General features: G+C 40.3%; 3 protein-coding genes across 5 annotated transcripts; all 3 read right to left on the bottom strand.

Annotated features, from left to right (window-relative positions):
• Positions 1-24,869: 24,869 nt before the first annotated feature.
• LOC110873810 (50S ribosomal protein L17) lies at positions 24,870-28,280 on the bottom strand. Its single transcript, XM_022122824.2, has 7 exons — positions 28,128-28,280; positions 27,632-27,719; positions 27,504-27,558; positions 26,856-26,906; positions 26,676-26,767; positions 26,514-26,591; positions 24,870-25,216 (listed from the first exon to the last, which is right to left on the bottom strand). Exons 2-7 carry the CDS (start codon positions 27,685-27,687, stop codon positions 25,066-25,068), a joined length of 483 nt encoding a protein of 160 aa, XP_021978516.1. The 5' UTR covers positions 27,688-27,719; positions 28,128-28,280; the 3' UTR covers positions 24,870-25,065.
• A 944-nt stretch (positions 28,281-29,224) lies between these two features.
• On the bottom strand, positions 29,225-32,445 carry LOC110873813 (putative mediator of RNA polymerase II transcription subunit 26). 3 transcript variants are annotated; one of them, XM_022122826.2, is made up of 2 exons: positions 31,575-32,445; positions 29,225-29,913 (listed from the first exon to the last, which is right to left on the bottom strand). In XM_022122826.2, exon 1 carries the CDS (start codon positions 32,384-32,386, stop codon positions 31,586-31,588), a length of 801 nt encoding a protein of 266 aa, XP_021978518.1. In that variant the 5' UTR covers positions 32,387-32,445; the 3' UTR covers positions 29,225-29,913; positions 31,575-31,585. The 3 variants fall into 3 exon arrangements, with proteins under 3 accessions (XP_021978518.1, XP_021978519.1, XP_035831686.1); XM_022122827.2 differs by lacking the exon at positions 29,225-29,913 and adding an exon at positions 29,915-29,997; XM_035975793.1 differs by lacking the exon at positions 29,225-29,913 and adding an exon at positions 30,019-30,503.
• A 4,302-nt stretch (positions 32,446-36,747) lies between these two features.
• Positions 36,748-39,956, bottom strand: LOC110873811 (NAC domain-containing protein 83). Its single transcript, XM_022122825.2, has 3 exons — positions 39,667-39,956; positions 38,839-39,137; positions 36,748-37,150 (listed from the first exon to the last, which is right to left on the bottom strand). The coding sequence occupies exons 1-3, from the start codon at positions 39,893-39,895 to the stop codon at positions 36,854-36,856; spliced, it is 825 nt and encodes a 274-aa protein (XP_021978517.1). The 5' UTR covers positions 39,896-39,956; the 3' UTR covers positions 36,748-36,853.
• Positions 39,957-72,089: the final 32,133 nt, after the last annotated feature.

Below are 72,089 nucleotides of genomic sequence, written 5' to 3' on the forward strand. Positions count from 1 at the left end.
ATATATTTTTTATCTATATAATGTAAATGATTCTAATGGCTACTAGATTAAATACAACATCATAACGTATTTAATCTTACAGGGCGGACCTAGCATGTTACTAGGGGTAGCCCTCGCTACCCCTTAACGCTCCGGTAGTTGTGTAAATTTTGGAAAAAATTGATGTTTTTTTCGATTTCGTTACCCATTTTTATATGAAACGTTGCCCTATAAAGATTTTCTAGATCCACCATTTTTATGATAAAGATCAAATACAAATGTATGTTAACATATGAAACGTAAGAAATGGAGAAATATACTTTTTCTCATGTATATAAGAATGATTTTTAGTTGAAAAAAGAAAAAATAAATTAATATTTTTTTTTAGTATAACTACTCTACTAGATTAATTATATGCAGTTTCTCTAGAATGATTATATAATTACTCTACTAGCATATAATTACATGCTTGACTAGATTGAAAAAACTTTAAAAAAATCTTTTACTTTTAACGTTTAGTGTGTTAAAGATCAACTTGTATAGTAACCTTCCTAGTAACTTCATGTAAAAAAAAATTAATCCATTAAGTCTATTTTTAAATTAAGCAGCCAATTGGTTTCTTAGTAAAAAAATAATCAATACACAAGTGTTAAAAATATTACGAAATATAGTTTACAAATTAGAATTAATCACAATTTTTAAACATGAATTAAATTAGTTAGTAACTCAAAAAACTAGTTCAATCCGAGGGTAAGTAAAGATTTGAGTTTGAGGCGATAGGTCTCAAGTTTGAACCCCATTCATAAACGGGTTTTACCGTAGTGTATCTTTGGGCGACGATTTTTTCTCGAAACTGGAGATAGTGGGTTTGGGTTACCTAGCGCTATTTGCGATCGCGAATGTATGGTGGCACAACAACTGTCAAGTGGTAGTCGACAGTATGGTTTCCGCGGGGAACACCCAATAGCTAAACTCTGAAGCCAGCGTGGGCCCGGTTAAGACAATATAGTCTGGCCGGAGTGAAGCGATGGAGCTCTCCAATTCAAGGAGTGCGGTGACCAAACATAAGAAAGTTGTCGTTCCAAAAAAAATATATATATATATGTCAAACATACCTCGTCATGTCCCCCCAGTCCGAGCTCATGGAAAAAATCCATTAGGTCGGACTAAGAGAAAAAAAGAAAAAGTTAGCCTATGATGATTGTTACAACGGCTTTGGGAAATGACGGCGAGAATACAGGATGTGACAGTTGGGTCATCATATTGGTGACAGCTGTTTTGTACCCCGCGTGGACACGTGTGTCCGTTCGTACATCTTTTTAAATTTGAAAAGTTGCCTATTGCGTATAAATAACGACTCCTTATGTAGGAGCTCAAATCCCTTCCCCCAAATTACTCCTTCATTATTCTTTCTACTCAATGGCTTTGAAAACGAATGAATCGTCTTCCACCGCTACCGCCCCTACCGACATACTGTTTTGTAAGTGGGGCGTAACATCCTTCAATAACCTTGTTCATGATTACGGCATTAGGGCCGAATGGAACCATGTTTTGCCGTCGAAAACCGACACTGTCTTTCCCTTGAAGGGAGGTAAAATCACGTTGTTCAGTGATTTTTTCAAATTCTGCAATTTCCGGCTACCCATCACCAAATTCTTGAAATCAGTTCTCGATTTTTACCGTATCCACATCTCTCAAATACATCCCCTTGGCTTAGTGAAACTTCGGCAATTTGAGTATGCTTGTATAGCGTTGGGCCATATCCCAGAACTGGTTGTTTTTAGGGCTTTCTTTGTGCTTGTGTGGAAATCCCCTTTCTTTACTTTCGATCGGAGAGATACGGACGCGTCGTGCTTAAGGGATATTCCCACCAGCGCGAGGGACAAAGATTGGAAGAAAAAATTCTTCTATCTTGATGCCACTGTTATCCCTGGGGAGATGCACTGGAGAGAGAAGGGGCCAAAGGATAAAGTGAGAGACGATGCTCCTCCTGAGGATTCGTACACATCAAATGCCCTTTATGTGAAGCTATGTGGCCGCCCCTTTGAGTGCACAATTATCCCAGAAGGTGCGTTGGTGATGGCCGGCATGAGTTTATTATGGCCTGATATTAAGCGTTATCCCTCATTTCAAAGAGACGATGCAGGTATGTTTACGTCATCATGCCTTGCTAGTTTTGCAGTGTTTATTATTTTGTTGTTGTTTTTTATTATCCTCATATGTCACACAGGGGAGTGGGGTATGTTCGACTTTATTGATCCACCGCGGCACCTCGCGTTGAAGCCTGCCGACCGTGTGTTGGACGAAGGGGAACCGGATGTGCTAAAGGTGCATCTTGAGCAGTTTCTTCTGCCCGCTATTCCGGCGGACCCCACGGCGTACCTTACTCCGTTGCCAAGTGCGACGATTACCGCCGTGTCGATGTCGGAGAAAAAACCTGCCCGAATAAAGCTGACCGGGAAGAAACACACAGCAATTCATGGGAGTGTGCCCGTAATAGAGGAAACGTCCAGTGTGGGGCGTGATGTTCCCTTGGTCGCCGACCTGACCAGTCCAAGTCGTGCCTCGAAGAAAAGAAAAACCTTTGTCGCGCCTACTCTAAGCGCCTTTGAAGCGGTACAGGCTGCTTGTGCTTTCTCACCAGGTATCTATTACTAACTACCATGATAGCGTACTAGCGTTCACGTTGCTAACACCCTACTATGTTTATTCTACAGGTACCTCTGTGGGAGTGTCAGCTGGAGTTGCGATACCAACCCTTGTGCCCACCGTGGGGTTGTCGTGCCCTGGAACTAGTGTTAGTATATCCACGGCCCCGAAGTCCTTGGCCTCCGTTACTGCCGCTGTGAGCTGTGTCATGCCCCTCCCCATTCCTACATTATCAGTAGCTGTAACTGTTGATCCGCTATCTTCACTACGGACAGACGGTCTTGATACACCTGTGATTGACTCGCCCAGGGGTATTTTTGCTGATCTGGATAAAGATGCCGCTACCGTGTCGGCAGCGCAGGAGGTGACCAGCGTGGGTGGTGGCGAAACTCGGGGATCAAGCAGCGGTATTGCTGACGACGGTGTCCGTCTAATTGACGACCTATTTATACCAACTGTTCGTTGGGATCCCCATGCTTAAGATAGGCGCTACCATCCTCAATGGAAAATCGCTGAATCATCAAGACTGATCTTCCCCCCGGTGGTTCAACACTGGGTCGAGCGGGCGTATCCTCCTGCCGAAGCGGCGTACGTTGAGGGTTTAAACAATGAAGATTTGATGAATTCCTCAATATCTAATTCTGTGAACCTACCACGAAGGTTGGTAGAGATCCGTCGCAGGTGGATGCATGATAACACCCAACTTCATCATGCCCGAGCGACTATTCAAGAACTGAGGGACGACAAGCATCGCCTAGAAAGTCAACTTCAAACTGTGGGGTTAAGGGAGGCCAGATTCTTGTCGGAGAAAAACAAGGCTGAGGAAGATTTGCGGAGGGTGACTAACCATCTTGCTGAGGAACGGATCTTATGGGCCCGCGATATGGCGGAAAAAGATCGGGTTTTGGCTCAGGCTAAGAATGTACAGGAGGAGTTGGAACGTAAGGCTATAGCGGAGGCTCAGAAGGTGAGACTCGAGTTATCAACTCAATTGGAAAAATTTCGTGTTGACACTGATTTTGTGTCTCAGGTTCAGGAGCGGTAACAAAGTTTGACAACTGAAGTAGAAGCTTCCCAAACCAAGCTCCGGCTGATGCAAGGAGAGCTGGAGGAGCGTGAAGGCAAAGTCAAGGAGTTGCAGGACCATTGTGACTAACTTGTCACTGAAAACAACAAACTTGTTGTATCGTCGTCCTCTAAGTTAAAAGAGGTGGAAAACGCTCTGGCACAGTCCAATGCAGAAATCGATGATTTGACCAGCCAGCTAGCGGCTATGCGGGGAGATAGGAATTGGTTGATAACTAATGGGCTTGTGGGGGCGTTTGAGTATCTGCGTGAATCGTCCCACTTTACTAGCCTGATTGACCGTCTCTCCGTAGCTGCGTACCAATCCGGGCATCATGATGGTGTGTATAAGGGCTACATGGATTGTCAGCAGTTGGAGACAGTGCCGCCTGATTTTCAAGCTGTCAAGGGTAAGTTGCAGACAGATATGGCGAGCGCCCTTGAGGCGGCGTATACCGAGCCGCTGCCTTGCTATGGCGATTTAATGGATAAAGTCAATGAGGATGGAATAGAATCGCCACGTCTGATGCTGGACCCCGTGGATGAATCTGAAGAAGAATGACTGCTCCGTTTTTCTTTTTGTTGCTTGTTATGTACTCTTATTGCCTTGTTAATGACACTGTTTGAATTGGGTTTAGTGCCCATTTCTGTTTTGATTTGACAGCTAAATTAATGCAAATGTCATGATTTCTGACACCGCCGACTTGTAAAATATGGCTCTGTGACTTGTGATGATTGTTTTTCATTAATACATCTGACGTCACCACTGTCAAAACTTTTTAACTACTGCTATAAATTCACCTTTCGTTTCCTTTTTTGGTTGTGTGTCTATGATGGAAAGAAAACGATATAGACAAAGACTCTCCGAGATCTTCCGGGTTCTTGACGCTGCCGATGGCCTGCTAATGCTGCAACACCCGGTGACAAAATCGATGCTTAGGGGGAGAAGACCCATTCCCAATGCTGCTCCGGTTCGTGCCAACCGAGCATGTCAGAGCATTGTTGTTGAGGATCCTCGACCAGTGGATCCCGGAGTGCAGCTATCAGCTGATGTGCTGTCTGGTCTAATTCCGGTGGACCCTGAACAGCGATACCGTCTAACGTATCAGCGCCATTCTGGTGGTCGGAGGAGGAGGCAGCAGATGGATGGCTCAAGTATGGTGGCCCCAATGGTTGATGGCTCAACTAACCATTTGGCCGTCCATCCCGTTGTGGTTGTGAATGATGATGATGATGGTGATGAGGTGGTGGTGCATACCCCTGCAGTGGTAATGGCACCCAGCCTTCCTCAGTAGGTGTTGTGAACATGTTCTGTATTTTGGTTCCCTTATGTTTGGTTTTTAGAAACAGGGACAAGTACTTGGTTTTTTGTTTTTTGAGATAGGTCATGTGCATGTGATGATGCCTATCTGTTTTGAGGCGGTGTATGTATCTATTACCAAGATACCCGCCGTAAGCGCTTGTTATCGTTAGCCCTATGACTTATATAAATGAAAAATATTTCGTGTTTAAGGGTTTTGTTTGTGTTTTTACCGTTTGATGCATTCATCGTGCGATGGTAACTTTTATAACAAATAAACTTAAATCTTTATTAAACTTGCATGAAGCAATAAAAGAAAAGCAGAAAAAATCCCGACACGGGTTACAAATGTGAATTGGAGAAGATAGTTAACTCTTGCTGTTAGGAGCAAGGTTTTACAGGTAGCATTTCTTCAACTGGGCGATGTTCCAACTGCGCGGGACTGGCGTGCCATCTAGTCGAGATAGGCGATAGGCCCCTTTACCCAGGTCTTCTTGAATGACGTAAGGGCCTTCCCAGTTGGGACCCAGCTTTCCCAAAGGTTCCATCCGACTTGCTTCGTTGTCACGCATGACGTAATCGCCCGCCTTGAAACTTAGTTTAGCCACCCGTTTGTTGTAATATTTTTCCAACGTTTTCTTGTATCGTGCTTCGCTGATGGCGGCCGCCTCACGCCTTTCTTCCAACAGATCTAAACCTTCTCTCAGCGATTGGTCGTTGTTATTCCCTATGCTTAGACGGCGTAGTGATGGTAACCCTGCTTCAGCGGGTATCATTGCCTCCATTCCGTAGGTGAGGCTGAATGGGGTTTCGTTGTTGCTAGTTTTGGGCATTGTTCTATGCGCCCAAAGTACATGTGGCAATTCTTCCACCCACGAGCTTCCCTCATGCCCCAGTCGCTTTTTGATTCCTTCTAGTAAACTCCTATTCGTCCGCTCCACCTGTCCGTTACCCTGTGGGTGTGCAACCGACGTGAAAATCTGCTGGATGTGGAGGTCAGTGCACCATTCCTGGAAAATTCTATCTGTGAACTGTGTCCCATTGTCGCTTACCAGGTAGAGCGGTAACCCGAACCTGCACACGATGTGTTCCCAGAGGAATTTTTTGGCGTTTTCCGCCGTTATCTTAGCCAAAGGTTTTGCCTCCACCCATTTGGTGAAGTAATCGACCGCCACAATTAGGTACTTCAACTTTCCGGGGGCCGGCGGGAAAGGTCCTACGATATCCACAGCCCATTTCTGGAAAGGCCACGCTGCTGTTACCGGTACCAGGCTGTTTTTGGGCCGTATCGTCTGAGGAGCAAACTTTTGGCAACTGCGGCATTTTCGCAGTTCCGTTACAGCGTCTTCATGCATCCCGGGCCAGTAATATCCTGCGTTATGGATTTTGGCCACCACTGCTCTAGGTCCGGCGTGTATGCCGCATATTCCCGTGTGAATCTCTCCGATGAGGTACTTTGCTTCTATTGGGGAAACGCATCGCAGCAACGGACCTAAGTAAGATTTTCGGTATAGGATACCATCGTTGACTTCATATTGCAGCGCTTTCGTTTGTATCTTTTGCGCCTCGCCCTTGGCGGGAGGTAATTCACCTGTTACGAGAAAGCGTAGAATCGGAGTATACCATCAAGGTTCTTCTGTTGTGACAGCGGAAACACTCCGCGGTTCGATTGAAGGTGTCTGCAACGTTTCGACTTTGACTTCCTTTTCCATGCCCGAGGTAGCGAGTTTGCTTAGGGCGTCTGCTATTTGATTCTTCCCTCTGTGCACATGGTTGAGTGTGACCTTGTCGAAGGAATCCATGAGTTCTTTAGTTTTTGCCAGGTATTTTGCCATCGCCTCGTCTTTGGCTTCGTACGTTTCGTTGACCTGATTGTTGACCAGCAGTGAGTCGACGTATGCGTCTACCCTGGCTGCCCCCATGGATTTTGCCATCCGTAACCCTGCCAATAATGCCTCGTATTCCGCTTCATTATTAGAGCACTTGAAGTCAAAACGTAAGGCGTACATTAGCCTGACTTGATCTGGACTTATCAGCATTAGGCCTGCACCGGACCCCTTTCCACTAGATGATCCATCCGTGTATAACGTCCAAGTCTGCCTCGCAGTGCTGGACTCTGGTATATCTTGGATGACCGGGTCCGTAACGACCTCTCCTTCTGGTATTTCGGCTAAGAAATCAACAATCACTTGCCCCTTAACCGCCGTTCGCTTCTGATACTCGATATCTAGGGCCCCTAGCTCGATGGCCCATTTAGCCAACCTGCCCGAGACCTCTGGTTTGTGCAAGACCTGCTGTAGCGGATAGTTGGTTAAGATTTGTACACGGTGTGCCTGAAAGTACCTTCTTAATCGCCTCGTGGCGTGCACTAATGCTAAAACTAGCTTTTCCAGTGTAGGATAGCGCGTTTCAGGCCCCGCTAACACCCGGCTTATGTAGTATATTGGTGTTTGTTTCCCTTCTCGTTCAACCATGAGCACGGCGCTCACCGCCGTGTGAGCTGCCGCTAAATACATTCTTAGCGTTTCCCCGGGTCTAGGCGCGGTCAACGTGGGTAACCTTTCTATAAAACGCTTCATTTCCTGCAGAGCCTGTTCCGCTCCGCTGGTCCATTTGAAATTCTTCTTGTCGAGGCAATCTTTTAGCGTTTTTATGAATGGCAATGACTTTTCAGCATGCCTTGCTAAGAACCTGTTGATTGCTACCAGTCGTCCATTTAGAGCTTGAGCTTCCTTCAGCGTTCGGGGAGAAGGCATTCGCGATATGGCGGATACTTTTTCCGGGTTAGCTTTAAAACTGTCTCGGGTGACTACTACCCCCAGGAACTTCCCCTCTTCCACCCCAAACGAACATTTCTTTGGATTTAACTTTATGTTGTACTCTCTAAGTCGCTGGAAAGTTTCCTCTATATCTGCCAACATTTGTTTTTCTTCGCTGCTTTTGATTACAAGGTCGTCTACGTAGACTTCCAAATTTCGCCCGATCTGTGTTTCGAACACCTTGTCCATGAGCCTCTGGTAGGTAGCCCCTGCGTTTCGTAGCCCGAAAGGCATTTTGGTGTAACAGAAGATGCCAACGTCAGTGTGGAACGCTGTTTTCTCTTCGTCTTCTTTGGACATTTTGATTTGGTGGTACCCTTTATACGCGTCTAGGAAACACTTGAATCGATAGGGTACCAGGGAATCGACCTTTAAATCAATCTCGGGCAACGGGTACGCGTCTTTTGGGCACGCCTTGTTTAGGTCTTTGAAATCGATGCACATTCGCCATGTGCCATCTGGTTTCTTTACCATGACCGGGTTGGACACCCAAGTGTGGTACTGCGTTTCCCTGAGAATTCCAGCTTCCACTAACTTGCGTACTTCCTTAACGACCGCCGCCCGGCGGTCCGGGGCCATGTTGCGTTTACCCTGAGCGACTGGCTTAACGCCTGGGAGTGTGGCGAGCTTATGTTCCGCTTTATCGCGGGGGACTCCCGTCATATCGGAGTGCTCGAAAGCAAAGATATCTGCATTTCTTTTTAACAATTGCTTCAAATCGCTCTTCACTTCTGGGGACAGAGTGTCCCCAATTGTGACCATTTGGTCCGGGTGGCGCGTGCTCAATACCCACCTTTCTGGTCCCGTGGCCCCCGTGGGCCCTTGGCGACATCGTTTGGTGTCCAATACTTCTCCGATTCTATCGCGAAATACGGTAGCGATACCTTGCGGTGTTGGGAACTTCATAAAACCTCTCGCCGTGGAGACTATGGCGTCTAACTTTCCCAGGGTGAACCTTCCGATAATCACATTGTGGTATGACTCAGCGCGGACCACAAGGAAGGTTAGTAGTATGGTTCTTTCTTTGGGTGATTGCCCGAAAGTTACCGGGAAAGTAATTTGACCGATAGGATCGACCTTCTCTCCTGTGAAACCTTTGATAGAGGCGTGTACTGATTCAAGTAGGTTCTTATCTTCTGGTTGCATTCTGTTAAAGCAATGTTCATAGATGATGTCCTCTGAGCTTCCGGTGTCGAGTAGGATCCGCCTCATTCGGTAGTCTCCTACCGCCGCGGAGATGATCAGGGCGTCTGTGGTGAGATGCAAGTCTTCCATTCGCGGTTCTATAGTCATTGTTGCCAACATCCAAGGCTCGAGCGTGGAGAAACTCCGCTTCGCCCCCCTTCCTATGTCGGCACGAACCATGTTCAACTCGCGCGGCCTTTTGCCTGCCGCCTTGTCGTTCTCTTCCTTTACCACGGGCGGGCCTTGTTTGATATCTCGCACTAGGTGTGCCAATTTTCCCGACTTCACGAAATATTCGATCTGTTTCTTAAGCTGGAAACAGTCGTTGGTATCGTGCCCGCTCCCCTTGTGATACTCGCAGTACTTACTCGTATCTTTGTTCGGGTTGTCTTTCAGTGGTTTTGGTGGGTTGAGCCTGAGGTTTTCTGAGGCAAGAATTTCTGCCGGAGTTTTGCTTAAATTGGGATATTCAGACCGAGGTTTTGACGTCTCATTCCTTGAATAGGAGCTTCGGTGTCTGTCATACCGCGAGTCCTTGTCGTTTCTCTGATATCGGTCTCCCCTGTGCTTGCTTTTTGACCCCCGGTCCGCTACCGCTTTTTCTTGTATAACATATACTTTGGCTATTCGCAGTATCTCATCTATGGTCGGGGGTACCCCGTCCCTTCCATGCAGTGTTCTCAGTAGTTCGTCATCGTTAACCCCTTGGAGGAACGCTCCGCATGCCAGATCGTTGGTGACGCCTGGTATCGCCAGGCTTTCTTTGTTGAACCTGATGATAAAGTTTTCTACCGTCTCATTGTCTCGACGACGAATATGAAGGAGTTCGTTCCTATCCTTCGTGTGTCGGCGCTGCTGACTGAACTGTAGGATAAACTTTGACTCCAAATCTTCAAAACTGTCTATCTCGCCCGTGGGTAAGCTGTCCCACCATACTCGTGCCGCTCCCACTAGGGTTTGTACGAACATTTTACACCATAAGGGCATGGGCCAGCAGGCCACTTCACCCGCGCTTTTAAATAAATTGAGATGGTCGTCCGGGTCAGTGAGGCCATCATACTTACCGACCGTTTGGGGCATTTTTGGTTTTTCTTTGATAGGAGCTTCGGCGATCCTACGAGTGAATTTGGATTGGAATGTCGCGTCTACCGGCTTGTACGGCCTGGTTAATTCGTCTTCCTCCACATTCACGGGCTGTGCCGGTGGAACATTTACACCCGGGGCAGGCCCTGTCCCCAGACCGGAGTTTTCCAAAGGGGTCATCCGGGGTCTGATCGCATTTTCTCTATCGTGCACAGGTTCAGTTGGCGCTTGGGTATACATTGGTTGTGGAGTCGGAAAGTTCCACCATGGCGGCATGTAAGCCGCGTACGGCGATTGAGAGCTTCCTTGCGCTGTTCCCTGAAAAGGATAAGCTGTTCCCCCGTATGAGGGTAAATACCCAAAAGGGGGCGCATAGCAATACCCCGGGAAATACATTTGATTCCCGGGTGTGACAGGGGCATTCATTACCCCCGTTGGCATGATGACCGGCTGATGAGGTGGTGTAGATAACGCCGCCGTAAGCGCGGCTGAGTATAACGGCGGCATTGGGTTAGAAACCAACGGCTGGTAGTATTGGGGAGTACTGGTTTCTGATATTAAGATACTGGGGCTCGCCGAGGTGATAACGGGAGTGGAGTAGAGGCGTGAAGCCTGTGAAAAAACAGTTGTTCCCGGAGCGAATATGTTGCCGCCCGTCCCCTCCAACCTCCTTGGTGGTGTTTGTGAGGGCATATAGAGGAAAGGGTTTGTAACCGCGGTCTGGGAAGAGACGGTGGTGATATTATCAAAACCCGGAGGTGGCCCTTCCGCCTCGAACTCTGGATCCAACGACCTCGTGACGGCCGGGGAAGACTGTGGAACGGTGCTGGTTTCCGTCCCTAGTGCCAAATTGTTACTTGTCAACGTCTGACCAGCCATGTTCTCCTCACTTGTCATGAAGTTCTTGTCGCTAAATAGGTCCCACGGATGGCGCCAATGAAGAAACACTGACCTGAACAGCACCAACGGCTTCAATGATTAGTGACTCGAACACTTGGCTGCAAAACAGAAACACCGTTAGGACTCGTTACAGGAATGGGGTTATTCCTGTAACCACCCTCCGGCGTGAGAATAAGTATTTGTTTATGAGAGAAGCTTTGGAGAAGGAGATGTATGAGAACAAGATGATCATACCTTATACGTTTGTCTCTATATATAGGTTTTCCATTAGGGTTTCCTTTATCCCAGGATGTATTTCGATAAATTAGAGATTTACACGATCTTCCCGAAAAGTTGGAGATTTAGTTGTGCACCTTCCATGTAGATATGGAAGGTTCTAGAATAAACGTTTGCATTTATATAAATATAAAAGGTTGTAACCGGGTCGGGTTGACCGATGCGGGTCACACCTCGTCACTATAAATATTTTAACAATGTGTTATTGTGGTTTAGACGGAAAAACTCAATTTTAGGTGTTCTCATCGAGTGTTAATTCCTTAGGGTATGTTTGGCATGGAGCTTTTATGAGCTTCTAGCTCTAACCTTTTAAGAAAAAACTCATATTCAATAAAACACCTTGTTTGGTTGAAGGAGCTTGAAGCTTTTAGGTTAGGAGCTTGAAGCTTTTGGTTAATCGCTCCTACTAGTAGCGTTTAGAAGGAGCTACAAGCTTTTAGGGAAAAATGACTTTTTAACCTCTAAAGATAATAAACTTTCTAATGAACAAACTTTTTAAAATTTTAGTTATGTCCATTTTGGTCATTTTATACATTTTATTAAAAGCTTCAGCTACTCTGCCAAACACTAAATACATCTAAAAACTACAACTACTAGCGAACAGCTACAGCTACCAGCTAACAACTTCCAGCCACCAACTATTAGCTTCCAATCACCAACCAACAACTACTTTTACCAACATACCCTAAGGGTATACGGGGCACCAGCAGGGAGTGCCTTCGGTGACCCAATTCCCCTAGCGGGAACTCCGCCGCCATCCCTACGGTGACCCAATTCGGTGAATGGGATCGGTGGGAGGTTACCGCGTGAAGGGAGAGAGGGAGAGGGTGGCCCACAAGCTTTTCAACCAATCAAATTATTTTCTTTTTTTTTCTTTTTTTTATTTTTGAATAAAAAAGCAAGTCCCCTAAGAGAGGAGTGCCGCCATCAAATTGAGGGTGTGAGGAGAGTTTAAAAGGGGAGTTGACGTGGCGCGTGCTGATTGGCCGTGCGTAAAAGAGGGGACTCCCCTAAGAGGGGAGTGCCCCTCTCAGAGCATTCACATCCATTCCATCAATTTTTCACCCTAATTTACACTAAAAAACACTACATCTTCTCTCTCCTTTTTAATTAAATAATATTTTTTATACCTTTATCATTACCTTTTTTCTCTTTTCCACTCACAATCACTTTCAAAATATATTAAAAAATTATAGGGGGTGAACAGTGTCCCCTCAAATATACAGAGTAACATTTTCTCTCTCCTCTACTCACAACCACTTTTTATACTCTTTATATTATAAAAACTTTACTCACAGATTTTAGTGGGTTGGATGTGAATGCTCTCACCTAAGAGAACAAAACTAAAAGTGAATATATTCTTTGAAATTCTCTTAAATATTCTGTCGACACATGTATAATTTTACCAAAAAGCCTTTTAACTATATGATTACAATTTAAGTGAACACCAGAAAACGTTGAAGAACTAACAAACTTCAGAATTTTAAATTACATAATTTTATTGAAAGTTTAAGAAACTTTATTCTAAACCCAAATTTTGGGTCCTTATCTTTATATATCAATTAAACTTATACATAATCAGCTTTTTTTTAAATCTTACATAATCAGCTTTTTTTTTTAAATTTTACATAATCAATTTAATAAGATAAATTTCATAACTAAAACAAATAATCATCTTAACAAAATACGATTGAGCTATAAACAAGGAGATGATAAGAGCAACCAAAAACCTCATTCCGAATTGAGATTTTACATAGTTTTAAAACATAAAACCAAATGAATTAACCATGTGGCTATTTTGAGTCTTGTCCGAAACAACGTTATAAATAAAACATACTTTCGGATCCGCAAAAATGCTAGAGAACCAAAAAGGCTTGGGATGAAACAGACTACACCACAAAATAAACAAACTCAAGTAAAAAATTATAAACATTATAACTTGAAAATCATTTTTTTAATAAAAGATTTTGGCGTTAGGCGTGCCACCACAACACTATAAGCATGAACATCGGCGTCGCCATCTAAGCTACCCATGCTTCCACCATCTTCTATTCTCGAGAACGTGCTGCATAACGATACACAAAATAACAAATATTTAAAAACCGTTATTCGTTACATCAGATCAGACGGTTTAAATCAGACAAAAAAAAAACAAATATCATTTGGGTAGGGTGGGAGCATTGAAGAAGCTCCATTCCCTTTTTCTCTGTCTTAATATGTGGTAATGTTGACTGGTTATAATCATAACATTCAGAGGTTTTAATGTTCAACACCTACACCCATATCCTGAATACAAATTGTATTACCTAACAAGACAAGTGTTCAAATGGTCCACTTTATTATCTTCATTGGATAGAGTATCACATGCACTTTTCAGTTATAACTAGGTTTAAAGAAGTTGGTCGCGTTGTGTCGAATTTCTTTTGTTATTTAGTTTGTGTTTACATGTGTTTTGAAATCACTACGAGCGTGTTGCAAACGGAACTGCTGACAAGAATAAAAAGAAAATGTAGAAAAAAACAATAAAAGATAACCGAAAGAAAATCAACCAAAAAAGTTGTATGGTAACGATTTTGTTTGTATGAAACTCGTGGTCAGAGATGAACAAATTGTTCTGGGTACCGGTACCAAATTTGCCGAACCGAAAGATCTCACTTAAGTATCAATTCGGTACCGACTTTAGGCGTTCCTGGTACCGGTTCACTACCGTTTTTTACATTCATATAACGGTACCGTAACCGGTATTTTCGGTATCAGTACCGATTCTGTATCGGTTGGCACCGAGCTCATCCTTACCCCTGAAACTAAAAACAGAAAAAATTAAAAGTTGAAGAAAATCAACAAAGATACCGTTCTTCGTACGGTAACCATGATCAGGGATGACCAAATGGTACCGGGTAGCAGCATTGAATTTCCCGAACCAAAAGATTTCCAATATCAATTCGGCACCAACTTTTGGCGTTTTCTGTATTAGTGCCGATTTTTAGCTTTATATACTGATACCGAACAGGACCGTCCTGGTATTTTCAATACCAGTACTGGTTCGATACCGGTTGACACCACACTTATCCCAACCTCTGATATTAAAAAAAGATTAAAGTTAAAAAGTAAAGAAAATAACTATTAAAATATTAAAATAATAAAAGTATTAAAAATCTATATATTATTAGAATATTAAAATTACTATTCATTTCAATTCAAATAGTAATATATAGTAATAATATATAGTAATAATAATATTAATATATAGTAATAGGTAGAGGATCCTGTAAAAAGTGTTCAAAGTGTGAGAATTGTGAGAAGTGTATTATAACACTATATATAATGTTATATAACACCATATAAACACCGTATAACAATATGTAACACCATATAATACCATATAACACTATTTAACACTATATATCATTATATAACAAATATAACACTATAGTTTGTCTGATAGCATGTCTATGATAGATGTATAGTGTTATATTTGTTATATAATGTTTATATAGTGTTACATAGTGTTATATGGTATTATATGGTGTTACATATTATTATACGGTGTTTATATGGTGTTATATAGTATTATATATAGTGTTATAATACATTTCTCACACTTCTCACACTTTAGGCCCTTTTTACATTATCATTACCCTATAGTAATAATAATAATAATAATAATAATAATAATAATAATAATAATAATAATAATAATAATAATAATAATATTTGGTTATTTACCATTTACATACAGAAATTACTTAAATTTTCAGTAGTTAGTAACGAATTTTAGCGCCATAAGTCAAACGTTGATTTTTTATATTAGAAATATATATATATGTTTTATAGACCATCATGGTAGAAACATGACACTTTTCTAAAACATTTTTCTAGCAAAAAGTTGAGTAAAAAACCCGACCCATTTTCAGTTTCAGCCGGTTTTGACACAAAAGTTGGAATTAAGAACCATATTGCAGACTATCGTTGTACGTCGATATTTCCAGTTTTTAGGTTCATATTAATTATGCACACCCATAGATGTATTAATTTAATCAATTCACTTATGAATTGGTGGTGGATACGGATTGGTTATCCAAACGGGTCAAATGTGATGGGTTGGATGTTGCCCAAAGTCTATTTTCAATGCATACCTTTTAATGTGAACTATTCAAAGATTTAGATTACTATTTACCTCCTATAAATTTACAACATTTTTATGCATAAAGGTATTGTAGTTTATGCATAGCGTGGTTTTAAAAAAAAATGATATTACACTTTTAGTTCCAAAGTTAATTAATTTTTTACTTTTAACTCAAAAGTTTTCATCTTTTCCAATTTAACCTTACAATTTTTTTTTATTTTCAAATTTGATCCCCTGTACTTTTCATATTTCGCAAAATTTTCGATTTACTTTTTATTCTAAATTTTGCGAGTTAACATGACACAACGTTCGTGTGTGTTTCAATGTTTTTTACGTTTTGTTTTACGCTTCGTTCTATATTTTGCAAGTTAACATGGTGTAACGTGCGTATTTGGTTCAACGTTTGTGTATCATCTATTTTTTCCCCGTTTGACAGAACGATTGCAACGCGCAGGTCCTTAATCGACTTAGTTATTATTTTCTATGTTTTATGTTTCGGTCTAATTTCTCCGCATTAACACACAGTGGCGGTGGTGTGGCACTCAGGGGCGCAGGATTCAAGGGGCGGGGAGGGGCGCCCGACCCCCCGAACTTTTCGGTCAGTAGTGTTATATATGTACGTTTCGTATAGGATTTTGAAGGTATATACGTTTTCGACCTCCCGGTTTTAATTTTTTTTATTTATAGCCCAAATAAAATATTTAATTAGCCCAAATATTATAGCTCAAATCATTATATTTGGTAGAATACTAGAATGTATATTATATAACCCAAATCAAATCATTATATAGCCCAACTTAAAAGCCCACCCTATAAAAAAAACCCCAAATTCGTTTACTTTGGGACATCGACCAGAAGAACCGAAGCCACAAGCCAGAACTGCAGAGGGGGGGGGGACGCAGGTTCCAGAACTGTTCGGCTTCAGCTTCTTGCTCGAGAACAGAAGCCAAAATGCTGCTCGTTTTTGTGGTCTTGTACTTTTGTTCGACTTCATCAATCTTCATAAGGTTAAAGGTATGTGTTTTTTATCTTTAGGTTTAATTTAGGGCTGCAATTTATGTGATTTAGATAGAAATTAGAGTTTGAAATTTAGGGTGATTTGTTAACTTGTTGAATCTTTCTATAACTATGTCTAATTTTATTTGTTTAATCTTATTGTGATTTGATTTAGATAGAAAGTAGAGTTTGAAATTTAGGGTGATTTGTTAACTTGTTTTGTTATTAGATTATGTTATGGGGAAGAATAAAATAATAACTTCTTTTTTAATGTTTGAGAACGTTTTTTATTTGATATTAATGTTTGACCCGACCCGAATCGAATCACCAACGTCCGACCCGAACATACACCTCGAAACTACGCGATAGAAAAAAATTTTTAGGTCCGTTACCTTTCGACCCCCGAACTTTTTTTTCAAGCTTCGCCACTGGTGGCACTGATGTTATTTGTCACGGTTTTACGCCCCTATTGCAACGCGAGGGAACTGGTAGAGGGCTTAATACCAGTTCTAATCATATTGGTTTTTAGTCGCATAAAATGGATTAGATTTTTATTAATATTTTAAAAATGAACATAAAAAGTGTTTGCAGACTTGTTAAATTTACCTAAAATCATGTACAACTTTAGACATTTATTATGTGTTGAAAGAAACCTATTACTATAGGAAAAGATAGATGCAGAATGATGCATAAATATCCCTCAAAGCTAGAGAGGATAATCTAGATGCGTTGTATAAGTTATAACAAAACACCATGTTAACTTGTTAAGTAATGTGATGCACAGATCGAGATGAGATACAAGCATCACTATCCCCTAAAGAATATATTTTCTCTTGCTAATTAATAATTATATTTATAAATTTTAACCTTCCACTAAAATCCCAATAAAGTATATTACACTTCGCATTTGTCATAAATATGAAGCTTGCTAATTAGTTCAGCAAGTGGAAAAGGGTGTTAGATTATATATGAGAAAATAACTACCTTGTGAAAAGCTGGTTACAAATTGGTAATCAAGCATAAGATTGATAAAGAGAGGAAGAAGTAATCTCAATTCATTGATGTCCTCTTTTATTCCCCATCATCGTTTAAGTCACAACATTAACAAACTGACGATTGAACAAGTACTAGTTTACCCCCAAACAATTATTACCGTAACATATCAATGGGTTTGGTGTGGCACATACACACACACAAAAAAAGCGTTATTAAGGACCTTAGATTGTTTACGGTTTGGGATGATGAGCATTTGCCATTCTTAGATCAATGCCATTGTGGAGAAGCAACCCTCTACTCACAAAAACCTTGTTTCTCTCATACACAACACAATGGACCCTGGGAACCCATGGAGTCTAAATATGTAGTCCAAATATGTTATGGAAATAATAGTGTGGGGGTCAACGGTCAACCGGTACTTGTTAAGTTCATCTTCTATCTTAAGTTCTTAAGTATTTTCACATGAATACCATCCTGGTGCACGTCTATTTTAATTAATAAATAAGTTAAGAGTTTGTTAGTTAGCGGGACTAAGTCAGTTATTAGTCAACGTTTAGCTATATCTTCTATCTTAAGTTCTTAAGTTATTAGTCAGGAGGCGGCGGGTGTGGGTCCCGAGAGGAGTGAAGGGTTGGGGAATGCATTTAGTTATGATGCTTTCATGGATTGTGGGAGTGAGTCCACTTCCCAACCGGTTGGTAAAAAGGGGTTTTTTGTCTTTAATTCTAGGAAGAAGTCAAAGAGGCAGAGGAGAGGTGGTTCAAAATCCCAGGGGACTTGTGAGAGCCCAATTTTCAACTTGGATTCTAGCGAAAAGACCAGGCCCACTAAAAGAAAAAGAAATAAAGCCCATATAGAAGAGGACAGTGACCCATTCTCCCTGGAAAAAATTCTGGACCCAGAGAAAGGGAAGTATGTTAGGGGGAGTGGAGATGGCGGTGCAAACAACGGGTCTTTGGGGGAAAACTCGGCATCTGGTGGGTGTAGATCACTCGATTTGAACCAGGGGTTGGACGTTGATCGTATCTCATCTTCTAACTTACCGAGGAGGGGGGAGGAGGGTGAGGAAGGTGAAGGAGCAGATGCCGTGGATGTGGAAGTTGGCGAAACCGTTCGAATTGGGGTTCGTCTAGGCATGGATTTGGGAAACAAAGAGGAGATCATCAAGAAAGTTATTCAAGGAAAAGGTTTTAATGACTTTCAATCATGAATTTCTTGTCTCTGAATGTTAGAGGGTTGGGGGGTGGGGAAAAGGCGTCTTGGATTAAAAGGATAAAAGCTAAATCGGGTATTTCGTTTGCGGCGTTTCAAGAAACCAAGTGTGCATCGATTGATAATTTGGGGATTGCGAGTCTGTGGGGTGGGAGAGATTTCGGTTTTGATTGGGTCGGTTCCTCTGGTCTATCGGGGGGTCTGCTTAGTGTGTGGGATAAAAGGCTGTTTGAGATGAATGATTCGGTTAAAGATAGGAATTTCTTACTGGTTAAAGGGAAGTTGAAAGGGAGTGGTCAATTGTTGAACATTGTTAATGTCTATGCGCCTCAAGATCTCCAGTCCAAAATTGTTTTGTGGCAACGTTTGTTGGCTGAGTCAAGTGGGCAGCCGGGGTGTTGGATTTTTCTTGGCGATTTTAATGCTGTTAGGTGTCCGGAGGAAAGGCTAAATACCCGGTTTAATCCGGCTTGTGCCAGGGAGTTCAATGGTTTCATTTTCAGTGCCGGGTTGATGGAGTATGAAATGAAAGATAGAAAATTTACTAGGTGGGCCAGCGGAGGGAGGAAAATGAGTAAGATTGATAGGGTTCTGGTCTGTCAGGAGTTTTTTGGGTTGTGGCCGGAGGCTTGTTGTAGAGTGTTGCCAAAAGAATGGTCGGATCATTGCCCTCTAGTGCTTGTTACAAAGGAGATTAATTTCGGCCCAAAACCTTTCAGGGTATTCAATTCTTGGCTGTCCAGACCAGGATACGATGACATGGTTAGAGAAGCAGCGGCTAAGTTTCTTTGGGAAGGGCCAGCAGATATTCGATTATTGAAAAAATTCGAATTTATTAGGAATCATGTGAAGGAGTGGAGAGACGAGATGTTGAAGAAAGAAGGAGAGGCAGAAGCTAAAACGAGGTCGGAATTAGAAAGCTTGGAGGTGCTAATGGAAAGTAGAGATTTGGAGGAGGAAGAGGAATGGATTTTGGAGGAAAATGAGAGATTGATTAAGGAGGTGGAGGAGAATAAAATTAAGGATCTGAAGCAGCGGTCTCGGGTTTTTTGGGCTAAAGAGGGGGATGAAAATTCTAAATTCTTTCACACGATGATCAATTGTAGAAAAGCTTGCAATAGAATACCGGGGTTAAAGATCAACGGGTCTTGGTGTTCAAAGCCGAGTATTATAAAGAAACACGTCTTCCAATTTTTTCGGGATAAGTTTAAGGAGGATTTGGTGGTTCGGCCTCATGTTATGTGTGAGAACATTAAAAAGATTAGTCAGGAGGAAGCGGAGAGTTTGGTTGTCGGTTTCAACTTAGAGGAGATAAAGACGGCAGTGGGGGAATGCGGGGGGGATCGTGCTCCGGGTCCTGATGGTCTGAACTTCAAATTTATCAAACACTTCTGGGACCTTTTTGAAGCTGATTTCGTGGAGGTGTTGAATGAGTTTTATGTTAGGAGGGAGATTAGTAGAGGTTGTGCCTCGTCTTTTATCACGCTTATCCCGAAGGTTAAAGATGTGTCCAACCTCAATGAGTTTCGGCCGATAAGTTTGGTTGGGGCGATTAATAAAGTTATATCTAAAGTTTTGGCTAACCGGCTAAAGAAGGTTCTCCCGTCTGTGATTTCAGAGAGCCAATCGGCGTTCCTTAAAGGTAAGTTTATTCTCGATGGGCCGCTTGTTATAAGTGAAACAGTTAATTGGGTCAGGAAGTGCAAAAAGAAGGCGTTCTTACTGAAGCTGGATTTTGAGAAGGCCTACGATAATGTTAACTGGGGTTTTGTTAGGATGGCTCTGCTTCAAATGGGATTTCCGCCTTTATGGTGTGATTGGGTTAATGGGATCCTTGTTTCGGCTAGGTCGGCGGTTTTAGTTAACGGGTCTCCCACCTTTGACTTTCAGTGTGGTAAAGGCATGAGGCAAGGGGATCCTCTGTCCCCGTTTCTTTTTCTGGTGGTTATGGAGATTCTTTCGTGTTGCATTGAGAAGGCGGTTTCGATTGGGGAGATGGCTGGAATTAAGCTTCCTAATAACGGTCCCGTGCTTTCTCACCTCCTGTATGCGGATGACGCACTTATTGTCGGTGAGTGGGAGGAGGGGTCCATTCGTAACGCCATTAGGATTTTGAGAGGTTTTCATATCTGTTCTGGTCTTAGAATTAACTTGGCTAAGTCTAACATTTATGGGATCGGGACATCGGAGGAGGAGCTTGACTGGATGGCTTCCCGGGTGGGTTGTAGAAAGGATTTGTTGCCGTTTAAGTACCTCGGGTTAACTGTGGGAGCGAATATGAATCGGATTGCTAATTGGAGTCCGGTGTTAGATATCTTTGAGACTAGGCTTTCACTTTGGAAGGCTTCGGTCTTATCTATTGGAGGGAGAATCACGCTGATTAGATCGGTTTTGGAATGCTTGCCCAATTATTTTTTCTCATTGTTCAAAGCCCCGGTGGGGGTGGTTAATCAGCTCGAGTCCATTATTAGGAGGTTCCTTTGGGGCGGAAGTAGTTCTGAAAGGAAGTTGAGTTGGGTTTCATGGGATAGAGTAGCGTCCCCTATTGATATGGGGGGTCTTGGGATCCGCAAACTCGGGCAAACCAATATGTCTCTTCTTTTGAAATGGGCATGGAGGTTCAAGTCGGAAAAAAACAGTTTGTGGGTTAAGTCGGTATCGGCGATTCATGATCACAGCAAGAATTGGGGTTTTTTACCGGTTAAAAAATCGTTGGGTGGTGTGTGGGGGAATATCGTTAAAGTGGTGAATCTGCCTATGCGTGATAATGGCCGTTTTTGGCATTTCATGGAAGGGGTGCTCGGTAACGGGAGAGACTTTGTCTTCTGGTTGGATCCCTGGGTGTCGAAGGATCCTCTTAGGATTCGTTTTCCGAATTTGTTTCGGCTTGAGGTTGATAAGAAATGTTTGGTGAGGGATCGAGTTGTGCTCCCTTTTTCCAATCCAGGGGCTTCGTGGAACTGGCGAACTCCGCCTGCCAGTGACATTGAGATGGCCGAGTGGTCTGCCCTGTGTTGTCTGCTCAGGGATATAAACTTATCGGAACGCTCGGATAGGTGGCGGTGGGTTGGAGACGGGTCCGGAGAGTTCAGTGTGTATTCCGTGAAACGGTTATTGGAGCCGGATTCGGTGGGTGGGAGATTCACTTGGGATTGGTGTAGGTGGGTGCCTTTAAAGTGTAATGTTTTTGCGTGGAGGGCAGAGATGGAGAGGCTTCCGACAAGGGTGGAGCTTGTTAAGCGGAATATTATGGTTACCGATGTTTTTTGCCCGATGTGTAAGTCGAGCGAGGAGACTGCCTCCCATCTTTTTACGGCTTGCTGCTTTGCTATGGAGGTTTGGGAAAAAGTGTGCAGGTGGAGCAGGACTCCTTTCCCGGTGGCCTTTTCGTTTAGGGACTTGCTTGAAGTTCACCGGCATAGTGGCCTGGTGGGGAAGCTCCAGTTAAGGTTCCAGGGGATTGTGGTGATTACTTGTTGGCTCATTTGGAAAGCGAGGAATGATGTGGTTTTCAACGATGTTAGTCCGAAGGCAGAGGAGGTTTTCAGGTCTCTCAAGTCCGTCGGGTATTTGTGGTTTAAAAATAGATCGAATTGTATAGAGATAGATTGGGAAAAGTGGTGTAAATTCTTATAAGGTTTTGGTTGGGTCGCCCGCTGTTTTTTTAGTCGGGCTGGCCGTTTTTTAATGAAGTTTTCGTTTAAAAAAAAAAAACTATAGCTATGTACCTCATGTGGTAGATTCAATGATAACTACTTCTTATCTAACTTTAACCGATCTATTGACTAAAACAGAAGCCTACAATCACATAATCATAAATCAGAATGCACATTTTTTTCATGTATGTATTCTACTACAATCACATGATTGGATGCTTATGAGAACACACAATCATAACAACTCATTGAGTTCAACACAGTATAAGAAAATTAGGGCTTAAATTTCACAATTAACTGAGTTTGTCACCGTGTTAGTTTTTTTTCAGTGCTCGTATTGATCACAACCCTATATCAAAACTATCGAGTCAGGCTATGTAATAAAGGAAATATTATAATAAAAGTATAATAACATTGCGAAAAAAAAAACATGATAAAAATACAAAATCATTTGAAGCATATACATAAAAAATACATTATATAGTTGTTCCATACGGGTTTTTATGTTCTGAAATCAATCTATAACATCTTTAGGCGCAACTTTCACAACAAAAAAAAATAAACCCCTCTTTATTGATATAACAAATGCAACATCGTTTATGTAATCATAACCTATTCGATTACGCAAATCATATTCACATGCTTCATTGAAAAAAAAACATCTTTATGTTAATTTCAATAAACGATAGACCAATTGATATCCAACATCTTTCTTTGTTTCCACCATCTTTTTTGCAAGTTTTTATATACAATTAATGTTTAAAAAGAACATTTAATCTCCTCTCATATTTGCAATGTAGATGCCGAACTCATGCCTATAACCATCTCTTATCGATACATCTTGACCAACCTTAGTATCGTTGGAATATCAAATGCACTAAAAATGTCATTCAAGCTTAAAGTTCTCTTACACGTAAGTCATTCGGTGGTTACCTCGTTAATGGTGTTTCAATTAAGGGTATTATTTTAACTTGGTAATCTTGAGGTATTTCAATGAATATAACCATTGCCATATGAATGTAAACCTCAAATCACGAATAACATAATTTGATCAATAATAAACCAGAATACATCCTAAAATCTAATAGAAACCTAGTTGCGATTCCATAACCGTATAATATATTGCTCATACATCACCAATTCTTTACGTAACAACTCATATAATTTAATAACCGTCTATGACATCACACGAATTTTGTTAAGGAACAATATCGAGCTAGAACAAGTGCAGCCATGTTTTAATACACATTGTAAGACATATCAATGAGTAGAATTTGCAGGTATGTATAAAAAATGTTGGTTAAAGGGGAAACGGGTCAAATCATGTGAAGTCACCTCAAGGTTAATCTTTAAGACCTTGTGTAATGGGGCGCGACGTCACGGCAAATCCGAGCATGGCGCCCCCATAGCGCCACCAACACCACTACGGCGGGCGCTATGAGGTGGATTTTTCTGTCTCCCGTGACCATCTTCGCGGCGTCATCCTCTGCACAATCTTTCCCCCCACTCACACACATATCTATCCTATCTAGTAAATAAAGAACTTGGGTTGTCATGTGGCACCCTTGACAATCCAAAGTTTTGGAGGGAAAGCTTTCTACAATTTAGGATTTTATACTAAAAATTAATATAAGTAACTAACTAATATGGTTGTTCCGAAATATATGTTGCATATTAGATATCTTATCTTATATTAATTTTATATCAAAAAATAAATATAACTAACTAATTATATAACAAAACTAACTATTATGTTGTTCTGCAATGTATGATGCACTATATTAGATGTTTTATAGTGATTTATATTTAAGACGTTAATTTTGAAGAAACGGGGTATTCGATGATTAGTGATATGTGTGGTAAGAAAATTGACTAAATCAAAAATCGTTAATTAATTACAAATTTTGTAGCTGCATTATTATGAGTTAAGTTCACGTACAAACAGTCTTATCGTACGAAACGTACGAAAGACATGCAAAAGCAAAAAAAAAAAAAAAAAAAACGCGGTAGCATTTTCGTAATTATTTGCTCGTAGGGTAATTATCAAAATTACTCTACAAAACTTTTGGTAATTTTCAATTTGTGTTTGTTATTTGTTATTGATATGACTTTTGGTAATTATGAATTTATATTTGTTATTTATACGAATAGTTTTGAATTGTATTAGTTATTGGTATGATCATTAGGTTTTATTACATGTTTTCCAAACTTGTAACCCACTCTTCTATTTCTACTACATTTTTAGTTTATGATCCTTGCCACATATTTAAAAAAAATTAAAATAATGCCGAGTATTAAACATTTATGTTACAACTTTATGAATTTTATCATTTTTATAGATAAACCCATGTAATACACGGGTTACTAACCTAGTATATACATACATATGTATGTATAATTGAAGGGGTTATATAACCCCCCTTACCACTACACCCTCTTGTAATATAAAGCCCCATAAAGCCTCTCTCTTACGCATTTCGCCACTTGTCGCATAACGCCCCCAAAGGGGCTTTATGACTACACATGGCCTAATGCATACAATCTTCTGAATATTCATTACTTAAAGATTTAGATCATTAGTGTAATCATAACTAACACATCAGTTTATAAAATTAAAATTAAAAACATAATAAAAAAGTAAATTGGATTATTACTATAATCATAATCCAGTTTCACTTCTGAACAATTATTTGACTTGGCTGCCATACAAAATTAAACATTCTAATGCCATAACATGTTGCTAAGATATAGTTAAGATCAAAGATTCTGTTGCCATTGTTTCTCATACCTTTTTGTTCCTTTTCAAAGGCTTGATTAGAAGCTCTAATCCTCTGCTTCAGAGCTTTTGACTTCTTTAGGAGATGCAAAACTCCTGCTAAGCTGAGATCTTGTCCAGGGATCCAACGGTGGTCGTTGAGCTGGTTGTGGGGCCGGGGGTTTTGACTGTCTAAGCTCGTTTTCCCTGTCTATGAACCTGTTACCAAAAAACACATTTCACAGTAAGTTTCTTTTTTCTTGAAAAATAAGCATCAGGAATTATTATGAATCAAGAAATTTGAGAAAAAGAAAAGGCTCGTCAGGACAACAAGGCTTTTATATAGATTTTTGAGTAAAGTACATGGATGGTCCCTGTGGTTAACCAAAACTTTTGGATTTAGTCCCTAGTTTTTTTAAAGTACACGGATGGTCCCTGTGGTTTGTACTTTGTAACGTATTTAGTCCCTAACTTTTGCCAAAAGTAAACGGATGGTCCCTGTGATTTGCACTTTGTAACGAATTTAGTCCCCAACGTCTAGGGCTGTAAACGAACCGAACGTTTAGCGAACAGTTCGTGAACTGTTCGGCGGGAAGTTCGTTTATGTTCGTTCGATTAGCTTAACAAACGAACACGAACAAATAATTCCGTTCGCTTAGCTTAGCGAACGAACACGAACACGGGTCTCGTTCGTTCGACTGCGTTCGTGAACGTTCGGTTAGGTACTTAGGTTCGTTCATGTTCGTTCGTTTATGTTAGTTCGTGTTTGTTTGATTATATTAAAAATATAATAAATAATAAACCTTTTATCTAAACATGTTGAAAACTTGAAACCCTAATTTTTTTTCTAAGTTAGCTAAAATTTGGACATTCTAAGACATTTTTTTGGGATAATTATGTCTAAGTTAGCTAAACTTGATTCAATTTTGGTGGTGTATTAGATTTCTTGTGTTTTGATCTAACTACATACATCCAATGTTTAAGGATAACAATGTTTTTATTTTTTATCTTCAAGTTAAATGCTTGTTTGCGTTCGTTTGTGTTCCAGACCAGTGTTCACGAACTGTTCGTGAACAACTGAATTTTCTTAACGAACGAACACGAACATAAACTTATGTTCGGTATGCGTTCATGAACTGTTCACGAACAAGTTAATTTCCTTAACGAACGAACACGAACATGGTCTTGTTCGTGTTCGTTCGGTTCGTTTACAGCCCTAACGTCTAGTGACTAAATGCGTTAAAAAGTGCACACCACATGGACCATCCATGTACTTTTGGCAAAAGTTGGGGACTAAATGCGTTACAAAATGCAAACTACAGGGACCATCCATGTACTTTAAAAACAACTGGGGACAGAATCCAAAATTTTGGATAACCACAGGGACCATCCGTGTACTTTACTCTAGATTTTTTAATCAATTACACAGTTTGGACCCCACTTTTTTATCAAACCGTAATGATTTTGGTCATTATTACTAATAATTGTTTCAAGTCAAAGTGAATGAAGAACATACTCTATATATGCCATTGGTGCGGCATCACCAACTCTTATTCGGGTTCGAAGCACTCTTGTATATCCTCCGGCCCTATCTCTGCAACAAGGATATATTGTTTAAACTTTAACCAAAGTTAACATTGAGTGAAGAACTTAACTAAAGAACAGGTGTAAAGTTCACTTGTAACGATAGGCCAGCTCTGTAAATAGTTTGTGAATAACATCATCTCCTCTCACAAAGGCAGCAGCACGCCTGGCAGCACAAAGCGTACCCTGTAAAATTTTCCCATCAAAGAAAGCATTGAAATTGGAAACATAATGAAGAGAATTTGAATGATATAACAGGTCCAATTACACATACCTCCTTCCCAAGTTGCACCATGTTATCAGCTAGTCGACGGACTTCTTTTGCCTATGACAATTACATGTAAAGAAGATGAAACAATTAATCAATGTTGATTTATAAATTTATAAATAAGGCTAGATTTTAAATTTCACAAACATGAGACGTTAAAGAACACCTATATATCTATTCCCCTAGAAAGAAATACGTATGAACATGCTTCACAGATCCAGTTTGATCATATTATGAGTAAAACTAACCATGGGTGTACAAAACGTGGATGTTTAAGCGTAACAAACAAGGTTTAAAAGAACGGAAACGAGTTTCAAGGCGTTTTCCCTTCGCCTCACGAGGTTAATCATGCATCATGTGGTGGCGTTGATAGCCGAAAGACAAAAGGGTACATGCACTAATCGGCCTTTGTCCCGATTGTTGAGTGTTATGTGCCTTATGTCCAAGACTTGATGCAAAACTACTATCGAGCCGTAGGTTTCACCGGAAGCAGCCTCTCTATTCCTATGGGGTAGAGGTAAGTCTGTCTACATCTAACCCTCCTGAGACCCTACCTTAGCTTTGCTGTTGGTGGGATTTAGTGAGAATGATGATGATGATAAAATGTGCAACTACACTATGAACAATCAAATATACAATTCTAAACCAGTTCACCTTCGCGACAGTAGTTTCTATACGTTCGTGCTTGACCAGCTGCGAGACCATAGTCCTGCAAAAGCAGATTACATTTAGCGTTGTCTTCCTAATTACAACATATGCAACACAAATTGACTATCAACAACCTGAGCATGGACATTCGATGTCCAGTAGGACGATTAAGCTTCCTGAACTTCGTCATGACAATTCACAACAATAACCGAGGCTAAACACCTGCAATGTTAACACCGCAAATCATCGATGAGTTTTTCAATCATTGCACTCAGTGAGCCTCAAAACTGTAGTATAAGACTCTTACACCGAGAATATATATTATCTAGGGTTTATTGTTATTGTTATTACCACATAATTTACAATTTGATTAGGTTTCCTTTGCAATTATCTTCATTGTACTCAAGACAACTGTAATTATATAACAATAAACTCTAGCTAACATATTCTCTCTGTTGCTTCGGTTATTAACAATAATAATGAAACTTCACATCATTAGGTTAAATACAGATATGATCTATATCTAAATCGAAGCCCTAACAAAAAGTGAACCAAAAGTGATGTTCATACGTGTGTGTGTGTGCGTGCGTGCGTGTGTTAGAGGAGAGTGAGTACGGCAGGATAACTAACCAGTTGGGCCGGAGGAGCTGGTGGAGGCGACGGCGGAGTGACGGAGAGGATGATCTTATTTTGTTACTAGAGAAAGGGTGTTTTAAGAACCAGTCCCTTAAGGTTTAAACTAGTGACACAATATACCCTCTTTGTCTAAGCTCACGGAAACCTAGTTATGTGTTTACTCGTGTATAAGTCCACAACTTCATAACCTACTGACATCTTGGGGGTGAGAAGACTTTAGGACCAATAGATCGTGGGTTTGATTCCCACACAAGGTGGGTTTTCCCATATTTATTGGGTTTCCTCCTGAATTAGTGTAGTATAGGCATTATGTTTAGTGGAGATGGATATAATCGGGTGGTTCCGCTAATGCACAATGATATTCGAGTGGTCCGTCAGTGATCCAAATTTGCCGTTAAAAAAATAAGTCATTCGAAAAGAAACTCGTTTTAGGCTTTTAGTTTTTCTTGTTAGACCAAGCGTAGTGGGCGATATTTTTTCAAAATTTGCCACCAAACACGCCCCCACCCCTCCGGGCATTATTGGGAGTTATTGTTCAAAAAAGCCCTCCAAGTGTTTTTTAAATCACGCTTTGTGCAAAAGTGAAGGACCAATCACATTTAATATTCCTTTTTCTTGGCCAATAGTTCTTTTTGTTGGGTTTTTTATTTTTATTTAATTCTCTACACCCTTTTAACATAATGCCCACATCCCCACTACACCCATTTTAGAAAAAACGTCCAATAATGTCCCTTGCTGACTGTACTGCCACATGGCGAAAAACCTCTAAGGGTGGGGGCATTATTCACACTATTATTCACACTTACCACTACGTATGGTATTAGCTCAGTCAAATAATTTTAACTTCAACTAGTGTTTGTAAGTCGTTAAAAAAAAACTCATTTGAGCTTTTCTTGTTAGCTTGGTCGAGTAATTTTAACTTTAAGTGAGTTGCTAGAATTAGCTTAATGTGGAAAAATCTCCCCCTTTGGATTGAAGACGAAAGTTTATGGGTTTAGGTAGCTTATATAACGTTTCATGAACCAATGCAATGTAGATATTCTAAAAGAGGTATGACTACTTTGTACTACTTTGCTTTTTGAAACCAAACATAGCAACAATGTCTCATGACTCGTTAGGACGCATCTTGGAAGGAAGACGTCGAGATGATTACAGGAAGATCTTATATGGGTTACATAGTAATCAGCAGATTTGTGTCTGCAGCGGATATATAAACATAGAGATTAATACTATACATTGATAACCTCTATATATCTAGTTCTAGTCTAATACTATTTGTTGAACCTTAAAACACATAAAAGTGTCACACTCATAATGTCTTGTGAACATACAAACAAGACTTGAGCAATGGCCTTGAATAGCTTCCCCCTTTGCAACCAAAGGTTTGTAAATACATGTGTAACATACGACACTCACGGTCAAATAATACTTGCTCGAAGTCTTTAACACATCATCGAGAGAAAATCATGGCCATTGTTGACTAACGAGAATTAGAGAACAAACTGCAGAATTGCTCGCCAAGAGGACATAGATAACGAAAGCTTACGCCTTACCAATTTGGCCTGATCCTTTCTGGATTGTAACTGCATACGTTTAAATACTGGAGGATTTGCGAGCATCATGTATGATAGAACTATGAAGTGATGCAACTGCTGGGTGTCAAAAGTCTTTTATCATGCATAAAAATTGCCATCCAAACAGCAAAAATAAAACAATTTCGGGGCGCCTAAAGCGTTTTATCATGCACAAATTTGCATTCAAACAGCAAAGGAACATCTAACTGTAAAACCAATGGTGATGACATGAGGTGAAGTATGCACAAAAGAAGCATATGCTCTATTCGTGTACTAAAGGACCTTCAATGCTGCAAAAGCAATTATTGCGATGACAGAACTGACTATTATAATAATTTCTAGTTTTTGGGTGCAAAATTGATCAAACTGCTACAAGAAAACCGATTATTGAGGTTAACTAAAATTACCTAAATATCCCAGCTTTAATCAACTTATTACCATAGCCACAAGAAAAATCATAACTAAGGATACATGTAAATTGATATGACTTGCAATGTTTCCATGCCGTGGCTCTATGATCACCACGATTTTATTAAGCGCAAATTTGTCATCAAAACGGCAAAAAAAACGACTGATTGTAAACAAAAGGGCAAATGAAATGAGTAAAACATGCACAATAGAGGCATATGCTATAAGCCTAGAATACATACCGAGAGTGTTTAAGTCGTAATAATCTGAATCTTAGATCTTGTACAACTGTAATAACAAGCAGACAAGATACTGATGCAAGGAAGTCAATCATCTAACTATCCGCAACTTTAGTCAATCGGCCATGATTTTTACACTCACAATGCCTCTGATAAGGAACATTCAAAAACCACCGCAAAACAAAGAATCTTGAGCAAGATTTGAAACACAATCTTAAATTAACCTATCAATGCCATAACTCATCCTTTAAACATTTATTGGCTAAATTGCAACAATTATAGGCATTCTTCTTTAATATAAACAACAGCAAAGTAGAGAGATTTTGACTACCAATCGACATACCATTAACATCTTGAAATAACTATTTTCAAAGTGATTTACCCTAATTTTATAACTCTTATCAGCTCCAAAACAAAACAAAAAGATCCTAGTTACGGCCCGTGGACGCAGGCCAGTTTAGACCAAACCACGTTAAATCCCCGTGTTCTTTAGTTTTCGTATTGTGACTGCGTGTGAATACTAAATACCTAACATCTAGCTACTACTTCTACATACCATAAAAGCTTCATGCCTTCATCATTCTAAGTCATAAAGTGAGATAATTTACGCGCAAAACAAACCCATTTTATCACAAAAGCTACAACCAATTATATGCAAAAAAAAGCCTTCCATAATTCATTTTTCAATAATTAATTCGCCATATTGCAGCAGTTATATCAATCTTCATTACGCTAACATCGGCAAAGTTATAGACAGTGACGGATCTTGCCCGTTGAACGTGCCAGGGCCGAAAGACACGGGCAATAAAAAAAGCCCGGGCCAAACATAGTATATATAAAAAATTTCGATCGAAATACGGAAAATTAGCACTACGGCCGAAAAACTTGCCTGGGCCGTGGCCCTGCCACAGCCTATAAAGAACCGCCCCTGGTTATAGATAATCTGAAAACCAACTACATCACCATAAATCCGCATCATTTAACACATCTTGAACTACAAAATCTATTTATTAACTCATTTTCCACAGAACTTCAAAAGTTACAACTATTCTTCTCTAAAACAACATCCGCAAAGTCAAAGCTTATCTAACCACTAATCTATATACCACAAAACCGCACCATACGAAGTCAAAAAGCAACAAAACAAAACTAAACAACTACACTATCAAAATAGAAGAAAAACAAAAAAAAAAGGCTAGAACCAGTTTCAGAGTTCAGACCTTCTCGTTCATTACGAAAACCCTTTACCGAGCTTCTGAATCGAACAAAACATCTTCCGCCTCGACCCAACCGCACTTATCCCCATATCTTTAAGATCTTCCAACGTCAACAACGGCAAAACCTCATCGTCCACCTCATGCACCTCAAATACCGGCGCATACCTCCCTAACCCCAACTGATTCAACCACACCCGAACACCATCCCTTTCCAAACCATTATTATCCCACGGTCCATCGAATTCAACCCGAGCTTCTTTCCCTCTATTCCCACCACCATAATCCTCATTTCCCATCTCAAAATTCAAACTTTCATCATCATCATCAAATTCATCCACACCCACATCTTCAAACTTCTCCCCCCAATTTGTTCTAACCCGTTTCGAACCCGAAAACCCCCTTTTCGATTTCGAATAATCCCTAACCTTCCAACTCCCAATCACCCCACCATTATCATTCCTCTTCTTATCACTATTAACATTATTAATATTATTATTATTATTGTTATTATTCACATTAACATTATAATTCTCATCATTATTATCTTCACCAAGATCTTGATACTCACCTGTTAGGTTAACTAGTGGTCTTGTTTTCGAAGATTTGGAATCTTTGGCGCCAAATTTCCATTGGTGCTGCTTTGTTGTTCTTCGAATATTATTATGATTATTATCGTATGTGTGTTGATCTCCAATGTCGCCGAGTCGAACGCTGGGTCTACGGTGTCGTTTTGAAGCAACGGTGTCCGGTGGAGGGCCGACGGTGCCGCCGTTGGGTTGGTTGTCTGCCGGTGGTGGTGGTTGTTGTTCGGACATTTGTGTGGGATGTGAGGGTTTGTGTATGTATGTATAGGTTATTAGTGCATCTATATGTAGAAACAAGTTTGTGGCATGGGTTGGTTTCGATACAAACCATATATATCCTATAAACCGTAAGAACAGATTTTAACATTTAAAAAAAAGTTAAATTATCACATTGTATAACAATACATACATAAAAGTAGCACTTTTGAATTATATTAGCACATGAAAATTATTCAAGATAATTGATTTTAGCACATATCTGAAATGATATCAACACTTTTCTTTATTAACACATTGAAAACAAAAGGTAGATTCAAATAAAAAATTAATTGCTTGTTAGCATAACTATATGGAATTCAAGATAATTGATATTATTTAGGTTATCATTTTACCATTTCTCTATAATTAGTTGGATGTCACATGACACTTTTTAATGGTTCTTACAGTTTATATACAAAATGTGGTTTGTATTTGATCTACTCCGGGATATAGATGGTGTGTATTTTGTAGGAAGTGTATTTTTCTAAAGGTGAACTTTTATGAAAAAACACCACACTATATTATTGTTTAGGATTTCTTCTCAAAAATAACTTATTAGCTTATATAAGCACTGTCCTTCCGTCTGCAGCGCAGTGGTTGTGACATCCGGGTGAAGGCTGGCTCGGCTCGGGATTCAACCTGGGTTCGAGTCCAACGAGGGGCGAGAGTTTACCCATTCCACGGGGTTCCCGCGCATCAGGGGTGTGTTACGCTTTCTAGCGGTGGTCGAGTAGTCGGCCTTTGGATAAAGCTCCGAAAGGGTGGGTTTATACGTGGAAAGCAGTTAGCCGTTCAAAAAAAAAAACTTATATAAGTACTAGACCGCGGGTTGCGGCAGATACGTTTAAATAACTAAAAGTAATTGTCAAGTAGCTATAAAAACCTTGATTGGTAAGTTGTTGAACGTCTCATATCAAGGGATTACTGCGTCCCCTCTTATGTGATGGAACAATATGAAGCAAATATAACATTTATGGGTGACAAGAACAGAGAGTGAGAAAAAAAATAGAATTACATACACGATAGGAATAATACCCCAAAATATGCAGTTCATTATAATGGGACAATTTAGGTCCACCGTCCACGATCATCCTCAGTTGGCAATTCTCACCATATTTATTAAATGGGACACAGATTTAGAGGAAGCAATTCAGGGACTCTTTGGGTGTAAAAAAAAAAAGCGTTTCCAACATATTTATTAAAAGTTTAGGATTAACATGTAATTAGTCTAATCTTGTTGTAATCATCACGTCTACAATTTGGGTTGGGTCGTTTCTTTTGAAGCATCGCGTCTGCACAATGTGTGTGGACGATGCCAATGTTACACACTTTGTATTCCATAATACAATCAATCAAGATATCATTTACATTCAAAGCTTTGATGCTAATTGTTAGGCCTAGAGGATCTTCAAAGCTTGAAGATCTAATAACAAACGGTTAACAATAGAGATTGACACATATTAACAAGAATATCATTGACAAACAATTTGATCGATCATCACAATTGTTTTGATCGACGTGTAGTAGTAGTATATATACAAAGTAAGAGTTAACAACAAATCAAAGTGACGATTGAACGAAACATCACAACCCTAACCTACACAACCTTTTAAACACATTAACCTTATCACATATATAGTTAGGGGTGAGAAAATTAACTCATATAACCAATAACCGAACCTTAACTGAACAAATAATAGTCGATAACCAACATAACTGATGGTTATGGTTATGAAGCTTTGGTTAACCGACCAATCGGTTATGGTTACGGTTATGAAGCTTTGGTTAAACGATATAACCATACCAAACCGAACTTGTAGGTACATTATTTCAAAGGCGCTTCCTCCGTCTACATATATTCGCCGGACAAGATGTCCAGCGATTACAGCAGAGAATGTAATCGGGCCATCACGAGCGTCATCCGGGTCAATTGTCGGGAAATACGTAGGCTGGTGCATCCAAGCTGCCATGTGTTGGTTTAACCGCTTTACTCCCCTCGGTTTGGTGGATCGGATCATATTGATTCCGGCTTCGGTGTTTGGGTTATTAGTTGCGGCTGCTGACTTTTTGCCATCTTTTACCACTTTTACGAGATGGGAAAGCTTACCAGACCGGACAACATTTTCAATCTCCTGTTTCAGTGCCCAACATTCATCGGTTGTATGACCCTTGTCCCTATGGTATTCACAGTACTTTTTGGAGTGCTTGTCAGACGTAGGGCGCTGCTTTGGTGGCACGGGGAACCGTGTAGTTTCCGTGCTAAGGATCTCGCTCGGTGACTTCGACAGCTCGGAGAAGGTGTTGAAACGTACATGACCCGTTCGGAAGTTGTTCCAGTCGGACTTCTGGTACGGGCTGCGATTTCGGTTACAATTATTGTTTCTGTCCTTTGGTGGGGAAGCGTTTCGTCTCCATGACGTAGTTCGAGCCTTTACGTTTTTTGTTGCCGATTCGTTCAGCTGACCGCAGACACTCTTTCCTCACACTCTTTCCTCGGACAAAAGCTCGGGCTCGTTCCATGAGCACCTCCATGGTTTTTGGCAAATCTTCGTGGAGTTTTTCCACGAGCTGGTTGTTTCGTACCCCGTGGCAAAATCTAGAAACGCGGAGTTGGTCGACTGCTCCACTGATCTGCATACTCTCTCGATTGAATCGATCGATGAAATCTTCCACCGATTCACCATCGCGACGCTTTATGTGGTGGACTTCGGTGACGTCTTTCGAATAACGTCTTTGCTGGGAAAAGTTTTGTAAGAAGACTCATCGAAAATCTTCGAAGCGATTGATCGATCCCTCCGGCAATCCGTTGAACCATACTCGCGCCAGACCGGTGAGTGTCTGAGCAAACATGTGACATCATGCCGACATGGGCCATTGCTCGACTTTGGCTGCCCCTGCGAAGGCGAACATATGGTCGTCCGGGTCAGACGTTCCATCATAAAATTTTAACGTCGGTGGCATTTTCAGCTTCGTCGGGAGTGGGGCATTAGCAATTCTCAATGTAAATTTTGACTGAGAAGTCATTGACGTTGGTTGATACAGCATGATTAGTTCCTGATCTTGAGGGTTTAAACCCAGAGATCCCTGGCGAAACAGGTCATGTAAACCGTCATTTATTTGAGCATTTGTAAAAGTAAATCCTTGTGAGACACATGCTGTTATAGGAGTGGAGATTACGGAACTTACCATTGATCCGAAGGAGAAAACTCCCATGGAGATGGGATTGGCCCCTGGGTAGGCACTGCTAAATAAGTTTGTTCGGAGGCTCTGTAACATCTCCTCACATTGCTACTGCTGTTGTTGGAGCTGTCGTAACAGATCCGCGTTGCATAGCAAAAATGCGTTATCAAAATCTGGCAATGGTGTGGAAGCAGGAGCAGTAACAGAGGCTGTAACTAAGGAACTTACAGGCAGGAGTACTGTTACTGATCCTGGCGAAACAACAGAACTGATAGGGACTGTGGAGATAGCTGTTACAGATGCGGCTTTACTCGCTAAGATATCCTCATAAGATGGGAAAGAGGATTCCATAGTTTCAAGGGAAAATGATTGAAGAGTTAACTTCTGTTAATTCGAAGGGATGACGCCACTGAAGACTTACTTATCAGTTGGTACGAGCTGGACAGGGTTGAGCTTCCGAAGATCCTTGCTAAGACCTGAAAGATCACAAGAAGAGAGCACATCGTTAGCTTCGTCACAGGGAGGGGGCCTCTCTGTGACCAAGCCCGAGCGTGAGAGTAAGTATTTGGAGAGATGGAGTAGTCAGTGAGATAGAAATGAGAGTTTAGAGAGAGAAAGTAGCCATTACCCTTTGTGGGAAGCCTAAGTGGGGTATTTATACCTTTTGGGTGTGCTGATGTGGCAAGTTAGTTATGGTCGAACCAGTCACTGTCAGGCAGTTAGGGTTGTGGGCCCCGAGTTAGTTAGGGAAGATCCTCTTGGCCGATCGTTTCGGTATGGTCCGTCCGATGTGTCCTGGCCCTCGTGACTTATGGTCCGACTTAAGGCTGGCAGGTGATCGGTCCGGTGATAGACGGTGCTCGGTCCGATCCGGCACATATCCTCATCAGATATCATCACTCATGATCTTGCCTCAAATTTCAAGATTCAAACCACAAGTCAACACAATTCATGTGTCGACTAGGAGAACAAATACAAACAAAGAAAATATACCAAGTAAAATCTCACACATGGCAGAGTTTTTTTTTAACGGACGAGAACAAACTTTACCTTTTATTACAGAAGTATAGAGGTTGCTTCCAATAATACTTCAGGTTCTAATTACTTTGTTATTTATTATAAAAAAGGATTTTTTAACGTGTCCATTTTAGAAAAAAAAAAAATAGAGCATCTCATATTTTATTGTAACCACAAGAATAAAATACCGGAATACAAAAGAAACCCCTAAAATTTAACAATTGAAGCAAAGTTAAAGCTACATTAAGTGGCTACATTATTCTTGTTATCATCATGTTGTAATGACTTTCTATCTGAAGAAACTTCATGAGTCACCACACTGGAACCACAAGACGATGAAGATGATTCGGATGGTGATGATGATGGTTCATATTTGACATTAGTCCCATCATTACTTATCATAAAACCATGATGCAGAAGCTCTTTCTGTGGAGTTAAACCACTTGATATAGTCTTCCCATCTGCAACTCCTACTTTTCTACTTCTTTTGTTCAAGAAAATGTGACATAGAACCCAATTTCCCATTTGAATCCAACATCTCTGCTTAAACAAACCACGAAAACACAAAGATTACAGTTAGAACTACGAGGTCGAACTACCAGAATTTTTTTAGTACAAGTGAATCTACGGAAAGTTCATCCCTGTCGCCACTATTACGGATCAAATTAAAGAAGACACGTTCCTGTGGTTAACCAATAGATCCAAGATTAAGACGACGAGTTGGGAGAAGTGGAGATCGTTTGATATATTGGATATGTTGTAAGCAGTTTTGTTTGTTTTCGTTTTTTTTTCTTGTGTTCGGTCTGGATTGTTTGTTTCTCAGCTGCTTGCTGGCTCTTTATATTCATATATAAAGTGAGTTTGCCGTTCAAAAAAAAAAAAGTATAAGTGAATCTACACATGTATAGGTAAACGTTTAAAAATTTAAAACAAGAAAAAGAAAATATGGACGTATTAATTTAGTGGGATTTTATTACACGTTTGTATACAAGAAGTAAAAAAAAAAAAAAAAAAAAAAAAACTAATAACATATGAACCACTAATTAAAAACTTAGGCGTATTAGGTATTTACTTTTTTTCTCGTAATAATTTAATATTCTGTAATAATTTAAAAAAAAATATATAATCCACTAATAAAAAAAATTAAGGAATTAAAATATTTTATTTTGTTCTCGCAACATACAATTTAATGTTCATTTAATGAACTTTACCCTTAGGCCATGCGGAAGGGACACTATAAATCGCCATAAAGCGCCTAACATCGTCCTCCTCGGCGTTATTGGGGGTTATGGGTTGGGCATGATGGTGATGACAGGGTTATTGTTTTGGTTTCTCTTACACATATATACATACATACATACATACATACATACATACATACATACATACATACATACATACATACATACATACATACATACATACATACATACATACATACATACATACATTACATACATACATACATACATACATACATACATACATACATACATACATACATACATACATACATACATACATACATACATACATACATACATACATACATACATATATCTGTAATTAGGGGGTTATCCACTACACACATAATTGAAGGGAGGGGGAGGGGGGAATGTTTAAGTGAAGGGGGTTATGGGGGTTTATGACTACGGATGGTCTTATATAACTTAACAAGTACCAACATGAGTAGCCCATTTCGTAGAGTCACTTGCCTCTTAAAAGAGAGGTTCCATATTCAAACATGGGGGCAAAGGAAGTATTTAAGGATTATTGATGTAAAGTATAATAAGAGTAACATTTGTCATCCAAATATATATAACTCCTACGAGTTGCCAAGACATAGAGAACTTGGCATTAAGAAATGTTTTTTCACAAAAAAAAAAAAAATTACTTAAAATCCTAAAAAAAATAAAAAAAAAATGTTTTTTCTTCATTTACAGCACCCATAAATGCTGTAAAAAGCTGATGTCATTAGTTTTTTTACAGTAGCTATAAGGGGGCCGAAAAACAGCACTTCAAATTTTTTTTACGGCCGTCTTTGTAACCTTTTACTCTAGGGGTGTGAAAAAAATAGGGCAAAACTCGCACAAGAAGGCTGAGTTCTCTAAGTTCTTACAACTCGTAGGAGTCTTCTCTTGATCCGGACTCTCTCTCTCTCTCTATATATATATATATATATATATATATAATAAAAGTTAACAAGTATGACATACGTAATACGTTACCTTATCACTGGAGCTGGTTTTTGGCGAGTAAGTTGAATGAACAAGACGGTATTCATGCATAATCCAATAAGTCCTTGTGGTTGATTCCCCATGCATAGCCTTGCCTTTGTAGAAAACAAGTGTTTTCTTCATCCCCGTTATGATCTCTTTTTTTCTCGAGTTATTGCAACACCTTGTGATCTGTTTGTCCAGACCGGTTGCTTTCCAATATCCGTCATTGCTTGCTCGATTTGATCTGTGCCCATTGCCATACTTGGCTTCGTTCCTGCTGAAGAAGTACCTATCTTGCTCCCAATCCCCTATTTGATCATTATATTTATAATTAAAAGGTGCATAATTAGTATGTAAACAAAAACCTGAACTCCTGACATATATAGCTAGTTGACATATTTGTCAAACTTTTTCACTAAATATTCATGATAAAATTTGGTCAAAAGATGTAGTCAAACTTTATATTAGTGTTGTAAACCAGCCGTGCCTAGCGAGGGTGGTCTCTCGCTCGGCTCGTTTACAACCCAAGCCAAATATCTCAAGAAGCTGAAATGTTAAGCTCGAGTTCGTCAAAAGCTAGAGCCAGCTCGGGGCTTTACACGTACTAATATATATGAAAACAAAAAAATAATAATAATTCTAACATACATAATAGTACAATATATATATATATATATTAAACTTTTGTTACAATTTTGGGTTAAAATTTTTATATATTAGCTTTTTGGGACATATATGACTGAAAACCCATCATGTTTATATGCATGAAAATACTTTAAAGTACTTACAATTCTTCTTTACTTTTAAAAGAAAAATGGTATCAATAAAATTACTAACCAGGCAAGTCCCAAGGATTAAATTTACAAATGTTGGCTATTTCAGGGACGATCGAAGCCGGAAGAGGGCACGAGAAGACTTTGCGAATCAGATACTGAAACACAATCTCTTGATCGGTCGGTTGAAACCTGAACCCTGGTGGCAATCTAGTGGCTCCATCTCTAACAAAATTGAGCTTTGATACCTCCATGTTAACCTTTTCTCCATGCTTATTTTGATGAGTTGACATCTAAATAAATCCTAAAAGAGAGTCTGAAAAGAAGAATAAGAAGAGAAGTATTGGTTAAGTCTTAACTTGAAGTGGTGCATGTGCTTGGTCTTTATATACTAATTGTTCTCTGTAGAATCAAACTAAAAGGTTTTTCTTTTTATCATTTTGGAACATATACCACATTGTACTTGTCCCTTAAGTTTTGCAAGCATAGTATGCACAAAATAAACTTTTTTCTTATAGACTTTAGAGAACAATGTTTTATATTATCTTTTAAGATATATATTTCATTTGAAATATCAAGTATAATGAAAGTAAAAGTAAAAGTGGAAGTGTTTCTTTACTTTTAACTTGACTTTGTGATTATGGTTTCTTTAAAAGCATGTTTTGAGTAGCTAGGTTGAGTCATATGCATTTAAATATGTCTCACAAATGCAATTGCCTTTATCCTATATAATACCCAATTAATTTCCTGGCTTTTGGATCCTTTCTATCTTGATTTTTTCTTCATTTGCAATGTAAAACAAGCTTTATACTATGTAAAACAGAAAAAAAAAAAAAAAAACGAAGAAAATGGGCATCAGACGACTCGTTTCTAGCTCGATTTGATAAGATTTACGATCCCAGATATCATCATAACTTATCCTAATAAAGTTTTACTAATTATCCTTTCTGAGATTGTGTTAAAGAGATTTTTTCTTTGTATTTGACTTGAATATGCTTGCTTTTTAATGGAAATATAACTTTCCAACTAATGTAATATGACATAAAAGGGGCATCAATCCAACAAAGACTTCTTACCAATTATATCACTTTTAATTTGAAAAAATAGAGCCCAAAATCTTTTCTAAAGGCATTATGGATTTTGGTTTGTATTTTTAAAATTAAAAGAAAGAAAAGTATGAAAGAATTTGAAAGGAAAAAGGCAAAGGTAGAAACCCTTATGGGAAAAGCATTGAAGGATTAGCAAGTAATGGAAACATAAGCAGCAAGAGGGAATTGATCTTGTCCATTAGGTTTTTGAGCATAGGTGCTTTCCTTACTTGAGAAGTTGTAGCTTTTCTTGTTTTTTTCTTTTAAATATCTTTAATTAAGATTTCCTCATCGCGCGTTACGGCAAGCAACCCGTGTACGAACTAAACAGTAAAGAGCAGTTTTTTAAGCAATTATATCATTCATATATATATATATATATATATTAAAAACCAATTTATTCTAATTAACCGTTTAAAACAACAATTTCAGATAATATAAAAAAATATAAAATGCAAAAATTTAGGTATTATTTACTTCAAAATTAAAATAAATACTTATATTATTTTAATTGTAGAACAATTATTATTATTTTCCAAAAAAAAAAAAGCGAGTGCGAGTTTACGGGTTCGGTCCTATACGCCCTTTATATAAAAGTAGTATTTTTCATATCACTTTTCTAAAATTACCTATTTATTTATTTTATTTATATTAAAATTCATTTTTAACTATTACTTGAATAAAAGAAGGGGGCTACTAAACGTACCCCTTCTTGTTACTTTTCATACCCCTTTTTTATAAAATTACATTTAAACTTATCATATTTACCCCCTATACATGTCATCATTTTTTAAAAGTATTCTTTTTGTTACAAAACAAATTCAAAAGTGTAAAAAAATTATTGTAGATGTTTTTTTTTCAATTTTTTTTTGTTTTTTTATATTAATTAAAAAAACATATTTTTTAAAGTGTTCACTTCGATCGAAAGTCTTAAACTGGTTTTAACTTGGTTATAACATACTCCTTACACTAATTAAATTTGAACTTATATAGATTGTTAATTTATAGTTTGATAAAATTATTTTAGTACCTATTGTATATTTGTTCACTTACATAGATGGTTTGAATGATTAATATGTGCTAGGGCTATAAACATTATTTTAAAAGAAAAACTTTATTACTCTTTAATAAATAAAAATTGTTAAATATATTATAAACACATTTAAAGTATTAAAAACTATAAAAGTAAGACCTTTAACCTTTTTTTTTAAAACGAGAGTTCAAAACTTTTTTTTTATAAAAAAATGTTATTATTTAATTGTAAAGATGTTCGATAAAAAAGCATAATCAAAATACTATTTGAGAAAGTGTCTTTGAAAATAATATCCAAGAACTTTTAAAAAAATATGTTTTTTTAATAAAAATTAAAAGACAATATTTTTTTTTTGAAAAAAAAAAAACGTCTGTAATCTTTTTTTACACTTTTGAAATTGTTTTATAACAAAAAGAATATTTTTTAGAATGATAATTTGTATAGGGGGTAAATATTACAAGTTTTAATGTGATTTTATGAAATTGGGGTATAAAAAGTAACGAGAGGGGGTACATTTAGCCTACCCCTAAAAGAACTAACAAAAATAAAAGAAGTAAATAAATAATAAAGTAAAGAACAAAATCAAAAGAAAAACTAAATAAGAGTGGACCCCATTTCTTTTTATGACATTTCTACCCCTAGTTAATATACATACTTACTCACTATATATATAATGACAATGTTGTAATTAAATTGAAACTAGGGTTAAGACCCGCCCGCGTTGCGGCGCGGGTACATCGTAAATATTGAATGGATTAGTCCAAACGTTATATGATGCATTAACAATATGAAAACACATACTTCGACATATCTAGTTGAACTCAATGTAACCTATATCAGCAGTGTGGTTGGATCAAACGTAAAGTAAATCAAATTCACATCGAACAATCATAACGTATTATATGTGACCCAACTCATACATAGAAAACGTAACGGGTATGAAGGAAAATATGCACATGTAATCAAAAGGGATTAATTAGAGCTTTCGTAAAAAAGGGAGAAAAAGAAACCATAATTTGACTCTAGTCGGTTCGAAACAAACTTTACGAAACATACATAAAATAAGCACGGAAACATATTATATTTGACCTGAATCATTTCACAAAAAAGTTTACGTCGAAACGTAGAACAATTTGAATTTATACCAAAACGTACATAAAAATATGCACGTAAAAATGGTTTCTTTAAAAGAAAACGTATTATATTTGACCTGACTCGTCTATAAAAAAAGTTTACGTCGAAATGTAGAACAAATCATATTTATATATAACCGTACATAAAATATGCACGTAAAAAATAAATTTTAAGTAAAAGGAGTATAGGGGTAAACCGAAACAAAATATTAGTAATAAAAAATTAATAGGTTAAAAACGTTCGTAAAACCGTGCCAAGTAGCACCAATTCCACAACGACATCGACTCTCAACATCGTAAAAATAAAATAGATGAGATGGTAAAAATTACACTAAACGAAAAGCAGACTAAAATCGTTAAACAACGCACACCCGTTACAGTGTGTTAATGCGAAGACATTAACCAGAAACGTAAAACGTAGAAAATAATAACTTAGTCGATCTAGGACCCGACCGTTGCGGCGAACTTTTCAAAAGGAAAAAAATGGACGCGTTGCGAAGGGTCTGTCAAATATGAAAAATAGAGCAAAAAACGTTAAACCTCACATGCACGCTACGACATGTTAACTCGCAAAATTTAGAACGAAATGTAAAACGAAAAACTTGCGAAAGAATAAAACTATGGGGGGCCAAAGTTGTAAATAATAAAGTGTTGTATTAAATTAAAAAATATAAAAAACTTTGAGTTAAAAGTAAAAATTTTGAGGGTTAAAATGTAAAAGATAAAACCTAAAGGTTAAAAGTGAAATATAAAGTTTTTTTTTTTTGGAAACTCCCAAAGCTTAGTGTACAACTCTTAATGCACAAAAAACTTGATAATTTATATATGGAATAATTAAGAACTTTTCATGTATTATAGCTAAGGATGTAATTTAACATATAGTATATAATGGTTTTTTTATATTCTTACTAACTTCATGAAAGATTGTCTAAAAGAGTTGATGTATAGAAACTGATTGGGGACACTGATGATGACTTGAGGTATATAGCATCAAGAAAATTAAAACAAAATTAATGTCAAACCTTCAGTAAAATGGATTTAGTATTATTATTTATCATGAGATGCAAGAAAATTTATGTTAGGTATACGTTAAATCAGTATAATTCAAGAACGATTATGAATGCACTTATCGATCCTCAAGATTATCGTTTGATCTTCTTTCACTACTAGACAAATGTGTATCACTGACAACGGGTATATCCGTCGATAATTACCGAAGGATCCCACAAAATTAAAAAAAATAAAAAAATATAATTTTTAATTGTTGGCGGACACTTTACCGACGGAAGCCACAAAATCAAAAAACAATAATAAAAAAAAACACTAGCTGCCGTCAGAAATCCCATGTAAACCCGTCGGTGAAAACTAACTCACTGACGAATCTCACAAAATCTCAAAAGAAAAATAAAAAACAATTTCTTATTGTCATTGGTAATATATGTCACACCCCCAAAATACCACATGCGGGAAATACCGCGGGACGTGTGACGTACCAGGATCTAGCCACTAATCACATTGAACTCATAACAAGATTTCTAATAAAACTTTCATTCATTAAGATAAAATCTTACAAAACATTATTTACATCTCGTTGTGTTTAGCGGAAGCATAATACAAGTTTAACTAAAACCCAATTGTATGAAATCAGCTAGTCTCGTTTCAAGTTTCCATGTTCCTCGACCCATGACCACTCCAGCATCCTAGACAGCAAGTTCCAAATCCACACGTATCAATAACCTGCGAGTATGCACACACGTGTATCAGACAACGCTGGTGAGTTCATAGTTTTACGAAAACGTTAGTTACCAAGTGTTTAATTCAGTTCATTGATTATAATGTTGATAATACCTCAAATACAAGACGGCTCCAGATTTATTTTCCCTTTCCCCAATGCTCCTATCAAAGCATTGGGCATGACTGAGTCATTAGTTCACACCCGTCCTCTCAGGTACGGGGTGAGGGTGCCAAACCTAGATAGCGCTACCAACTAATACTCCGTTACCTCTCAGGTAACAAACAACAAGGAGGGACTTTAATGGTGATAGGATGAATGTATTATCCAACATTCCAGATTTACCCACAAGACGTATTCCTCTCAGGAATACCCAATTGATTTACCCAAAACCCTTTCCCTCTCAGGGATACCCAATGACTGTCCCAACCACCTGGACGCATGCTCAAGAGAAATGAACTCACCTTTGATTTCTCGGTAAGATTAGTTACTTGTTTAACAGTTGATCAGATACGTCCTAACATGATTACCGATGACAATCAGTCTCAAGTGTACATAAACCACAAATTCCACTTACAATTAACACATGTATCCCCTGTTCACACGCCGCACAATTAATTCCCAGTTAGCACACATATAGTTCGAGTCATAACAGTTAGCATGTTAGCCCAATACCATCAAGTAATTCCTTAGCATGCATTCAGTTCATGACAGATTCACCCCATGACTTCATTCTTACAAAAACACATACACTTAACTTTTCAACACAAAAGTTGTGAACTAACCAAGTTAATGGTCCACCCAAAAATATGCTACATATGATGATAACATACTGTTTGTGGTTAACTTGTGACCCATACCTTAGTACCCAACCCAGCCGAGTATAATACCCACTAACCCGTCTCACATTACATAATCTATGGTACCCTCCGAGCCCATTACTACTTATGGCCCACTGTGGCCCGCATTCATAGAGGAGTGGACGACCCATTAAAGCTCAGCCCACTTCACTCGTGTAATCATCAGTTTTGTGGGTTAGCAATCTTCGGCCCATCATACAAGTGGGCGGTTGGGCACACATGATTAGCCCGATTACACCACACATGTCAGCCACTTTAAATTTGAAATTGTCACAATTAATACAATTGTTTAAGAGGCTCACGTGAATCATCAACTAAATTCAAGTGGAAATCATTTTGTGTCAGTGTATTCAGGATCCATTACAAGCCGACGGTTGAATGAGATAACAGTTAGGGGCCCAATAGGATGATAGACTTTGTCTAACATCACATGAATATGCGGTGCCCATTACCCGATCAGCCACACTCCATGGTCCAAGTTTATCATTAATTGCCATAAACACTCTAATTATTATTCAGTTAAATCTAACACACATTCATTCACATAATATTCTAAACCGTATACGATTGTTTTCATGTTTATATCAATAATACATTTAACATTCATCTTAACCAATATATCACTAACACATGTTGCTAGCATACTCTACGTCATACAAAACTTCACGTCTATCATATCAATCACTCAACATGTTGCACGTAGATGGAAATGATTAATCAAGAATTAAAATAAATATGTTCACACTAACCGAGAGGCCGTAGAGGAGTGTGTGTGCTAGAACGATATGTAAAACACTTCGAGCAAGAAGGAGGGCTTCGACAACAGGTTGTCGTCGAGTTGTGAGGGTAACAAGAATATTAGGGTTTAGTGCCTTGTGTGTGTTTAGAAAATTATGGGACAACAACATCATACAGTTCGTATAACATATGGTGTGCGGGTGGGCTTGGATTGGCTTCGACTGGTGTGGGCCGAGGAAAGGGATGTGGCCTCCGGCCCAAGTGAATGTGGGTGTGTTAAGTGAGTTCGCGGCCAAGTTAGTTTATTTCCTAAATCCACTAAACGACACATAAAAACGTTTAACAGTTCCTTGCATAATTAACTAATCATACACACATAAACATTTAGTGGTGTACGAGATAGGAAAATAAACGTAGAGACACACGCCAAGGTTGTGGAATTTTAAATAGTGCTAACCTTAATTATTCGGGTTGTCACAATATAGGCTTGTCTTTGTAACTAGTTTAAATACACCGCTATAATATTTGTTTTTGAAATATGGAACACTAGTTTTTATAAAAGAAATTGCTAAGATATAAAAAAATCTTGATTTTTATGCATATTTATTTATTTATATGATAACAAATGTTGAAGGAGCTTGTGAATAGGACCGGTTTCTAAGTTTTCATAACCTACAAGCGTAGGTTATTCTTATAATTATGTCATTGAACGGTGTTATATGGTTTTTTTTTTCTTTTTTGCTTTAGCCTATTTAACTCATTTTTAAGCAGAATATTTTGTTTACTAAACACGGATTTCACAAAAATATCAATATATTAAAATGCTTATACTAAGTTAAAGGTAATTATTAATATAGTTAAGGTTTATAACTATATAATATTGAAACTAATGGATTAATGTTTGTTATTTTTATTTTTTTAAAAGCTCAATACGACGTTTGGCATTCCTGCTATCGGTTCGCTGCCGTTTTTTACCTTCATATACCGATACCGATACTGTAACCGGTATTTTCTGTACCAATACTGATTTGGTATCAGTTGGCATCGAGCTTATCACTACCCCTGAAACTAAAAAAAAAGTTGTACGATACCATTGTTATTCGCACGGTACCCGTGATCAGGGATGAGCAAATGGTACTGGGTAGCAGTACCAAATTTCTCGAACTAAAAGGTTATCAAACTCAATCCGGTACCGACTTTGGCGTTTTATGTACCACGCTAGTGCTGGTTTTTACCTTCATGTACCGATAACGAACCGGTATTATCGATACAAGTACCGGTTAACACCAAGCTTATCAAACTTAAAAAGTAAAGAAGATAACACTTATTATAATTATAATATTAAAATAATAAAACTATAAAAAAACTGTATATAGTATTTTATTATATTATAATATATGTTACTGTTCAATTCATTCACCTATTAATATATAGGATAATGTGTAATTGTTGACAACGAAGTTGTATTCAAGATAGAGTAATTTTTTTATATCGTTATACACGAGTACCGGTGCGTTAATGAATCGAACCAGTATTTGTTTTCAATGTTTTCGATTGATGTAAAATACGTGATGATATCCATTTGAGTGCCTGTACCGTAATGAACATTACCGATACAGACCGAAATCCCGACGCGTAGCGCGAGAGAATCTCACTAGTTTTTAAGAAAATAACGAAGTAAACAAAAGCCATTTGAGTCTAAAAGAGTTGGTAGAAAGTATATTAAACATGTATAACGCATTAAGACATGAACGAAGAATGGCGGTTGAAGGGTATGGGGTCATGGTTAAGACATGATTCGTCACGTAAGAACATGAATGGAAGACTTCAACACCCTTGCTTGATCCACCATTGTTCTCATGGATTAAATCATGGCAACCATGGTTCTTTTTTCCATTTTCCAAGATTTCTTTTCCTTTTTCTTTAGACAAAAATAAATTAAAATAAATAAGAGCATAATGTTTTGGGTCATCACCACACCCTTAGGGTATTGGTTTTGGATGGTGGATTAGAGGTGGATGACGTAGATGGTCATGACTCTCATGAGGGTCATTATGACCATCATGACCCTCCACATAGGCGCCATGTCATCCATCATTCAAAACCACTACCCTAATGGTGTGGTCATGACCCAAATCACTATCTTTTTTTTTAAATTATTTTTGTCTTAAAATTATCAAATGAGAGGTCCTAGTAATCATGGTTTAATTCATGGAAACCATCATCAATCAAGAAGAGGATGATGTACCATTTAATTAGTGATCCTATGTGTAAATAATGTTCCAATTCATGGCCCCACATCCAATAACTTTATAATCCATCACGACCTAATATGAGGGATTACAACCGAAACTGTAATCATAAAATTCGTGACCCACCTTCGCATATGCACTCTATTATATTATATTATTATACATTATACATTATACATTATACATATTAATACAAACGGGCCATGAACAGTGTTTTTTGCCTTTTTTAATATTGTTTTTTTCTATGGTTTTTATTATTATATTGTTTTATTAATTTAATTGATTTAAACATATATTTTTATATAACTTTTAAGATACGATGTATACTGGTACTGATGTTGTTCAGTACGGTATAATAGCGATACAATATTAATTAATCAAAAGCAACAAAAACACTAAAAATAAATATTGATACGGATACAAATGTTATTCAATCGGTTTTGATTGAATATGGTATGACAGCGACACAATATCCGTTTAAAAAATATACATCGTAATGTTGAAATAAAAATAGGGAACAATTGTTTTTGATTTTTTCAATATTGTTTTTCCTAAGGTTTTATTATTTTATTGGTTTATTACTTTAATTGATTTAAGTATATTTTGTTCTCTCATATAACTTTTAAGATATGATCAAAGTACCTGTTTTCAAACAGAAAACAATAAAACGAGATGTATACCGGTACCGATGATGTTCGGTGCAATATGTTAGCGATACAATATCAGTTTATTGAAAGAAAAAAAATTAAAAATAAAAGATATTGGTAAAGATACAAATGTTGTTCAATTGGTTTCGATTGGGCTCGGTACGATAGCGGAAGAATACCCGTTATCAAAAAAAAAATATCGTAACGTTGAACTAAAATAAACATAAAATACAAGCAAACCGAACAGATATCAACTGAACAACATATATGTGTTTTTTTTGTTTTTGTTCGATGTAATGCTTGCTCTTTCAATTACTATATCAAGTACATGTACTGTAACAAACCAAATTAATACCAATTTAATCCCCACCGCGAAACGCAGGGAAATATCACTAGTTTTCATGATTTGTCAAATGTATTCTCAAGTACAAAACTTTACAATTTTTTATTTTATCATTTTTTTCTAGAGTACCTAAATATTTTTGAGAAATTGAATTTTCAAAAGGTAAAAAGCCGGTGAGTTTGTATATTTGAAGTCAAGATTAGTGAAAACGAACGTGTTTCATTGATATAGATATAAAATCTCATCTAACACTAACAATGCGATATAACTACACAAACAAATAAATTAACCATATATGTGGTTTCCAAAAAAAAATCACTTTTTTTTTTCTTCAAAGGTTTGTCATACTGGAACCAGAGGCGGACCTATCTATGGGTGGGTGGGCGTCCGCACCCTTTAAAAAAATTAGTGGTATTTTTCGCGAAAAATTCCGACCGCACCCCTTGGAAATTTTCGTCCGCACCCCATAGAAAAAATGTTAGGAGTTTATATAAAAAATTGTGAACACGGATTGAAACCCGACCCAGTTATGTAAACAAGTTAGCCCACTAATGTCTTTAACACAACTTGAATTCATTCCATCAAGCCCATTAAGTTAATATCAATTCAATCGCAACTCAAATACAACTTTAATTAAACAAAATTAGTCCAGTTGACAAAAAGAAACCCAATCGACCACCAGCTTTGTGCGACTCCCGCCGTCCCTCTGCCTCACCTCACTGCCAGCGACACCCCCACCCCCGATGGCGCTGCAACATTCCGGCGAAAAATAATTTAATTCCGGCCACGAACAGGAACATGTTTTGTTTTTTGTTATTTTAATGTTTATGTGATTTTGTTTAAGACTCATGATATAATAGGATGGGTTAAAAAAGTTTAAACTTTTATGTGTTTTAAGGTAATTTAGGGTTTTTCTAGTCTTTATAGGATGAGTTTATTGTCTTTTAATCTCTTATTGATTATATGATTCTAGTATAGGGTTTGAAAAGTTGAAATTCAAAACTTGAAAATTAAGGAATATTGATGGTTGAACACTCAAAGATTTTAGTTTGATGTTTTTTTGTTTTACATGACCTGACCTGACCCGAACCGAATTTTTTAATTATATATCTAGGCGGCCTAAAATTTTTAAAAATATTCCGCACCCTCATGGAAAAATTCCTGAGTCCGCCACTGACTGGAACATAGATCAACCAACGGGTTACGAGTTCCGAGTCTCATTTACGTTGTAAAAATTGTAAATTTGGTTATATATGATTTTCCCCTAGAGATATAAAATTGGTTCACCTATAATTCGTTCAATAAAAATGTTTCTGTTATAATATAACGAGAATTAACACAAGATTAGTACTAAAACTTTAAGAACTTTAGAAATGTTATAAGAGAAAGAAGAAGAGAATTGTATAACTTATGAAAAGGTATACATGAGGTGCATTTTCTCTTCTACCTTGAGCTAGTATTTATACTACAAAAAGATTAACTATTTGGTAGACAAGGTTAACTATTTGGTAGACAAGATTAACTATTTAGTAGACAAAGCTATCCCTAAGTTTGACAAAGAGTTCATCCACTTGCTTGGTAAATCTAGAGGTAAATTTTGATCTTCATGGTAAATGTTTAATAATATTCATAACACTCCCCTTTGGATAACACTTTGCAAACTTCAGGGTCTTTAAGTACCGCCTCATTAAAACCTTGCTAAAGAAAAACTCAGTGGGAAAAAACCTTAGCTAAGGGAAAAAGAGTGCAGTCTATAGCTCCCCCCGTACATGACGCATGCCAATGTCATGAACATGTTTCCTGAAAGTTGTTGTAGGTAGTGCTTTTGTGAAAAGATCGTCTGAATTGTTGTTGGATTGGACATATCTCATCTCGACCTGATTGTCTTTAATAAGGTCTCGAGTATATGCAAAGAATATTGGTGGTATATGTTTTGTTCTGTCACTTTTGATATGCCCTTCTTTCATTTGAGAGACACAAGCGGCATTATCTTCGTGGATAGGAATTGGACTTCGATCTTTCTCTAGCCCACAAGAAGTCACTATGTGTTGTGACATAGATCTTAGCCATACACATTTTCTTGAAGCTTCATGTAGTGTAATGACTTCAGCATGATTTGAGGATGTTGCGACTAGTGTTTGTTTCTGATAACGCCATGAAATCGCAGTTCCCCCGTTCATAAATACATATCCAGTTTGAGATTTTGCTTTATGAGGATCAGATAAATAACCTGCAACTGCATAACCAACTAACCCTTCTTTTGAATCGTCAGGATAAAACAAGCCTAAATCAACAGTACCTCGAAGGTATCGAAAAATATGTTTAATCCCATTCCAGTGCCTTTTAGTAGGAGCTGAACTAAATCTTGCCAACAAGTTCACTGCAAAAGAAATGTCAGGTCTCGTACAATTCGTAAGATACATAAGTGCTCCTATTGCACTGAGGTATGGTACTTCTGGACCAAGAACTTCTTCGTTGTCCTCACAAGGACGAAATGGATCATTTTCGACATTAAGTGACCTAACGACCATTGGAGTGCTTAAAAGATTTGCCTTGTCTATATTGAAACGTTTCAACAGCTTTTCAGTATAATTCGTTTGATGCACAAGTATTGCATTGCTCATATGTTCAATTTGTAAACCAAGACAATATTTGGTTTTTCCAAGATCTTTCATTTCAAATTCTTTCTTTAAAAGAATAATTGCTTCATGAATTTCTTTTTGCGTCCCAATTATGTTTAGGTCATTAACATATACAGCTATGATCACATATCCTGATGTTGTCTTCTTAATAAAGACACATGGACAAATAAAATTATTTGTATAACCTTTACTTGTCAAATACTCGCTCAAATGATTGTACCACATCCTTCCAGATTGTTTCAACCCATATAAAGATCTTTGTAATTTGATCGAATACATTTCTTTGGGTTTTGAACTTAACGCTTCAGGGAGTTTAAATCCTTCAGGAAGTTTCATATAGATGTCACTATTAAGTGATCTATACAAGTAAGCTGTAACAACAACCATAAGACGCATTTCTAACTTTTTAGAAACTGCTAAGCTGATTAAGTATCTAAAGGTTATTGCATCCATAACGGGAGAATATGTTTCCTCATAGTCAATCCCTAGCCTTTCTGAAAAACCTTGAGCTACAAGTCTCGCTTTATATCTTGTAACCTCATTTTTCTCATTTCGTTTTCGTACAAAAACCCATTTGTACCCTACAGGCTTTGCAGCCTTAGGTGTAACAACAATAGACCCAAAAACCTTTCGTTTGTTGAGTGAATCTAATTCAGCTTGCATAGCGCCTTTCCATTTATCCCAGTCATGTCTATTTTGACAATCATTGACAGATTTTGGTTCAGGATCATCATCTCCACCCATGATGTCACTTGCTATAGAATAAGAAAATATCTCATCAATATTTTCCATTTCATATCGGTTCCATATGATATGTGTATGACCATAGTTGATTGATATCTCTTTGTTAGTATCATCAACATCTTCCTCATGAGAGGTTTCGGCATTTACTGTTTTATCAAGATCATTCTCTTTGTGGTCAATTTCCTTTACAAGTGCTTTTCTTTTTCGAGGATTCTTATCCTTTGAACCAATTGGCCTTCCACGTTTCAAACGTTTTTGAGATTCATGAGCTATCTTATTATCTATTGCCTTACTTGGGATCTCAACTCGAGCTGGAGCATTAGCAGCTGGTATATGAGATTTAGTAACTCTGTTTGTATCAGTAAAAGCATCAGGCAATTGATTTGCAATGTCTTGCAAGTGTATTATCTTTTGAACCTCTGTCTCACATTGTTTTGTTCTTGGATCAAGATGAGACAATGAAGGCACACACCATGAGACATCATTTTCTCGTTTTTTATTTTCTCCCCCTAATGCTGGGAACATTGCCTCGTTAAAACGGCAGTCATCAAAACGTGCTTTAAATACGTCACCTGTTAAAGGTTCAAGACATCGTATGATGGAGGTTGTTTCATATCCAACATATATACCCAACCTTCTTTGAGGCCCCATTTTTGTGCGTTGTGGTGGTGCAATAGGAACATACACTGCACACCCAAAAATTTTAAGGTGGGAAAATTCTAGCTCATGGCCAGAAACAAGTTGTAATGGGGAGTACTTATGATTTGCACTTGGTCTCACACAAATCAGTGATCCAGCATGTAAAATTGCATGACCCCAAATCAACACGAGAAGTTTTGTCCTCATTATTAATGGTCTAGCGATTAGCTGTAAACGTTTGATCAATGATTCAGCTAAGCCATTTTGTGTGTGTACATGAGCAACAGGGTGTTCGACAACAATTCCCATAGACATTCAATAATAATTAAAAGCATGTGATGTAAATTCACCATCATTATCAAGTCTCACCCTTTTAATAGTGTAATCAGGGAAATGTGCTCGTAGTTTGATAATTTGAGCAAGAAATTTTGCAAAGGCAACATTACGGGTTGATAATAAAGAGACCTGAAACCATCTGTTGGATGCGTCTATCAAGACCATGAAATATCTAAACGGTCCACATGGTGGATGAATTGGTCCACATTGTCACACCCCAACCAATTGCGGAATCATCGGGGCGTGGCACTAGGCGAATCAGATTGCTCAAGAGAATCCATAACAACTATATTGCGATAATATTTATTACATTCGTTATCCCATACAGACAAATAATACAATCACATAAGTCATCACAGATTTCTTGTCCTCTCGAACAATTCAAATCCGACAACCTAGATTTTAGGTGAGTTTCTAGACTTCCTAGCTTGATTTGATGGGGACTTCAACTAAACCTGCAACATACGTTAAAATAAAGTCAATACAAAAGTATTGGTGAGTATACAGGTTTGATATGTAATAGCGTAATAATTTAAAAGTGCTGCGAATTCCTACATGCATAAACGTAATACACGACTGAAGGGGTATGGTCCCAGATCTCGCGTCAGCATCGACCACGAGTGACCATTACCCTTATCAAAACCCCCACTAGCTAACAACCTACCTGTGTCCGTACGGGAACACGCCGACACAATGGTTGAATCCAATCTGCCCAATGATGGAGGAGGACTTACCTGGAATATGAGAACGATATAGCGATGCGGCTGGCACCGCATCTGGTGTATGAAAACGGAAGTATTCACAGCGATGCGACCGAGCACCGCATCCAGTGAACACTTCTATCAATACAGAGAAGCTGGATAACAGCAACAGTCACCACAGACGACGATGCGGCCCGGCACCGCATCTCGCGTATTTCTTGATCAAAGAGTGAGACGCGGGAACATCTACAGTTACCGCAAACAGCGATGCGGCTTGCACCGCATCCTGTCTACTCATCAAGTGGGACTGACACCACAGAGCAAGTAGCACCAATGGCAGCCGCCTGTCAGGTCTACGTAAGCGACAGACTGACGTGGCGTCACCTCCCTGGCCGACACGTCTGACACACCTGCAAAGGTGCAGCATGCCGTCAGTCTATCCATCCACCTCCTCCTTCACTTCTCGGCTATAAATACCAACCCCAAACCAGGTTTGAGGTATCTCTTCACAACTCTCTCACTACTACTACTATCATACTTTGCTTCCCAAGAAGACTACTGATTCTCACGCCGAAGAGTGGTAACAAGGAGCACCCCCACCCCATCCTCCTTGTTACGAGTCACGGTTTGTTTCCTTGTGCAGGAGATCAACCGGCAGGCGATCCAGCCAACGATCCTCGAGAGGAAGGGATTAACCCTTCTTGACGAGACCAGTGCGTTAACCCAGCCCGGTTAACCATTGTTTCATCATTGGCGCCCACCACTACTCTTAAGCACTTTTTTGTACCATCCCTCTCCCTCTCAAAAGATCATGTCATATTGCATACATAACACTACCGGGGATAATCTAAACCCCACCAACCCAGGGAATGCGGGGACCGCTCCCCCAGACCTAAATCCTGGCCACATTGGCACATCAACGCAAAGGGGTCCATCCCTAACGTTCAGACACGACCTATCACAGTACGCATCGTGATCCCTCCGGACAGGGACCCTCACACTTGGTATGACCAGCAGGCAGCCCTGCTGGCCGCAACATATAACCGAGCTTGCGCTGAAGCGCAAATACAAGCCGGGCCTACCCTGGCACCACACACACCTGCGGGTCGTATTTTACAATATGACAGCAGGGCACCCTCACGTCCAGCCTCCAGAAGCTGGCGTGAAGACCGCGGATCCTCTTACTGTGAGGTCCGCATAATAAATGAGGACGATTCCTCATATGGGTCTCGCACCAGAGGCCCAATACAAAGTAGCCTGGGTCCCCAAGGCGATAACAGGCGGCAATCCACAGTCCACCGCGGTTCCGGCATCCAAAGCCGGCTGGGACCGCTGCCCCAGTATGAAGGTTATGGCCGTACCGACCCGGACGACCATACATATTGTCGGGATTCGCATGACACCAGCAGCAGACTGGGAGGACGCAACTATTCTCCTTCCACTCACCCCCGCAATACATACCTCCGCGCTACAAAGCGCCCCGAGAACCAACCCTACAGACCAAGCGCCGCGGCCGAAAACTCCAAATTTGCCCGAAGAATCGCACACGCCCATGTCACCACCACAAAATTCCCATTCAACATTGGGAAATACAGCGGTTCGTCCGACCCGGACGATCACATGAATATTTTCATGGGCGCAGGGTGCAACGGCAGGTGGGACGAGCCCACCTGGTGTCATTTCTCCCCCAGACCCTGACGGGTCTGGCCAGGGCTTGGTTCGATTCTTTGCCAGTAGGATCACTGGCCTCATTCGAGGAACTACATGCAAAGTTCCTCGCACATTTCAGCCAGTAGCGACGCCATGTTCGCGATACGATGGACGTCATGAATATCTATCGATGGGACGACGAATCTCTCGAAGCATTCGTCGTCCGATACAATAAAGAATGCCTGGAGATAGGCGACGTTGTCGACCAAATGGCATGTAGCCACTTCATCAAAGCCGTCAGAGATGAACCGATGATTATGACTATCTCCGGCAAAGACGGCCTGCCGAAAAAATGGGAGGATGTCATGACCGCGGTCAAGACATACGCCCAGACTCAGCGGTCACTTAAACCGAACCTCACAAAGGTGCCGCCCCAAGGGGGAGGTCAGACCTCCCGCTACGAACCCATGCGCAACAATAAGCGCAACCGGGACGCAGGGAATCGTGGCAGCGATTCCAAACCGTACTTCCCGCGTGCCAACCAGTTTGACGCAATGGCAACTATTAACGCCCAACGGGATAACCGGGCGTCAAAGAAAGAGTCTCGAACCGCAACTGGACCGAGATCACCAAGTCGCCAAGCGAAGTCCTCCTTACGGACGCGCAGACCCTGCGACCGGCCCAACCAATGAAGTCCAAGAAAAATCAAGATCTCACTCTCTACTGTGAGTATCATAAGGACTCGGGCCACACAACGAATAACTGCATCAGTCTCCGGCTGGAGATTGAGCGAGCCCTAAAGGAGGGGAAGCTACAACACTTGTTGCCAGGTGGACACAAAGCCACCAAACGCATCACCCCCCATGGCGATGGCACCTCCTCCGGGAAGAGGACCATGTATGTGGCCTCGACCCATATGATCAATGGAGGCAAAGTAAGGCCGCGCAAGGCGGCGAGAAGACTGGAGAATGACTGGAAAGACGAGCAAGTCGACTTCCCAAAAGTCCGAGGCGGTCCCCGCGACAGGCGCGCCATCGTTATCACCGGCCAACTAGCTCATTACTGCATCGAGCGATTATTCATCGACCCGGGCAGTACTTCTAATATCATATACGAGCAGTGCTTCAACCAGTTTGATCAGGAAGATAAAGATCGGTTGCAAGCAGTGGATTACCCGTTGGCCGGATTCGCAGGGGAAACTGTCTTTCCCCTTGGCCAAATTACGTTTCCTGTGCGCCTTACCAGCGGGAGGCACACACGAACCGAAGAGGTAAACTTCATGGTTTTACCTCACACTTCCAAATATGACGTGCTCCTTGGGAGAGAATCCCAAGGTGATTTCAACATGATTACGTCCGTACCCCATTCTGCAATCGGTTTTCCAACCGAAACAGGGGTCGCGATAATCTACGCACGTCGCGAAGTTATGACGTCGGACGAACTGCGTCCGACCAAGATAGCAAGGCCAACCCCCAACAACCAACCAGAAAAATGGGTCCTCAACGCAAAATACCCAGAACAAAAGGTCACGTTGGGCCACGCCTTGTCCCCCAACACCAAAGCGCACCTGAAGCAGCTGCTCTTCAGGAACCAAGATATTTTTGCGTGGACACCCGCAGACATGACCAGGGTCCCACGCGACATCGCGCAACATTTCTTGAATACCTTACCAGGTATCAAGCCGGTGATCCAAGGCCAACGCCACCTTGGATCTGCAAAGAACCAGGCGATGCGTGAGCAGGTCGAAGAACTGCTCTCCGCAGGCATCTTGCGGGAAGTCAAATACCAGACTTGGTTGTCCAACACGGTCATGGTAGAAAAACCATCCGGGGGCTGGCGCATGTGTGTCGATTACAAAGACCTCAACAAAGCCTGCCCTAAGGATTGCTACGCACTTCCGGAAATTGACGAAAAGGTCGATAACCTCGCACCATTTCGATGGAAGTGCTTCCTTGATTGTTACAAAGGCTACCACCAGGTACAGATGGCAATCGAGAATGAAGACAAAACGACATTTCGCACCCCTACCGGAAATTACTGCTATACAAAAATGCCGTTTGGGTTGCGCAACGCGGGCGAAACCTATCAAAAACTGATGAACGACACTTTCCGCGGGCAAACCAGCAAAAGTGTCGAAATCTACATGGACGACCTGGTCGTCATGAGCATGGAAGAGGATACCATGCTCACTGATATCGACAGAACATTCCAAACTCTGCGACGCGTCAATATGAAGCTCAATCCAGGGAAATGCTCGTTTGGAATGGAGGAAGGAAAATTCCTTGGATTCATCATAACCAAGGATGGATTCAAGGTAAACCCGGAAAAAGTTCAGGCGATCGACCACATGCCATCGCCTTCAACAATGAAAGAGATGCAACGACTAGCCGGCAGGCTAGCCGCACTAAATAGATTCTTAGCCAACCATGCAGCTAAATCTTATCCTTTCATCAAGACCCTGCGGAACTGTCTAAAGAAAGAACAATTCCAGTGGACCGCAGAGGCTGAAGATGCCTTCCGGGAAATGAAGGAGTGTTTAATACAACTCCCAACCCTAACCGCACCACGCAAAGACGAACCACTTATATTATACCTATCTGCCGCAGACAATGAGGTGGGTGCGGTACTAATAGTGGAGCGGGAGGGAGTTCAAACACCCATCTACTATATCAGCAAGATGCTCAACGACTCAGAAACAAGATATTCAATAATGGAAAAGTTGGTACTAGCACTAGTACACGCATCAAGACGGTTGCGACGCTACTTCGCAAATCACGTCATCACAGTGTTAACCAACTACAGGATTGGCCCGATCCTATCCAAACCTGACATCTATGGGAGGTTAGCAAAATGGGCAATCGAGCTGGGCGCACTCACGCTAAACTACAAGCCGCGCCCCGCAATTAAAGGCCAAGTCCTAGCAGATTTCGTCGCTGAGGTACCGGCAAATCGCATCCAAGAATGCGAACAAGAACAAAATCCTGCACCACCGCCACCTTCTTCAGAAATATGGGCACTTTTTACCGATGGTGCGTCCAACGAAGAAGGTGCGGGCGCAGGTCTGCGACTCGTCAGCCCTTATGGCCAAGAGCTCACCTATGCAATCCGCCTCGATTTCAAAAGCATAAATAACGAGGCGGAGTATGAGGCTCTGCTGGCAGGGCTACGTCTAGCAGTCAAACTCGGCGTACAACATTTGGAAGCACACGTCGACTCCTTATTAGTTGCAGGTCAGGTGCGCGGTGACTATACAGCAAAAGGGGATATCATGATCCTCTACCTCGAGCAAGCCTTGCAACTAAAATCAAAATTCACTTCCTTCAATATCCGTCATATCAACAGAAGTGAAAACAAATCCGCGGACGCACTGTCAAAACTCGCGTCCACCAGCTTCCAACACTTGGCAAAGGAGATACGCATTGAGATCCTGCAGAATCCCTCAGTACCCCTGCGCCAAGTCAATGTCATCCAGTACGGCACAACATCCTGGATGACACCAATCATTGCATACTTGCAATCAGGTGTGACTCCCGAAAGTAAGTCAGAGGCACGCAAGTTGCAATACAAAGCGTGCCATTATCAAATGGGAGACGGTATCCTATACCGCAAATCATACCTGGGCCCACTCCTACGCTGCGTTGACCCCCAAGATGCCACATACCTCATCAGAGAGATACACAAGGGAATGTGCGGCATACACGCAGGACCACGCATGGTAGTGGCCAAAATCATGAATGCTGGTTATTACTGGCCCGGCATGCACCTGGATGCCGTCAAAGAATTGCGCAAGTGTATTAATTGCCAATGGCATGCCCCCAAGACCTTGCGCCCAAAGAACAACTTGATCCCGGTCACCACCGCATGGCCCTTTCAGAAATGGGCAATTGACGTGGTCGGACCATTCCCAGACACACCAGGTGCAGTCAAATTTATCATAGTAGCGGTCGATTATTTCACAAAATGGGTAGAGGCAAAACCACTTGCCTCAACCACTGCTATGATAACAAGGAAGTTCATTTGGGAACACATCATCTGCCGTTTCGGTCTACCAATGTGCATCGTTACCGATAACGGCACCAACTTTGCTGCTGACGAATTTCAAAAATGGCTGGAGGAACTACATATTGAACATATATTCTCCTCCGTAGCACACCCGCAAGGGAATGGCCAAGTTGAGAGTATCAACAAAAGTCTAGTTGAAGGCATCAAAGCAAGGTTGGGAACAGCCAGGCGTGGCTGGGTCGATGAACTCACAAGCATCTTATGGGCTCACCGAACAAGCCCAAAAACAAGCAACGGGGAGACACCCTTCAGCCTGGTATATGGCTCAGAAGCGGTAATCCCCGCGGAAGTAGGGCTTCCATCACCTCGAATGTTGGCCATCAACAGAATAGCCAACGATGAAGCACGCAGACTTGACTTAGACCTCTTAGAAGAAAGGCGCGAAAATGCTGCCATCAATGAGGCCAAGTACAAAACCAAGCTTGAAAAATACTATAATTCACACGTGCGGGTTTGTACATTTAACCCGGGAGACTACGTCCTTCGCGATAATGAAGCATCTAACGCTGAGCGCCCAGGAAAACTTTCCCCCAAGTGGGAAGGACCCTACCTCATCAAAGAGGTGTTGGGCAAAGGCGCGTACAAACTACAAACGCTAGAAGGCGAAACTATCGCACGCACATGGAATGCACAACAGCTTAGACGCTGCTACATGTAAGCCATGTTTTTTTTACATTTTCATGTAACCTATCGGGCCGCAGGCCATTTGCAAATAAATAAACGAGCAATTCAATACAATATTGTTTGTTACTGCTATTACAAATGCGTGTTCCACTTTGCGGTATCCGCAAAAACAGATTGGCAGAATCTTCATTCGCGATACCCACACAAAGTGCTAACCACACACAAATATTGTAATAGGCCAACAAAGTCAAAACATTAAGTATCTATCCGGCCGGATACACAGCTTTTTACAAAACTTATACAATTCCTAAACCCTAATGGGGCAAACGATGGAATTGACTCATACTCATACGACAAAGGTATAGAGTATACTCGACCCCATTCATAATGGGTAGAGTTCCGGATACACAAGTTTTTACAAAACTTGTACAATTCCTAAACCCTAATGGGGCAAACGATGGAATTGACTCATACTCGTACGACAAAGGTATTGAGTATACTCGACCCCATTCACAATGGGTAGAGTTCCGAACACACAAGTTTTTACAAAACTTACACAATTCCTAAACCCTAACAAGGCAAGCAATGGAATTGACGCATACTCATACGACAACGGTATAGAGTATACTCAACCCCATCCACAATGGGTAGAGTCCCGCATACACACGTTCAAACATGCAAGAAGCAAAAACACTTGTACAAATTGAGCAACAAACTTTATATTCAAAAAATTCACACCCATGTGGTGCACAATGGATTTACATAAAGTTCCAACATATACAAAGAGGAAAAAAGGGCATGCAGGCCAACCTAAGTCCTATTTTGTACCACTGGTACCCGCGCCATCTTGGCCGCCACCAGCAGCATTTTCCTCTTCCGCGTCGGCATATAGTATCCGCATCCGGTCTACATAATCCGCGGCCTCTAAGCATTCATCAAGCTTCTCCACACAAGAGAGAGACGTGTCATAAAAGGATGCAACGGCCGCCTCAAGAAGCGCTTCGGTGTCCACGTCATGAAACCCGGACTGTTCTTCAGTGTAGCCGCCTTTAGACATGACGTTTATATGGCCGATACAGCGGCTGGAAACAGCTTTAAAACCAGCATCACGAGCACGCTGCTTGATCAAGTCTATGCCAGTTGCAGTCTCAGGCGCATCCATGATAGCTTTAACAATTTGCAACAAAAGAACGATAAGATTCACATGCTAATCCGAGTAAATACAAAGGCACGGGATACTTACATGTGCAATACCGTGACTCCGCATCCACTCACGGTAAGCCTCAAGCTGGTTAAATGAAGAGGTCAGGGCATCTCTGGCCTCGACAGCCTCATTCGCCCGCTCTTCCGCTACAGTCACGCGGGCAGTAATATCTGCGAGCTTAGCCTCGCGAGTCTGAACCTCAGCCTTTCAATAGCAAGAAGCAGTTTGCACAAAATTAGTAAACATTCTCGAAAGGCAAAAGGAAGAATAAAACAGGAAAAGCAAACCATACCTGGAGGCTTATAACGGTCTGGTTTAAGCAAGTACGGTCAGCATTCGCTTCATCAAGGGCATTGGCAAAACGGGCCCCCGCCTTCTTGGCCTCTTCAAGAGCCTTAGCGGTCCGGGCCCCATCCTCCTTAGCCCTGCCTGCAGCTGCCTCGGCCGCAGCCTTCTCCTTGGCCAACGCAGCATTTGCGGCCTTCAGATTGGCCAACTCCTGGCGAGCACGAAACAGATTTTCATTCTGTTTAGCCCAAGATTCTTTCCATGTCTTGCGCTCATTGGAAAGTTTTTCGTTCCAACTCTTGCGTTCATCAGAAAGTAACTTAGCAAGAGTACGAACCTGTTTTAGCTCAGCAGTCGCAGCCCACTCCTCAGTTTGCTTCTGCTTTTCAAAAGCAGCCTTATCTTTTTCCAGCTGCTCCGCACCTGCGCGAGCAGCTCTAACCAACTTCTCCGCCTCAGCCCGCATCCGTGCAGCTTCTTCCTCCCTCCGACTCAACAACTTATAGTCCTCCATAATGGCGTTCGCCACTACGGAACTTCCCACAAGCATGGTGGAAAGTTGGTTGATGCGAAGTTCAGGGGATGCGGCACGAGCGCGATCAACTTCAAACGGGGTGCCCAGGCCACCCAAAATATCCCTACAAGTGGAAGGATCGTTGGAAATATCATCCCCCTGCATAACAGTCCAGGGGGGTCGGTGATAACTTGTACTTCGATCCTGCGTGTAAGTGCGGTAATAATACTCCAATTCAGACTCCCCAGGCTGAATCGGAGGCCCATCATAACCCGCACCACCAGAAGAAGAACCAGTAACCTTCTCACCAGCAGGAGATTTCTGCGGCTCAGCACCAGATTTTTGCTTCCCAGCATCAGAAAACCGTAGATCCAAATTATCAGCATCATTTGGAGAGATCAAGATGTTAGAAGAATCAACGGTATCAAAAATCTGGGTCGCAACCTTCTCCGCAGTCTTCTCCACATTTTTCTCCGCCTGCATGGTCGGATCAGGCACCACCTTGATAAACGGTGCCACAGAATCCTTCGGTACACCCGCATCCGCAGCCGTAGTATGCGGGGGAGACGAAGGAGCGTCAAAAATAGAAAAGCCTGCATCTTGCGGTTCTACAGTACAAAGAAAGCACCAACTATCAGAAAACAAGTTGTGCATACAAAAACACTTGCAAAAGTTATACACTTACCAGCAGTGACCGCAGGTTTCTTTTGTGTCGGACCAGTCCTTTTGGACTGTAGCTTCCGACGTTTCATTTCACCGGCACCTGCAGCTGTCTGCTCTGGTTTTCTCTTCTCACCAGCAACGGTAGAACCCGCAGCAGTCCCACCTACAGCCGCACCACCACCTGGAACACCCAAACCCTCAAGGGTGTCAGATACTACCACGTAATCGGTATATCTGCGGTACAAGAACGATAGGTACCTGCGGCCTGTGACACCAAAGGAGGGGCATCAGAACCCTCAGTCTTCTCCTTACCGCGGCCCCGCGCGGTTTTCTTCACTTGCTTCTTCTCCACATGTTTCTTGGGGACAGGTTTTTCAAACTTCCCCAGATCCCCAAGGGTACCTGCATTTAAGTAATCAAGCAAACAGATTACAAGGGTGAACTTTGAAAACAAGAGCAACTTAGAAAATACCTTCGCCTTCTGGCACGGGTGCATTCATCACATCACGTGTAGGAACGCGGAAATTGCCAACAATCTCCAAATTAAAACCTTCCCGTACCCCACACGGAATCAGCTCAACTTTGCCCTCAAAATCGGGCTCAAACATCCTCCACAGGCCGACCGCATCCTCTGATAAAACACATACACATTACTAAAAGGATAAAGAGGCAAGGAAAACAATCAAGAGTAACAGGCTTACCACCACTCTTTTCCCGCAGAACGGGCCCTGCCTCCCTATCCGGCCTGGTGAGCATCATTCGCAACACCCACAACTGATTGTTGTCCAATTTCTTAAGTTCAATAGGCCGCAGCCTAGAGAACCAATCCACAGTCTTCGCGGTGGCAACATGAATATCTTCCCCAGTACAACCCACATTAACGTCCCGAAAAGTCATGTTGGCATACACCGCACAGGCTTTAACGTAAAAGAATTTCCTCTTCCACTAGGTCAGACCCTTGGGAGGTGTCATCAACTTCAGGCTCCCATGTCGTTGATTAAAAGAAAAAAAACCGGTGTTTACCGTTAACTGGTAAAACCGCCGGAAATTCTCAACGGTGACGTCCAAACCATGAGCACGGAAAGTGTACTCGAAGTTCCTGATCCGGAACATCCCATATGGACTCAGTTGGGAAATGTGAAGGTGATAGTATTCTAACACCTCGGCAACAAACACCGTCACCGGCAATCGGAGGTTGCCATCGTTAAAAAAGTCGGCCCACAAGGTGATATATCCGGCCGGAGCATCGGCACCGGTGTCCCCCTCTTGTGGGTAGTTGGCATCCCAATCCGACGCCATATGTATGGGGGTCATTAGGGTCTTAAAATGACCTTTGGACCACTTCAGTACCGGTAACCCACCACCGGGAGCACCACCGTCATCGTCTTCATCTTCATCAGCCGCCGCCACCGGCTGTTCAGGGTTTTCACCCTCCACGTTGTGTGGATTTGATGGTTCAGCCATAAGAAATGTAGAAGAAAAGGAAATGAGTACTAAAAACTCAAACCGCCTCACCGGAATTTCAGGAAACCTTATCGGAGAAGACAGAGAAATCTTTTTTCTCTCACCGGAATTTTTGAAATTTTGAACAAGTGAGGGGAAACCACGAACGGTTTCCCCTTATATACTGATCGCAATTAATGCAACATGGAAACTGAATCATCACGTTCAAAAAGAGCGAATTATGCGTCACCACGTGTCAAGCGACGCTTCCGCTTACGACTACCACGCGCGCGTGGCCGCCCACACGCCTGACATAGGAGACGTTTACACTCCTGCTACGGTGCATTTAATGACCTCGGGCAGTGCAAATGTCCTTTCATTTCAGCACATGCCAAAAAATCTCACCAACTTCCACCAACTCACACGTGCGTTCAGCCACGTATACAACAAAAAGCGACAACATTATCCAAACACAAGCGGCATGCGGTTTCTCTGGTATACCGCACCATAACCCATACCACATGTCGTTTTTTTTACATACCCCATAAAATAGCCAAAAAATTATATCTTTCCATGGTTAAGGGGGTATAAACATGTCCGCACATACCCACGAGCACACGTGGAATATGCGGAGATGACACACACGAGCCCGTACAGATGTGTCAGATACTCAGAACCAGCGCTGTTCTTTGGACTGAACCGCATCTCAAAAACAGGTAAACCGCATTGCCTTCATTCTCTTCAAGCTTCAAATCCCTCCTGTCCGGTTCACAACCACAGAGGGTGCATAAACAACTTCTTCAACAAAAAGAAGGAGGGGAATGTACGTGCACGCACATCAGCAACCCTGACTCCTGATCCTTCAAGAGCCACATCCGAGCAACACACTCCTTCCAAGCGAGTATGGGGTGACAAAACCGCAGACACTCATGAGTCGCTGTGGACACACCCATAGCTCCGCAAATGGTTGCTACGGAAGAGCCACAACTAAGTCATCACATAGATGAACGAAGCTACTTCAAGGAAAACTCCTCGGTATTGGAGCGTGAAGGAAAGTGGCTAAGGAAGAGATGCGGACGAGATCCCCAATGCTAAGAAGAGATCTCGTCGAACAACAAGCGGCCGAACAGCCGTAACAAGTCTGCTTATGACTTTGTTACCCTACTTGTAAAACGGATAGAATAAACAATGGTGGGCATTACCATGCCTATGACCATGTTTATTTGACCATTATCCAGATTCACATTGTTCGACCAAACATGGCCAACAATGATGCAAGTATCCAACATTGTTCACCCAACCGTGGCCAACAATGTCAAGCAACGAGGTAACCGCAAAGGACGTACGGTTACTAGAGAGCTAATTGGAAGAACACGAACACTCCACAAAAGGGATCATCATTAGATGTCCAATTATTACAGAAGAACACTCTCTTCTTCATTTACCACCTCAAAGGTTGGTTCGAAGTTTGTGCACACCTTCAACCACCATCTCAGAGATTGGTTCGAAGTTTGTGCACACCCCTAGCAAGGTCTCAAGGTTGGTTCGACACACCAACAGGTGGCACCCAACCCAAGGCTGAGAATTTCGCATCAAATGAAAGATGCTCACCGGCACGGAAGAGGCATCACATGACCCTTCCAGATCTCCAGCTTGATTTACAAAGAGCAAAGACCATCTACATGGCCTAGGATCTTCTCCAGACTCCAAACTACCTTCTAGACACCATAGTCCAGTACTCCTCCCACATGCAACTTGCATATGGCAGCAACACTAGACTGGGGGGACTTGAAGGGGTATGGTCCTAGATCTCGCGTCAGCATCGACCGCGAGTGACCATTACCCTTATCAAAACCCCCACTAGCTAACAACCTACCTGTGTCCGTACGGGAACGCGCCGACACAATGGTTGAATCCAATCTGCCCAATGATGGAGGAGGACTTACCTGGAATATGAGAACGATATAGCGATGCGGCTGGCACCGCATCTGGTGTATGAAAACGGAAGTATTCACAGCGATGCGGCCTAGCACCGCATCCAGTGAACACTTCTATCAATACAGAGAAGCTGGATAACAGCAACAGTCACCACATACGACGATGCGGCCTGGCACCGCATCTCGCGTATTTCTTGATCAAAGAGTGAGACGCGGGAACATCTACAGTTACCGCAAATTGCGATGCGGCTTGCACCGCATCCTGTCTACTCATCAAGTGGGACTGACACCACAGAGCAAGTAGCACCAATGGCAGCCGCCTGTCAGGTCTACGTAAGCGACAGACTGACGTGGCGTCGCCTCCCCGGCCGACACGTCTGACACACCTGCAAAGGTGCAGCATGCCGTCAGTCTATCCATCCACCTCCTCCTTCACTCCTCGGCTATAAATACTAACCCCAAACCAGGTTTGAGGTATCTCTTCACAACTCTCTCACTACTACTACTATCATACTTTGCTCCCCAAGAAGACTACTGATTCTCACGCCGGAGAGTGGTAACAAGGAGCACCCCCCACCCCATCCTCCATGTTACGAGTCACGGTTTGTTTCCTTGTGCAGGAGATCAACCGGCAGGCGATCCAGCCAGCGATCCTCGAGAGGAAGGGATTAACCCTTCTTCACGAGACCAGTGCGTTAACCCAGCCCGGTTAACCATTGTTTCATCAACGACATATATACTCACAAAACTGATACTACCAGCTAAGTCCTTGATGCTCGATTATTCGATGGCATAACTAGACCCCGTCAGGCGCAATAGTACTATACTAGTCATGGTGGGACGTCACGAGTATAAGTCCTAGCATATATGCAACTAGCATCACGTATATCTATGCAAACAGTTATTCGCAAGTGATAAATTGACTAATTGAATTATTCGTTTTATAGTTCGATTTGTAAGAAACGTATGTTACACCCAAAATGCGATAAAAAGGGGTCAAGTATACTCACAGTGCGGTCTGGTTTGGATTGATGGGATAATGTCTGAGAGTGCCCTGATTACAGACTGATTACGTAAGCGTATGATAGCGCGTTAAAAGATAACGGAATACACGGAAACGGATGAAAATCAGATCAAGGCTGGCCCGTTCGGATGGGCTGTCCGATCGAATAGGTTGTTCGATCGGATGGGCTGTCCGATCAGCCAGCTGTCCGATCGGCTAGCCTGTCCGATCGGTTGGGCTGTCCGATCGGCCAGCCTGTCCGATCAGTTGGGCTTTCCGATCGACTGGCCCGTCCAACTGTTTTCGACAATTTTTTCATGTTTTTCGGTGGTTTTGGTCGAGACATTGTTGTGACGTGTTGAACAACTGAAATTCCATCAATTCCGACTTGTTCTAACGGCCGGGAATCACCCCGTTCCATCAGAACCAGCCGTTCTTGGTGGTTTTTCCTTGTTTAACCCGAAATTGGTCGTCTCATCATTGGGAATCAGATCTTTGGCCAACACGACACTAGAAATGAGTAGAAGGTCGGTATAAGCTCCGATTCCACCGTTTTTGAGTGCCTTGAGAGTAAAAGAGTTGAAAGAAAGTTGGAAAACCATCCTTCAATCCTTTTATTCAAGATTATGTGTAGATCTGATGTGAAAATCTGTTTATTCTTGTGGAAATCCTTTGGATCCGAGTTGTTCTTGGTGGAATGAGGCCAATACTTGAAGTTCATAAGAACTCCATGATGACATCACCCTAGAACACCTCAAATCTGTTGATTTCACGGTTAAAAGTTGGAGTTTGAAAGATAGAAAGGTGGAGGAATGCATAAAGATTAAGGAAGTACAAGATTTGAGTTGAAAACTTACAAGAATCGCGAGAAATCGAGAGATAAAGGGGTTGGAACTTCTGGTCGAGCAGCAACAGTGACAACAAGTGTGTTGGAGGTGAATGAGGGGTATTTATAGGCAAGGAGGAAGGAAAGGAGGGCAAGTTGGCCTGGATCGGACGGCCCGTTCGATCGGCCGGCCAGTCCGGATCAGACGGCCTGTCCGATCGGTCGGCCCAGTCCGGATCGGACGGCCTGTCCGATCGGTCGGCCCAGCCGTTCGGCTGGCCTGTCCGATCGGCTGGCCCATCCGATCGGCTGGCCCATCCGTTCGGCTGGCCTATCCGTCCAGAGGCTTCCCGATCCTCGTTTTCGGTGCGTTGCGATAGTTTTGGTCCACATATCCATATATTATATTATCATTTAGTTATTTATTATAATTAATCACAAAAAGGGTCGTATATACGTATCTATATATTCAATATTCGGTGCGATGATCGAGTTACGCGTGCCTTCGAGTGCGTTCTTCGATGTGATGTGCTACAATGATTATCGGGGTACTACTTACTCGTATTGCCATCATCGTCACGATGGCCGAAGGCATGGTACTCACCCGAAAGTCCTTGTTAGCGTTAATTGCTTGAGAAAATAGCTTTGTAACAGTGATAGAATATGCGTAATTATTCGATTATACTTCGATATAGTGATGTATCTGATATAGTTACATTATGATCCGAATCTCTGGTGCTAGGCGTAACGAGTAGTAACAACGCAAGAAAGTGCGGGTTGTTACACACATATATCACCTTGAATTCTTCCAAGAAACATTGGTGATTCCTTGTCAACTTTTAAGGACGAAGGCCTTGTAATCAGTTTTCCAAGTGAACAAGAGGTACATAAAGGCATTTTATCTGATTGGGGGATCTTTTGATATTTCAATGGATGTCCATGTGAGTTTTCAATAATTCTTTTCATCATTGTAGATCCTGGATGGCCTAGTCTGTCATGCCATAAGTTAAATGTCACAGGATCACAAAAACTTTCTTTTACTGCCATATGTGCTTGAGGCACATTAATGTGTATATAATGCAGACCAGAGTGGAGCATTGACAGTTTTTCCAATATATGATCTTTGCTCATGATGTGTAAATATTTCTTATTATCAACAGTCCTTGACTGAGTATCATATCCATTATGATCTATGTTTTTGAAACTCAACAAGTTTCTCGTTGATTTTGGGGGAAAATAAAGCATTCTCTATTAAGAGCTTTGTACCATTTGGTAATATTAAATTAGTTTTTCCCACTCCTTCTATCAAGTTTGTAGGACCTGATATATTGTGTCAACGGTTCCTTTTGTTGGTTTCAACTCATAAAAATATTTCTTAGATTTAAGTATAGTGTGTGTGGCTCCACTATCTGCTATACATATATCCGCATCATTTGTTTGCTCTTGTGCTCCAGTGGTATTCATTTTAATCTTGAAAATATAAAGAAAAATAATAATAAGTGTATGACGAAGGCACTACGAATTACTTTATAATAAGAAGTTTATTTATTAGTTGAAAACATTACATGAAAAGAAAGACTGATGAAACATAATAAAGATAGTTATAATAAAGGAAACTACATAATTGTTGCATATAATTATTATGGTTTAGCAACATTTGTTTCAGAGTTCCATGTCATTGGTATAGTCGGCGACATTCAGTTCGACGTTGATATCATTAAAATTACCCACATGGTTCACCTCCTTTTCTTTTCTTTTGAGAGAGGCTTGGTAAGGTTCACATAAATGTGAAGGTGTACCACAAGCCTTTGACCAATGTTTTGTACTTCCACATCTGAAACAAGAAGTGCCATTGTTTTCGGACCTACCAGCTTCATTCCTTTTGTCATACTGGTTGGAATTGGTATTTTGTGGAGTGTGGTAATTAGGGGTTCTTTGATTTCGACCACGACCGCGACCACGTCCACGACCGCGACCACGTCCACGACCATGGGAATTACCTCGGAAATTATTATTTCCTTTGAAGAATGGTTGCGACCATTACCTTTACCAAAATGGCCACGATCACAGCCTCGTCCCCATTTTCTTCCAGAGTCTTTAGTATCATCATTAATAACAGCATTTGCTTCGGGAATGGCTAATGATCCAGTGGGATGAGCTTGATGATTTTTCATTAGTAGCTCATTGTTTTTCTCTGCTACGAGGAGAAATGAACTTAGATCCGAATATCTTTGAAACCTTTGCAACCGATATTCTTGTTACATGTTTATATTTGATGCATGAAATGTGAAGAAAGTTTTCTCCAACATATCTTCCTCCGTAACAGTTTGCCCACAGAATCGGAGTGTTGAGCATATTCTGAACGAAGCAGAGGTGTTTTCATTCACCTTTTTAAAATCTTGGAACCTGAGATTGTTCCATTCATCTCTAGCAGTGGGAAGTAAAACTTCCCTCTGATGATCAAATCTGCTTTTTAAATCTTTCCACAAAACGTATAGATCCCACAATTTGAATATTCAAATTGCACAATCTCATCAATCTGTTTATGGAGGAAGACATCTGCTTTTGCCTTGTCTTGATCGCTACATTTATTCCCATCCGTTATCGTTTCCAAAACACCCATTCCAACTGCCCTATTAATTCTTTGAGATGTCGCTTAACATGTGCCGTCTACGGCATATAATTTTCTGCGGTGATATTAAGAGCTGGGAATTCAATTGTTGCGATGTTTGCCATTTTGTTGCTAAACATAAATAAGATAAATATTAAAATTTAAATACTCATTAAAAATGAGATAACATACATAGGTACAACTATAAACAAATAAATGAATACAAAAGTACTAAAAAGATGAAGTGGAAGCTCATATATTATGGTCGGCAACAATATTAATATTTTGCCGGCCAATATTAAAACCGGGTGAATCATCATCGATTTTTTTTTTTGAATAGCCTTGAGAAGAAAACTGTTTGTTGCGAAAAAAATGAGATTGATAATTGGTAATTTATAGTGGTAAATTATAACCGTTTTGCAACGGTTATATTACCATTTTATAGCCGTTATATAACGGTTATATATATATATATATATATAAATGTATTTATAATAGATGATGTATTACAAAAATGTTATTTTATAAGATATAAAATTAGGATGCATAATAATAAGAATAAAAATGTTAGTACACATAAATAAACGTAAACTCTAAATGAAATGTGAGCGTGTGTGTATAAATAAAAGTTAGTTGTGATAAAAGTAAAAGTTAGATGCATAATTAAATGTTAGATTATTAGTAGTCCCGTAGTTACGACGATAGAAGTAAAGTTAGATGCATAATTAAATGTTAGATTGTTAGTAGTCCTATAGTTATGAAATATGTATATTA

The sequence above is a fragment of the Helianthus annuus genome, chromosome 8 (assembly GCF_002127325.2).
Source record: "Helianthus annuus cultivar XRQ/B chromosome 8, HanXRQr2.0-SUNRISE, whole genome shotgun sequence".
Taxonomy (NCBI): domain Eukaryota; kingdom Viridiplantae; phylum Streptophyta; class Magnoliopsida; order Asterales; family Asteraceae; genus Helianthus; species Helianthus annuus.

Bases quoted from the DNA above. Each gene is read 5' to 3' on its own strand.
- LOC110873810 (XM_022122824.2), bottom strand. From the start codon at position 27,687: ATGACGAAGTTCAGGAAGCTTAATCGTCCTACTGGACATCGAATGTCC. The intron at 27,559-27,631 runs GTTGTTGATAGT...CTGCTTTTGCAG, and splicing joins CATCGAATGTCCATGCTCAG to GACTATGGTCTCGCAGCTGG. The intron at 26,592-26,675 runs GTGAACTTTACA...TCCTTGTTGCAG, and splicing joins GAGCTGGCCTATCGTTACAA to AGATAGGGCCGGAGGATATA.
- LOC110873813 (XM_022122826.2), bottom strand. From the start codon at position 32,386: ATGTCCGAACAACAACCACCACCACCGGCAGACAACCAACCCAACGGC.
- LOC110873811 (XM_022122825.2), bottom strand. From the start codon at position 39,895: ATGTCAACTCATCAAAATAAGCATGGAGAAAAGGTTAACATGGAGGTA. The intron at 39,138-39,666 runs GTTAGTAATTTT...ATGATCAAATAG, and splicing joins TAATCCTTGGGACTTGCCTG to GGGATTGGGAGCAAGATAGG. The intron at 37,151-38,838 runs GTAACGTATTAC...TTGTTTAAGCAG, and splicing joins AAACCAGCTCCAGTGATAAG to AGATGTTGGATTCAAATGGG.